The sequence below is a fragment of the Ananas comosus genome, linkage group 16, assembly GCF_001540865.1.
Source record: "Ananas comosus cultivar F153 linkage group 16, ASM154086v1, whole genome shotgun sequence".
NCBI classification, from domain to species: Eukaryota; Viridiplantae; Streptophyta; class Magnoliopsida; order Poales; family Bromeliaceae; genus Ananas; species Ananas comosus.
The window spans coordinates 6,912,902-6,981,343 of NC_033636.1; the positions used below are offsets into that span (position 1 = coordinate 6,912,902).

Below are 68,442 nucleotides of genomic sequence, written 5' to 3' on the forward strand. Positions count from 1 at the left end.
CTTTCGAGATTGGTGCAGTTCCAGGAACTACATCACAAACTCAATCTCCCTCTCTGGCGATAACGTCATCAACTCAGGAGGAAACACATACGGAAACTCGCGGACTACTGGGATATCCTCGAGTCCCAGCGCCGCCGTAGGTACCTTCACAACTGTCGCTAGGAAAGCGATACACCCACTACTCAGCATCTGTCGAGCCCTCGCCGAAGATATCCACGTGGCAAATAGCGTACTCCTGCAGCCTCTGAAAGTAAACTCCTCCTGGCCTGGCTCGCTGAACGTCACAGTCCTCGCTCCACAGTCTATCGTAGCATAGTACCACGCCAGCCAATCCATACTGAGCACAACGTCGAAGTCTTGCAGCTGCCCTAACACCAACAGGTCTGCGGGCATGATCCAAGAATCCAACTGCACCGGACACGACCAACAACACTCTGCAACCTGTAACACATGGTCGGGAATCTGCACCTCTCGTGCCTGTGACAAAGCTCCTAACTCTAGACCATGCAACAATGCAAATGCTCGGCTAACAAAAGAATGTGATGCACCGGTATTGAAAAGAGTGCGAACTCTAATGCCAGAAATCAAAGTGATACCTGCCACCACTCGGTGGGCTGCCGCAGAGTCCTCCACCTGGGCTGCATAAACTCTGCCACTCGGGGCCTGCTGTCGCCGCTCACTCGACCGCGGCACAGACGATTTATCCTCCTGGCGGTAACTCGGTGCTGCTCCATAAGACTGCTGAGGTGCTGTTGGTGCTGAAGCTGATGATGGTGCTAGAGATGCTGCTCGGGGACAAGCTGCCCTCATGTGTCCCGGCTGTACACACCCATAACACCTGCCCTTTCTCTACTCGCACTGCCGGGGCCAGTGTGGTTCCCCGCAGATCACACACTGCGGTGTCCTCTGAGTCTGTCCCTACTGACGGGATCCCCTGGAACGCTGACGCCCCGAAGACCCACGACCCTGAGAGCGTGAATCGTTGAGGTTTCGCGGACGTCTGCTGCATGACCGTCCTCCCGATCATCTGAAAAGGGTGCGCTTCCTGTCCTGACCCTGCCCACGGTGTAAACCTCTTCCTGAAGCGGACAACCTCAGCTAGGGTTGTCAATGGTATTTTTGGATACCGAAATTTATCCAACCCGAACCAGAATGAACGGATATCCGGTGGATATAGATATGGATTCGGATATGGATATCAAAAAATAGAAACCCGACGCATATGGATTCGGAGGTATGGATTTTGATTTGTACCCCAGACCTGAATCCGAACCCGACCGCGAATCCGAGATTTATGTGATTATATATTATATATATATCAGTATATAAAAAGTTTTTTGAGTAAATGCCTATATTGAATTTGTATTTGTAAAAAATTAGGTTCTAATTATAATAATTTTGAAATATTGAAAAGAAGAAATAATTGTTTCGGATTCAAATTTTCGGTGTTCGGGTTCGATTTCGGGTTCGGAATTTTGGTCTCGGGTCGGGTTTGGCGATTGGATTTTAAAATCCGTCGGTTCGGGTTCTGGGTCTCGGGTCGGGCTCCTCGGTCTTGGCAGTCGGTGTTCGAGGGTTCGGGTTTTAAAATCGCCCCGAAATCCGACCCCCGTGACATCTCTAACCTCAGCTCTCTTCACCCACAAAGCATTGCTGCTATGGAACGCATCCAGGGGTCCTCGACCTCTGCGCCCGCACCAACCTGAAATGTCTGGTCCTCACAGCCCCTGCTCGAACATGTACACTCTGTGTACCTCGTCTCTAGCAGAGAAATGGCACACAGTTCAGAGTCTGAGTAAACTCCGCTGAATGTACTCACTGCAACTGGACGATCCCATCGCTGAAAGCCTGCCTCAAATCTCCTCGAGTTTCTGCTTCACAACTGTTGGAAGAACATCCCAACACATTTCCAAGAACCTCAATCCCATCCAGCTGCAAAGCCCACAGTTTCCCCCCTGCTCTCTCCTTACTTTCTTTTCCACTGGCGTGGCATCACCTGCCAACCATGGACTCCCAAAGACACATACTCCCCCTCAGGAATGACAGATCCTCAAAATAACTTACTCCATCGCACTGACCCATCCCTCCACAACAACAGGCCTCAGTGCAAGCTGCCATCGAAATCCGTGATCAAAACGGCGGAAAACGGGCCAACCTCTTGTCCACCAGCTCCGCTCGCGGAGTTCCGGTCTGTCAACTGACTGTGCACGCCCTAGCAGGCGCAACTGCGTTGCACGAAGCCTCACTGTGGGGGCATAGCTGCAGCTAGTGCTGACGGGGCTGGAGTAGTACGGAGGCGGATGGCCTGCTTCCTGGTGCTCTCGGGTACTCGTAGCTCGGTGACAGGAGCTATCCTGCTCGCACAGCATCTCCAACAACCTGCGATTCCCTCCCTGCCCCGCTTCGTCACCTCTGTCTAGAGGCGGCCTAACTGTGCACTCAAATGGGGATGCCACTCGCCTCCGGTCGGGCCCTCAACAACAATCTAGGGGGTCCTCAGCTCTGGTGATGCACTCGGCCTTGCTGCTAAAGGGCATCCTCGGGGAGATCCTGAGCAAACGATTCCTCCGCCACTGGGCACGCTCGACCGTAACGACGGCGACCTCAGGCGACGATACATAGCTGCAGGAAACAAATCGGAGTCGGCCTAGCAGATGAAACACAAACATTCTCGACCCGCAATCAATGAAGATCTGGAATGCTGGCTCCCTGTTTTCCTCCAAAATTAGTCGTCGTGTCAAGCCAACATATGATTTGTCAGGCCAAAACCACGGAACTCCTTCAGTCACTGACCCCCTTGAGCGCCTCCATTAGGAAGGAGTTTAGAATTAATTAATTATTAACTTTCGCAGATAAATTACGCCTCTCACGCGTCTTGACCTTCCTAAGGTTTCGCCAAACTTAGGTTTGTCTAGGTCCCAACGACCTTAAAGTAAGCTCTAGAACCAACTATACGCACGGCTGCACGCCCGGATTACACGCTTTTCCCGCGGGCACGCCAGACAAATCCGCCGTATACAAAAGAATTCTCTCCTGTCATCACGAGCGATAGCCAGACCTGTAAATCATACAATACATACACAGTAGTATAGAGCTGCTAGCAGTTAAACGAAGCCTAACAACGGAGTTCCATTACATAGTGCCCAATACCAAATAAACGACAGAGCTACTCGCACCTGGCGAGTTAAGTATATTATGTACGATAACTCAACAAAACACTCCTACCTGCAGTACGGGCACCTCTAGCCTTGCACGTTTGGTAGGGCTCTAACCTCGTGCGCCCTTGCTCGATCATGATCTGCCGTGCTGCTGCAGCAGCGACGACGATGGCTCTGGCAAGAAAATAGGGATAACACTGACGGGCGGTGAGAACTTACTGTAAAAACAGGTCAGTCCTGTGGTGTCCGCCGAAATAATCAGCGTCCACCCGCACTAAGTCTACAGAAGAGCAAGGTAAAGTAAAATGCTGGAATGACTTACAGCTAAACTAGTCACTAACACCATCCCTTGCTCTAATGCTAACCAACTGAGGAAATTCAAAAAACTGACCCCGCAATCCAATCGGGACTGTAAAACATACCCGTCCGGGACTGTGAAATTACACCCATCCCTGCCCAGTTGCGACTATACCAGCTTACCACTCTACACTAACTGGTTCCGTGGAGCAAGTCAACCGGCTATTTGACGACACCAACGCAAAGCACAAAGCCCGTCTTCGGCGTGCACTCCTGTGGGCGGCTTACAAAGCCGAACGTATCGCAGCGTATACGCTGGTCGAGCAAATCAGGCTCCTAGAAATCAAAGTCACAGTAACGACTCTAATCGTACTAACAACAATAAGTTCACGTGCCCTTCGGGCCACAAGTCTGTCGACAAAAAGCGATCGCGGTCCACGTCAACTCCTGACGCACCCAACAGTCCGGAACAGCCCAAATGACCCTGTAATAAATCCACTCGGCGTCACCAGCACGAAGTGTAAATGTATGCTAAACTATGACCTGGAGTACTCGTCTCGAGAATATTGCGACATGTACAATTTTTATAACGGCTCCTAGAGCTAAATCAGGCGTTTAAATAAGTGACGGATTTCTAAGATCGCCATGGTTTTCTCCTAATTCATCAAATCCAAGTTCCAAATCATCAAAACTACTCAAATTTATTACCACATAGCTCCAAATTTAGATTTGCAATCATAATAAATCCATGATTCGAGCTAAGAATAGACTAATCAAAAATCGAAATTCATACATCGTCGACCGATGTAGAACTTAGGATAAAAACCTGATGTAACCCACTCCAAAGCTAATCCCTGGTAGCTGAAGGACTCCAGCCTGGTAGAGCGAACCTGCTGATCAACCGGAATCCGCCGAGTCCATAATCGAGCTAACTCTACGCTCTACAACAACACAAGTGCACAATTTTAGTCCAGAAATGATTACAGCCAGTGAAGGTACGAATAGGGAAATTCGACCAAGCTAACCTTCACCAACCAATCCAACAAGTAAGGGTTCATGGATTCTCCTCTGAATCCTTAAATTCCACGCGAACCAAGTCTCGTCAAAATCCGATGCTCCCATCGCGCAGCTCTGAGGACCCCGGCTGGACGCTAGACGACCTGAAAATACTAACAGTCCCGAGGGCGATCGAATTCAGCAAAACAGCATCAACTCCAAGTTTAGAAGTAGCTAAGAACTTAGTCCCATAACAAAGAATGTGATTAACCCACTCGACACACGCAAGGACCGGTGCGACAGCAAGAACGAGTGAAAAACCTATCTCGCTCCGCCTCCATCGCGTACCCCAGCCGATCAAACAGTGCTCGAACGGCCGTCGCGGCGACGTCGGCGACAATTCTTCCGACCGAGCCTCCTTCTTCAAAGGTATTGAGACGTAGGAAGAGGAAGAGAGTAAGCAGATAGGGACTCCTCTCTCTCTCACACACTATATAGAGAGAGGGGATGTTGCGAGTCAAACAAGCGTGGCCAATTTACATAACTACCCCACACCTAACCCCGCTTTGTATCAGTACATCGGGTCCTGTACCTGTACAAAGCCAACCGAGAGCACTAACACGGAGCCGCCTGGTGTGTACCGGTAACGCCGACCGCTGGTGTACCGGTACAGCAAGCAGAGAAGATCTGCGTTTTAACGATTTCTTCCTATACAGCTGCCCTCGCGTTGCACGGAGTCCGTTTGCATCTAATTCTGACGCCAACCGCGCACTCGACTTTCCGACATCTCCAAGCTAACAACTGAACAAACCTCCTACAGGCTGTACACCAAGTGATCTCACACAGTGATTTATACGGAATATTATACGTTCACACATTAAAACATTCGGGATCAAAAACTTCGGCTATTAAAATTAAATTTTTTTTCTCTCAATTGATTTATGCTATTAGCAAAATACTCCATATTCTTAGAATATAAGAATAAAAAGCTACAAAATTAAGCTAATTAAGTAAAAAAAAACAACTATATTATCCTTATAACATAAAGTGTTATAGTAATAATATTTTTATATAAAAATAGAATACATATATAATAATAAATATATAATTTATAAATAAAATTTTTATTATATATATATATATATAATTATCTGGGGCCAGTAACTTACTCATATAAGTAGTAAGGCATTGTCATTCATAACTTTTCGACCCGTTCAGATGAAAAAATGTACGGCTTTGGATGAAAATGGTTACGATTAGGTGTAGTGGCGCCCCCATAGGTGCTGGGTAGTTGTGTAGTTTATCCTAGGGGAGAAACTGCATTTAGGGTAGATTCAAACTGGTTAAAATTTATGAGTACAAAAGCCTCTATACTCATAAAGCTAGAGACCTCTCTTTTCTCTCTACTCTCTCTCTCCTCTCTCTCTCTATATATAATATATATATATATATAAAGAGAGGACGAGAGAGAGGAGAGAGAAGAGAGAGAGTTGAGACTAAATGCTATGTCAGAAAACGGGCTCTGTTCCACCCATTTGTTTTCGATGATGGAGCTTTCAAATCGACGATCGGCACCATTGAACATGATCTATATCACTTGAAGTATCTAGAAATCAAATTTCAAATCTTTTCGACATCATTTACCTAATGATCAAAGGGTTTCAAAATTAGTAATTTTAATGGTTGATATGAGGGATTTTCTCGTTTAACGGTGTAAAGCTATCCAAATCAATTGAATTTTGGTTAGAAAATTCTTTAAACTATTTAGAAGAAGAGCTATACTCTCGATCATGATTACAAAATTTCTGTCATCACTTTTTAGAGGATATTCATTTTTAGCCATTCATTTTTACGCCCACTTGATGGACAAGAAAATAATATTGAAAAAGTATGAAATTTGTTTTCTGGATACTTCAAGTAGTATAGATCATTTTCAACGGTGCCGATCGTCGATTTGGAGGCTCCATTATCGAAAACAAAGGGGTGGCAACGTAGCCCGTTTGCTACCGATAGCATTCCAGCTCAACTCTCTCTATATATATATAATGAGTTAATAACTGTAACATACCGGACTTCTAAAGTTATGAAGTCACGGTGTATGTTAGGTTGGAAAGCTATTCGAATGGTTTCGGTGAAGTTCGAAAGCTTTCGGGCGATTCGGTGCGCGTAGGCGCGAAAACGGAACCTGAAAGGTTATGTTGGGCCGTGAGCTAAATTTGGCATAAGCGTTGATGAAAGGATGATGGAGACATGTTTGAAAATATGTTTGGAGAGTCTCGGTTCGATTTGAAGAGAATCGGAGGTCAAACGAGCGAAATGGAATCAAAACGGAGCCAAAAGTCAATTCTGGAGCAAAGTGTACCGGTACAGGTTGATGGTTGTACCGGTACAGCAAGCGACCCGAGCTGAGAAATGAGCTCTCGGGTTTGAGAGAAAAGTTGGAAGTGTACCGGTACGTCCCCTGGTGTGTACCGGTACAAATGCTGCGAAAAACCGAGTGATAGCTCTCGGGTTGGCCTCTGCGCACACGTGTTACCGGTGACACGGGAAAGTGTACCGGTACACTTTGGCAGAACAGCACAAAATTGATCTGTTGCAAATATGATTGTTTGGGGGATTTATTTGCAAATGTTGCATCTTATAAAATATCCCAAACCCCTCCCTTCATAGCAGCTCTCTCTCTCTCTCCCTCTCTCGTGTCTCTCTCCCTCTCTCAACCGTGAGCAAAGGAGAAGGAAAAGAGAAAGAAGAAAAGAGAAGAAAAGAGAAGGAAGGAGAAGCAGCTTGGAGGGGGATTTTTATCACTTCCATCTTCTTCTTGGGCCATTGAAGGAGCTTGGGAAGTAAGCTTCTTAAAGTGATAATGGTTTCTTGTAAGATTAAGGTTAGGGTTTGGTTTTTAAACCCTAGATCTAGATATTTGATCTCCTTGCAAGCTTTAGAACCTCGTAGTAGCCGAAGAACACATGAAATCCATGGTTTCTTCGTAGTGCTCTAATGGTGGATTTCTAGGGTTTGTTCCAAATGCCCTAGAAATGGTTCAAATAGTTTGGAAATGGGATTAGAGAGCTTCTTGGGTGATTCTAAGCTTAATTATGCTTAGCTATGAGATCAATCCCAAGAAATTTGATTATGGCGTTGTTAGGGCACCAAATTTCGGGCTTTTGCCTCCAGGTGTTTCCGAGGTAAATTGACGTGGAAACCTAATTGGGGACCTAACGAACGCGTTGGCGAAGTCGGTTTGACCATTCGTCAAGTGTACGCGAAGTAATTGACAAAATAGTGTTTTGTCGTACAGATGGCCGCAGCACGCAGAATAAAGGTCTAAAAATTATGGGATCGGATCCGGAGTATCGTGGAGTCAAGGAATAAACTCCGGAAAAGACGGATCGCGGTTTGGAGGTCGTTCGCTAGTCTCGCAAGAGTTTGGGCCAGACCGGGCAACGGTTGCCGCGGGAGGCCGATTCCAAGTGACTACAAGTAATCAGAACGCGTTTTGAGGTGGGTTGTGTTTACCGAAGCGACTAGGTTGCCTGTATGTCTAAGATACATATTTATTATTGATGCACGTAGTGGTAGCTAGTGTCAGAACACATGATGCATAAAAAGAATGTTATGTTAAGCTACCACATTTTGTATATGGATACAATGTAAGAATGCTAAGTAAATGCTTAGAACGATGTTAGCTAAAGACATGAGATAAAGGGTATTGCATGTTAACATAAAGTAGAAAGCATGCTAGTGATAATGCCTAATGACAAGTTGAGAATGATAAGAAAGGACTTGTGTGTATGGACATAAATGCACCTATAGATCGAGTGGCATTGAACCTAGTGTCAAGAACATAGGTTGAACAAAGGTGGCATGAACCTAATGTTAGTAAACATAGGTTGGACAAGAGAAATAATGAACCTAGTGTTGATGAACATAGGTTAAATAGGAATGGCATTAAACCTAATGTTAGAGAATATAGGTTGTGAGATAAAGATAACGAACCTAGAATCACATGAACCTAGGTGGGCAAAGATAATGAACCTAGAGTTAATAAACCTAGGCTATGAGTATGGAGGCAACGAGCCTAAAGTATTAACTAAGGTTGAGTAAAGGCTTGGACCTAGATGGGTCAGTTCTATAGGAATAAGACCAACCCTTATATGTTGTGAAATGGATTCCGGGATCCCAAAGCTAAATGGATACACTGAGAGGGGTGTGGGGTGTGTGCGACGATTTCGCCGCCTCGGGGCTATAGAACCATTGTCGTGGCGTGTGCGACGATTTCGCCGCCGGATGGTTAGCCGGTTAGTGGATCATACCGCCTGTTGACTGAACCATCGACGTGGCGTGTGCGACGATTTCGCCGCCGGGTGGCTAAGTCATGACCTAGGCTGTTGTTGGGTGAGGTGCAATGCGTTCGCCGCCAGACGGCTAGGACAGGAGTACGGTAGGCTGTGGTTAGCTAAGGTGCATGTGAGAGTTCCTTCACCTCGAGCTAGACAATGCGCGGACTATCCGCGATTGATTGACTCAAGACCGAGTCGAGTGGCATAGTTGGCTAAGGTAAAGTAACCCTAGGAAAGAACGGCAAATGCTAAAGTATATCAACAATCAAGAATGTCAAAGAATAAAGAATCGCCAATGAGTATAATGTAAACAGGGTAATGATGTAAAGAATAGCTAATGAATGAGAATAGCTAAATAAGTAAAGAACGGCTATATGTAAAGAATGACTAATAATATGTAGTAGAATCAAGTAAACTACTTGCATGAGTTACAGGTTTTGCATATTCCATTTTGTGAGGCATGTTATCTGTTAGTTGCATAATAACATGACGATATACATATATAGATGTGTTTGGACTAACATGATTGCAGTTGCCTCTCTTGAACCTATTGGTCGAGCTTTTTCCTTGGGTGGCCGTACCTACTAGGAACCATGGAGTTGGTTATCACCCCACGTTGTTTTGGGGTGTTACAGGTACACACGTGAGCGGCGCGGCGGCGTGAGGCAAGGGCGTAGCTCCATAGGTAGCGCCCTACCCCAGATACTGAGATAGCAATACCCGAGTTGGTGGTCTAGCTTGGGGGGTTTAGAGACAAAGTACAAACTTGTAATAAACTGTAATAATTGTGATTGTATTTGGAAGATGAATGTAAAAAAAAATGTGTTGTAACATGTATCTAAGTTGAATGTTGTAATAACTTAGTAGTATTATGTTTTTTATACTTTCTTATGCAATCTATGAATGAATACTGTTCCTGGTTGGAACCTCTTATATTGTGTTGATTGCGACGCCTTGGACGTATAGGGGAGACTCTGTCCGTTCGGCGGTCTGTTAACGTGCTCGAACCCGACCAAATAGGCGGGGCGCGGGGCGTGACAATGACTAATGAGAGGGAGGTCCACCGTGGACCTCCCTCTTATGCGGTCCACGAGGCCGAAGTGGCCTTGTGGACCGCGCGCCATCCTGTTCCCCAAAGCCGCGATTTCCCATCTTCTTCCCCAAACCCCAGCGCCATTTCTATCGCTTGCTCCCAAGTCCCAAACTCGATTTTTTTCCCAAAATTTATAAAATAATTATTTCAAAAAAAATTTTAGGGACAACCATTGTTTGGAAAAAAAAATTTTAGCAAAAAATTTTTTTCAGAGGAATTTTACAGTGATCTAAAGTTTCGCAACGAAAGCGACGGAGGAGGAGGAGGACGACGATGGCGGCGATGACGCGACCCGCGAGTCCACGACCGCCTTTTCTTTGGACGAATCATTCGCGAATCGCGAATGATTCGCGGATAATTATTATTGATGAAAAAAAATGCATTTTTTTACGCATTTTTTGGAAAAATGCGGATGCGGGCGTTTAATTCGGTTTTCGAAAAAGTCGCGAATAATTTGCGAATTAAACGCGAATTAACTAACTAAGAGTAAAATTGAAGACCAATAAGCATTAGTTTTTTATATTATTTTCTTCTATTCAATTGTTGAGTTTCTCTAATGCTAGCAAATATCTTTTTTAGGTGAACTGAACATGTCTACACAACAACTAATGAAACCTCTCTACCTTCATCGACACCACTTATTATTTATACAAATGTCGGATCAAATCCATCTCCAATTGATAGTATTGGTGATGATGAAGAAAATAATGAGGTAACAAAAATGAAAACAACTTTATTAGTGTGGAATTACTTTACAAAGAAAAAATATGATGAAATTATTAAGGCTAAGTGCAATTATTATGGGAAAAAACTTTGTGGGGATGAAGAAAAAGGAACAAGCTACTTACATTCTCATTTTAAAATTTGTTCCAAACGTAAATTTCGAGACATAAAAGATGTAGTAAATAAAAAAAAATTAAAGTTAGAACAATATCGAGGTGAGAAAGTAAAAGTTGTCAACTTCACATTTGATCAAGAAGTGTTAAGAAAGGAGTTAGCATTAATGATTATCATGCATGAACTAGTGTAGTTACCCACGCGATGCGGCGGGCAGGTATTATCGAAATATTAGATTTTTAATCCAATCCAACCCACCTTAAACAGAAACTATAAAATAATCCCAAAATATACTGTAAAATAGGTTAAAAATAGATAACAAATAAAAAATAAGAGAGAGAAAGAGAGAAAAAAAAGAGGAACTCTCACTTGGTATTGGTCTCTAAGAGGGTGAGACTTGCTATTGCTTTCGCCGCCACCTCGATCTCCACTGCCATTGCTCATGCTTTCTTTCGCAGCCGCCGCCGCCATAGCTGCCACCGCCGCTTTGGTCTCTACTGCCATCACATTCACCGCCTCCGTCACCACTATGACCTGAAGCATCTAAAGAACTCTACAAAAAAAAAAGAGGAGGTAAGGTTGTGGGAGTTAGGGAAAACGGATGCTAGAGAAGGAGAAAAGACGCGTGGGCTGGAGAGGAGAAAAAAAAGGGGGCTGGGAGTAGGTGACGCGGCGGACGTTGAGAAGATGAGAAGATACTAAAGTTAGAAGTTGAAAAGAAAGAAAAAAAAAGAAAAAAATAGATCCCACGCCTCATGCTAAATGAGAATAGGAGAAGACACCAAAATTAGGAGTTAACAAAAAAAAAAAGAAAAAAGTAAATGGAACCCACACCTTTTGTCAAACGAAGGAGGTCATAATTTATTTTAGAAAAGGAGTAGACTTTTATTTTCATGACACGCATAGGAGAGAAAGGGGCTTTTGTGTGAGTTTGTATGGTTTACGATTATATTAGGGTTTGGGTGGGTGGATGCATTAATTAAACATTATATATGAAGGGAAGACGAAGGGTTAGGCTTTTTGTGTGGGCTTATAAGTTTACGGTTTAGATAGAGTTAAGTTGGGTGGTCGCGTTAATTAGACGTTATGTATGTAGGGAAGGCGAAAGGTTGGTCTCATAAGGTGAAAGCCAACAATGAAGGAAATACAGCCACATGGCATTTCTTTTGGGGATTAATGTATAGGTATAGATATCCCATTTCTATGGTAGAGCATATAGGATTTAGAAGATATTCGGCTTCACTTCAACCGGTATTTAAAATGCCTTCTACAAATACGGTAAAAAGCGATATCTTAAAAATTTATGATTATGAGAAGGAAAAGACTGAATTTATTGAAATTCAATCGAAGTAGAATAGCTATTACTACGGATATCTGGACAGCTAAGAATCAAGAAAATGGTTTTATGGCTATCACGGCTCACTTCATTGATAATTCTTGGATGTTGCAGAGTCGAGTGTTGAGCTATCTTTCTCTCTTTGTGCATGTAATTTGTCTTAATTTTTTATTTATCTTATTCATATAACTTATTAGCTATCTATTATAGGTTTGTATATGTACCTTGTTCACACACTGTCGATGGACACATTTATTGATGGACACATTTATTGATTGGAATCTTGATAAAAAGCTATCTACTTTAACAGTAGATAATTACAGTTCTAATGATGCCATTGTGGATATCTTATTAGATAAACTTGAGAGAAAGTCTCTTAATGGTTCGTGGGCATTTCTTTCATATGCAGTGTTGTGCAAATATTATTAATTTAATTATTAGAGATGGATTAAAGGTGATTGGAGATGCATTTGAAATAAGAGATATTGTTGCATTTTGAAAGACAACTGCAAAAAGAGAGGAAAAATTTGAAGAAACGGCCCGACAATTGGATATTTCAAGTACTAAAAAGTTGGTGCTTGATTGTAAAACATGGTGGAATTCTACATATTTAATGTTTCAATTTGCTTTGATATATAAAGATGTTTTCTCACGTTTGAAGTTTCGTGGTCCTTATACAAATATTTGCCTTCAGAAGATGACTGGGCTATAGCTATGGACATGTGTAAGAGATTTGAGTTAGAGACTTGAGTTATTTTATAGCATGACCAAAATATTTTCAGGAACAAGATATCTCACTGCTAATCCTTTTTTTGAAAAGGTATGTGATATTCGATTGACATTGCATGAGTGGTCTATAGATTATTATGAAATGATTAGATTTATGGCTGAAAAAAATGTTACAAAAGTTTGATAAATATTGGCATATACTTCATGACATTATGGGAGTGGCAACTGTTTTAGAACCAAGATATAAGTTGACTTTGTTGGATTGCTATTTTTTAATTATTTATAATACTGAAGTGAACAATGAAGTTGATAGAATTCAAAAATTATGTCATGACCTTCTGGTTGAGTATCAAAATAGAAATAAGCGAGAGAAGGAAGTTGGTGATGAATCTTCTCATTCATTTCCTTCTTCCATAAGTGAAGTTAACAACAGTAGTGTGATGAGTAGAAAGAATTTTACTGCTATATATGATCAATATATGATGCAAAAAAAGAAATCAACATCTACTACACCTGCAAAATCTGAATTGGATCATTATTTGGAGGAAGATACTTTACCAAGAACAGATGATTTTGGCGTATTGGCTTGGTGGAAGAGCAATGGGCTCAAGTATCCTACTTTGATGATGATGGCTAGAGATATTCTTGCCATACCTGTTTCTACTGTTGTATCAGAGTCGGCATTTAGCACTAGTGGAAGATTTCTAACCCCACATCGAAATAGGCTTCATCCCGATATTTTAGAAGCATTGATATGCACTCGTGATTGGTTTTGGCAAAGTTCCATCAAGAAGGTAGTTTTCTTAAATATAATAAAATATGAGTTAGTTTTTTAAACTATATCTAATATACTTATTTTTTGTATTTTATTTGTAGGTTCCTCTACAGCTACATCGTATTATCGACCTTCATTAAATGATGATGATGACGACGAAGGTGGCATCATTTATAAACCTATATGAAGCCGTAATACTTTTTGCCACGTGGTATGTTATCTTTCATTCTCATAGCCCAACTTTAAATCAAACTACCTTCTCTTCTTCTCAACGCCCAACCCTTCACCTCCCCACTCCTCTAATTACATGTAAGGTGCAACATTTAATCACATGCACCGTATTAATTTTCTATCAATAGGTGTGCTTTATAACTTTAATCCACTCTCATTCTCCATTAATCTCTCACCCCCTCTTTTTGTAACTCTTTTGCATACACCATAAAATTTTTTTTTGCCACGTGACATGTTACCCTTCATTCTCATAGTCCAACTTTAAATCAAACTATCTTCTCCTCTTCTAAACGTCCAACGCCTCACCTCCCCATTCCTCTAATTACATGCAAGGTGCAATATTTAATTACATGCACTATATTAATATTCAGGATAATTACCTATATACCCCTCATACATTTGGAAATATCCGATTTACCCGTACTTTTTTTTTCTTTCTAAAATACCCCTTATATGTTCCACCGTTATTGCAAAATACCCCCGCAGTTATCTTTTGTTAAGTTAACTTGGGTTAAACATGAGTTAAATATCTACCACAGTTAAAAAAAATTAAAATGCCAATTTTGCCCTTAACTTAAGGGCAAATAAGAAAGGTTGGTGACGGTAGATATATTGGAAAAGACCAAAAATCAAAATGCTTTTTATACCCCTGACTTTAAGGGCAAATAAAAAAGAAAGTGATGGTGGAAGGGTATTTTTGAAAGGGCAAAATAGTAATTTTACAGAGATAATAAAGTTCCTTAACAGATTTTAACTCTAGGGGCATATTAGAAATAGGTTGGAATGTAGGGGGTATTTTCAATATTAGCCTTCTAAGAGGGGTAAATCGGAAAGTCGGGAACTTTTCAGGGATATATAAACAATTGCCCCTTAATATTCTATCAATGAGTGGGTTCTAACTATAATTTTATTTTTTTAACAGTTGAATTTAGTCATGCAAATTGGTTGTGCGTAACATGGTATAACTTCCTATATATCAATAAGTTGTAAATATAAATTTTATTAGAATTTTTAAATTTTACTTCTATTATCTACCCGCTGCATTACGCGGGTCTTTACACTAGTTAATGTTGATGAGGTAACTTCTAATCAATTTTTTTATTAAAAAGATTATGAGAATTTATTATTTCAAAAATACTTTTAAGAATTTTTTGTATTTGCTTATGTGCAGGAATAATATGTTGCTAGATAATGCATCTTTCACTTGGATAATTGAATGATGATGATGAGGAGACTTGGCTAATGTTATAGTGGAAGATTATTTTAAATCTTAATATTATATTGTGTTGTGCTCTATTTAGAAGTTGTGCATTTATATTAGACATATGAAAATTGTATTGTTATTTTTAATTATTTGAATTTGTACTTTTCATATTTGGATATCGCTATTATATGTCATGAATGTTTAATATTGTATTTGAATATGTAAATTTTGAATGACATGAATATTTAATATTATATTTGAATATGTATTTTGAAATTTTAGTTTTTTGTATAATATGTTTTGAAATTTGGTAAATATTATTTTTGGGTTCGGGTTTTCGGGTTTAGAATTGGGTTTTGGGCTTTTGGCCGGATTTGGGTTCGCTTCGGATTTGGGTTCGGATTCGGGTTCGGATTTCGAATTTGGTAGTCGGGTTCGGATTCGGATTTTTAAAAATCCGTCCCGAATCTGGCCCATTGACATCCCTATCCTCGAGCTGCTGATATGTCAGTGCGTACCGCAGCGCCGCGTCCTTCCCATCATGCGGTGGGCCATGGCAGGGACCGGGGAAGCCAAGACTAAAAAATTTATGAATAATTTTTCTTTTAAAAAAAGTCATAAACGAACAGACCGTTTATTTTAAATTTTTAATAATTTATGAATAATTCGTGAATAATTTGTGAATTAACTACCAAACCATAAGACTCCTTTTGAACTGAAGATAAGTTGGCTCGCAAACAGCCATCTAAATTGTCAAATTGCGAGCCCTACGCTATCGCCACGCTTTGGTCAGACCAGTCCAACCAGTACAAAGCCCGGAACTCCATTCGCCCCCACTCCCTCTTCCTCCTCATCTCCCCCTCTTCCTCTTCCTCTCCCCCAACCATCTCCGCTCCTCCCCCGTCTTTCCCTCGCTCGCACGGCGGAGCTCCAACGATGGGCGGCGGCGGCGGCGGCGGCGACGCGGCGCGGATGCTCGCAGTGGGCCTCGTGTGGGGCGCCACCAACGCCGCCATGCGCCGCGGCGCGCTCGTCTGGGACCGCAAGCTCCGCCGCCGCCGCAGCGCCGCCGCCGCCGCCGACGCCGACGACGGCAACTCCGGCGGAGGGCTCCTCAGCCTCCTCCTCGGCGCGGCGCGGCGGTGGATCGAGCTCCTGATAACGTGGCAGTACTCGGCGCCGCTCCTCCTCAACCTCTCCGCCTCCGCCGCCTTCTTCCACCTCCTCGGCGGCGCCCCCATCTCCGTAGCCGTCCCCGTCACCAACGCCACCACCTTCGCCGCCACCGCCGCCGCCGCCGCCGTCCTCGGCGAGGAGGTGCGCCTCGCCCCCGCCGCCCTCGGCACGGCGCTCATCGTCCTCGGCGTCTGGATCTGCATCCCCTGAAGGTGATCCAACACTCTCTCGCTTGTAGGGCTTTTTTTTTTTTATTTTGGTAGAGATGTGTAGAGCTTACACGAAACATAGCACATTTCGAATTAGGTATCTGAATTTTTAAAATTTTGATTTTCCTTCTTAATTGAATAGTTTTCTTAAAGTAAGATGTACGAAGTTTGGAAGTAAAAATTTTTGACAAAATCCATTCAAAATATTATAGACACTCTAAGAATAGGTAGTAAATTTAAAATTTTTTAAAAGGTTCGGATATTTATTTCAAAATATGCTGTAGTTTAGGTAAGATCTATATATTTTTATTCATGTGTTCTAGTTAATCAGGGAAATTTTGTGGAGTGGATCTGAAATGTTTTTAGGATATGTGCCATGGAAAAAAAAAAAAAGGAGAGGAAGAAGAGGCTTCTTTTGCCTTGTATCTCTTAGGGGCAATTGCTTCTATACCCTTCATGAGTTTTCAACTTTCACATTTGCTCCTCAAATTGCTTGTTATCAAATCTATGTTTGTCTGATTCGAAATTCTTTCAAATAAACCCTCAAAGTGGGGGTATATAAGAGAAACATAGAAACTTTAGATCGGTACATTTCAAACAAAGGGTAAATATGAAACTCAGTATACATAGGCAATTATCTCTGACTCTTATTCGCTCTTTTCTCCATTGTTTAGCGTACTATAGAAAAGTTTTCTCTTTTCTTTATTGTTTGATGTATTACAGGAAACTTTGCATCTAAAACTGATTTGTGTTCTTGTAATTTTCCATTTGACACATCTTTTGACAACAATGTGCGTCGTGGGATTACTGTCATCTATTTTTCTATTTACCGACCCAATAGAATTAGAGGAAAGTTTTGACACGGATCTGATTTTATCTAGAATAGTTATAGAATGTATAACTAGTTAGGGTATTATGCTAGAATTCAGCTTGAAGCTTTATGTTTGGTTGTGTGAAGTATACTTAATAATTTTCATTTCTAACGAGAGGATAAATTCATTCCACAACTTAATTAATTTTCTCATTCTCTATGTGATAAAGAGATCTTATACATCATTTTGGATTGAGATAAGAGATTGTGTTTTAGTTGTCTTACGTGCATGATCATGACCATTGTCGCTTTAGCCATTCGAGGACTAACCAGATTTATGATGTTATTGGAGTGATAGCTACAGAGTTGCTAGAAAGACCCTCTTTGGATAATTTTAAATTCTAAAAACAAAGTTCAAGAAGATGGTACTTCTTGGAAAAGACTCGCTTGAAATGTAAGTTTTCTGACTCTGGAGAAGGTAAAGGTCTAGGCTTGAAGTTCTTCGGAGCTGTTTATGTTGATTACTGGTGAAATTTGGGGCAGAGATTGGATGTTTATGATGATCTTGTTAGTACAGCAGTATGAGAGGAGGAATCTGCGAGCTATTTTGTTTGCTGCAGAAGATTTTGCCGGATATTTAGAAATGCAGCAGAAATGAGGATAAGGTAGTGTTACCCTCAATAGCTGATTAAACTTAGCTTTTTCTAACATTTTGACAAGTTCAGAAGAAAAAACCAATTAATATTAGGATTTGGTGATTGATTGATTGATTGGCTTGGATCATTCATGTAGTTCACCTCTGGGGGCTTGGCTTAGTTATAATACAAGTTACTGGGCAAAATAGAACAACATAAAATATGAAAGATTGGGAGATGACCAATGAATTACTTAATTCTTAGTTTATTCCAAGGAGGAAGAGGTGAAAGATTAATAGGAGTTTGGGAAACATAAAGGAAACTATGTTTCTTCCATTGACAAACACTTGACAAAAGTACAAAGTAGAGAGCAATTACATGCAGTGTTACTACTGAATTTGGACCCAAATGGCCTTGCTGGGCACGCCGCTGACTACCACAAACACCAGATAGTACCCAGGCGGTGCGAGCTCTGCCGTGGGCGGTGCGGTCACGGAGATCTGGCACTCGTCCAGGCCGATGACGAAGTTCTGTATCTCTAGTATGAGCAGTCGCTGATTCATAGAGAACCCATGTGTCGTGAACGGCGGCGCATACATTGTCACCATCACATCTTGCTGCTCCGTCAGCTGCTCTGGCAGGCGGAAGTTGAACGTAAAGGTTTCGCCATACTGCATCCCGCCGGACACCGACTCCTCATTGATCTCCGGCCGGTTTGCAGTCAGCTGCTCGTCCAGATATGGCGGGTAGAACCGCTCCACCCGCACCTCCGTCGGGAACTCGGCCGTGAAATTGTAACGATCATTAGCGTTGCTGCCTCCGACCAACACGGTGGCGTCCGGCAGCACCGCGCTGCTCGAGTGGTACATGCGCGGGATGTTCGTCGCGGCAAGTGCGCGGAAGCGTGACGCTCTGGGCTTCTTCGGGCTGTAGAGCAGCGGGGAGAGGACGGGGTCGTGGCCGAACCACCAGCCGGCGCAGCCCTTGGAGGCACCGTTGATGATAAGCACGTCAGCGGTCGGGAGCAGGAGCATGTCGCCCATCGTGCGGCCCACCGGCATCTGCTCTATGGCCCACTGGGCTTTTGGGTCCGTGATGCTGATGCGGCCGCAGCTCTTTAGAGCCGGCGGGTAGATGTGCTTGTCGCCCAAGGCAAAGGCGTCCTTCTGCGCGCCACCGCACACAAGGACCTGCGAAATTGTTAGCGAAACAAATATTGAGTGCCTGTTTCGCTCGCTTGCTTCTTTGTCGTAGCCATAAAACTACGTGACTTAGATGAAAAAATACCCGCGCCTGGACGGGCTTTTTGCCGGCTTTACGCAGATCGAGGGGGAGGAGCGCGGACATGCCGGAGGCCGGGTAGTTGCGAGCCCCGCCGGGGAGCGTGGGCAGCTTGCGTACGACGGCCCAGGTGCGGGGGTCGAGGATGACGGCGCGGTCGTTGGCGAAGACGAACAGGTTGCCGTCGGGGGCGAGGTGGACGAAGGGGTACAGGTTGTTCTCCATATTGTCGGTGGTGTCCCGCAGGAACTGGAAGTTGGTCGCTTTGGTGTTCTGCTTCCCGGCCTCGGGGACTAACTCCAGGCTGAAGCTGCGGCGGCCACCGAGCACAACAAAGCTGCCGTCCGGCAGGATTTGCTGGGTCCCATACCTGCACGCATGCACGCACGCACGCACGCATGACGTACTTTCGATGTAAGAAAAATGCTGTGAACCACTCATCATTATTGTCCCAAATCTCGGGGACTTTGATTCGCGGAGTCTAACCCATTACTCTTAATTTGTACTTGCAATTGCAGATCAAGAAGCATGTAGCCACATCCTTTTCATACTAATCTTACAAATCTTACAACACTCCTATTTATTAATTCTCAATAGTCTGAAAAAACTGTATAACCCTTTAACTGGATTGAATATAAGATTTTACAGCTAACTTTTGGACATATAAGTAGCATTTTTCTTCTTTTTTTTTTTTTTGAGAGAGAGAGAGAGAGAGAGGTAGCATACTATTCGCTTTGTTTATTTTATTTAGAAATAAACTTGGCTAGAAATGTGAATCAACTAGAATTCGAACTTGAGAACTCGGGTACCAACTATCAAGCCCTTTGAGAAAAAAGTGCATATAACGAAGATAAAGGCAATTTATAAGATGATTTGTGTAGATTTCTTCCGGGAGAAAATTTCAGTGAGGAGCTTCCAACGCCTCATTGAGGAGCCTGTAATTTGCTGTTGCATGTCAGTTTTGCGTCCCTTCAATGAATTGTTGGTTGGATGGGTGTTTTCTAATAGTAAAATCTAAATTCTTCTTTTAAAACTTATAGAGAAAAGAATTATAATTTTTAAATAAAGGCAAAACTGACACGTAACAACGAATCGAATCAGTAAGTTTTTATTGGAGAGTTCTACCGATGAGAGCGTTTAGTGTGCTTAGAGTTTACCATCTGGCTTCGGCGAGTGTGAAGCGGTATTCGACCCAATTGCAAGTCGGGCAGGGGGAGAGGTACCGCACGGCTTTGTCGCCGTCGGCGTAGCCTCCGGTCTGCACGAGGGTGCCGTCTGCCGCGACGGCGCCGGACGAGCACCAGGGGTCTGTCAGCACCTGGATGCAAATTCCAAACTGTGTAAGAAACCAAATTTGCTACTGCAGAGCAAATAATTGTATTAGGTAAAATTGTATAAACACCCAGCCCTTAGAGATATCAACTGATACAGATACTCAAAATTTTATCCGAAGTCGCACCTTAATCAGAATGGAGCGTTTTTACCAAATTCTAGACAGATATAGTTTTGAATACAGAAATAAAAGAAAAAAAAACTGACGGATTCAATTTCGGATATGAATTTTGTTTGTACCTCATTCGAATCGAATCTGAATCTGATCCAAACCGAAATATTTTTATATTATATAAGTATATATACGAATATTTGGTATTATATTTAAATTTGTATTTAAAAAAAAATAGATTTCACTATAATATGTTTTCAAATATGGTAAAGAGAAATTATTGTTTTGGAGTCGGATTTTTTGGTTTGGGTTCGGTTTTCGGGCTTTTGGTCATATTCGGTTTTGAATATGGATTTTTAAAAACCGGTGGGATTCGGATTAGTAATTTTGAAAACCCACTCCGAAAGTCATGCCATTAACATCCCTAAGTATGAGTGGTCTCAACTATAAATTCATTAAAGTAAATAATTAAGTTAAATTCTTCAGTCATACAGTTCTGGCAACTATAAATTTATTAAAGTAAATAATTAAGTTAAATTTTGAAATCAAAGTGCCGTTGACTGACTCGAATCAAACAACTTGAAAGTTTGCGGAGTAAAATCAAAATTCTGAAAGATTTGATTGCCGCTTCAAAGTAGTTTATTGTTTAGATAAGTTTCGTAAAGTTTTATCTAAATTTTTAACGGCTGTACTACTTATTGGCTACTAAGTTATCTAATGTTTTTTGTAAACAATAATTAAAGTTTTTAGTTTAGTGAAATCGTAGATAAATTTAATAAAAATATTTAGTTCTTTTGGAGAAAAATTATTTGATTCTAAAAATATTAAAAGTCATGAAGGAACTCCAAAAAAAAAAAAACTTAAAAAAACAGTAGGGGGACTATTTCAGAATTGCCTGTAGTTGAGACTTGAGAGAGTCGCCGTATATTTTTATCGAAAAAATAAAAATAAAAATAAAAATAAAAATGTATGAAACTTATCTGAGCTTTGATCTATCTGGATTTGACTATCCAACCTTGGAAGTTTTGATTTAACCATACAATCCCAACACTTTGACTTTACAATGTAACTCAATTACTTATTTTAATAAACTTATCATTGTGAAATTTGTATGAAATATACAAACTAAATATGTAAAGATAAACAACATATTTCAATTTTAAAGTCAAAGTATAGTTTTACTTAGGGGTGGCAATCTAGCTCGCTATTTGCGAGCCAATTCATGTTCGGCTCGAAATGAGCTCGAGATTGAATCGTTTATTTAGTAAACGAGCTTAACACGAGCTAAACTTTTCAGCTCGTTTAATAAACAAGCCGAACACAAGCTGGGGTCAGCTCGCTCGTGTTCGGCTCGATAGCAGCTCGAATACATATATTTTATATTTATATAATTTATTTAATTTATATATATATATATATATATATATATATTTTTTTTTTATTATTTGATTTTTAGTAAAATAAATAAAGTCGAGTTCAATTATAAAAGGACTCATTTATGTATAAAATTTCAACTATTAGATGAACGTCTAATGGATAAGATTTTATAAATTTATTATCATTATTATTATTATTATTATATATATATATGCCGTGACTACTATACTATTATGAGTATTGGAGCCCTCGTACTCATAAGTTATTTTCAATGATTGAGCTTCCGAATCGACGATCCACTCCGTTAAATATGATCGAGAATATTTGAAACTTCTAGAAAATAAATTTCGTAAATTTTCGAAATCATAATAAAGTTCATCAAGTGGGCATAAAATGAACGGTCAAAATCGAACGACGTCCTAAAAAAGGATGATCGGATCCTTCAATTCAAGATCAGAGTTATTGATCTTTATCTATGTAGTGAATAGAATTTTCTATCAAAAAATCAATAAATTCCGATTCTTTTACACCGTTAAACTAGCAAGTATTCCATACCGACCGTTAAAAATTATCAAATTTGTGACCTCTTGATCGTAAGGTAAATGATGTCGAAAAAGATTATACATTTGATTTCTAGAAGTTTTAAATACTGTAAATAATTTTAATGGTGTGGACGTCGATTCGGAAGCTCTATCATCGAAAACAACTTATGAGTACGAGTGCGATTGTACTCATAATAGTATAGTAGCTGGACCTATATATATATATAGAGAGAGAGAGAGAGAGAGTAGGGCTAGAATACTTTACAAGTATCACCCAAGTGATACTTGTGTGTTTTTAGCCATTGGATCTACTTTTTGATTACTAATAGTCCTTGGATCAAATACTATTCCACCCAACCACCATCTACCACCACTACCACCATCATCTCAACCTCACATCTCTCCATCCAAAGGCTAAAAACAACACAAGTATCACTTGGGTGATACTTTTACAAGTATTTTAGCTCTACTATATATATATATATATATATATATATAATATATATATATATTATATATATATCAATTTAATTCATTAACTTATTGTTTATTGGCCAGCTCGTAGCTAGCTTGTGTTGTGAGCCGAACACAAGCTGAATTTTTGGCTCGATACTTTAATGAGTCAGTTCGTGTTCCTCGTTTATTAGACGAGCCGGGATCTAGCTCGCTCATATTCGGCTTGTTGATACTCCTAGTTTTATTATTCAAATCAAACAGATTGAAAGGTTAGATAGCAAAATCAAAATTTTAAAAGATTTAAGTAGTTAAATCCAAAATGACCATGGTTTAGATAAATTCCGAAGTGAAAATGAAGTTCGTGAGACTTGAAATTTGGAAACCTTGAGCCTCCGGCTCTCTCCGGTGTTGTAGTCGAACTCGACGGCGTGCGCCCAGCAGTCCAGCGCGCCGTCCTTGCCGTTCGGAATCTCACGGCAGTTGCCCTCCGGCAGGCGCATCAGCGACGGCCCCAACGCCGTCGTGTCGAACATGATGGCCTTGCCGTGCTTCATGATCACGAGGTGCATCGCCGACACCCCCGCGTTCTCGCTCACGATCTCCCACTTCCCCGCGAACCCGGCCCCCTCATCCAGCGGCAGGATCACCGCCTTAGGAGGCGGCACATTGCTGGGCTTACTGGTGTTGTACACAAATGTTAGAATCTAACAAGAGATCTTATTTTCGTACAGTATCACAGTAAGAGATTCTGAGTTTAATTTTTTTAAAAAAATCTCGATTTTACGTGATTTTCTATTAAGATTTTCGTATTATGCGATAAGCATGTGGTCATAGAATCTACATGTATTATGCATAACACTTCTTCTATACCACTCAATATATCGATAAATTTCACCTTGGTCCCTAAGGTACGAAGCGAGTGACATTTTAGCCTTAAATTTTAATTTATTGTACTTTTTAGCTCGAACGTCAAAATTATTACAAAAGTTCCTTATTTGAGCCAAAAAGTACAATAAAATAAAATTTGACAACAAAAGCGTCACTTACCTTATTGTTTGAGAACTCAAAGCGTAACTTATCATCAACATATCTAACAGCTTAAGCTTTTGAAAATGAAAAAAAATCGGCTACAGTCGTACACGGGAGGGGGAGTCAGGCCGTTGTCGTCAGCGGCGACGGGGTCGAGCGGCGGGGCGTCGCCGTCGACCGGCTGAGGGCTGTAGAAGAGGTCGTCGAAGAGAAAGGGCTCAGCGAGGGTGGCCGAGAGGAGGAGGGCGGAGCAAAAGGCGGCGACGCGGAGGCCGGGAGTCGTCGGCGCCATTATTGCTCTTCCCCCCTTATTCCAATTCTTATTCTTATTCTTCTCCTCTTCTCCTTCTTATTCCTCTCTATTTGCCCTAATAGGAGTGGATGGTTATGCATTATACGTGAGGATTTGCTCCGCGTTTAGTGCCCAACGGCTAGTTTAAATATAGCACGGATTTTACAGCCTCGCGCCATGCAGGAGACCACGTCTCCGCTCGTACTTTGCCCTCGTTGTTGCCCATATTTCCCCACCATGCCATTGTGCGCAGGGTGGCAAGTAATTCGGGTTTTGGACCCGGTTTGAAATAAGGCGTTCAGATCCGAACCCGACCGGACTCATTTTAAACCGAAATTTTTTAAGGCTGCGTTTGGCTAGATAACTAAATTTTGAAGAACAACTTTTATTATTTTCGAGAATAAGAAATATTCTAATATAAGCTAGAATAAATTGTAAATTACGTTTGAATGTTATTTATTTGTTCCTAGAGAATATTCTTGATAGTATTTAGATATTTATATTAGAATAAGGTGTTGGAAAGACAAAAATTAAATAAAATGATAAATTCGCCCTTGAATATAATAATCAAATATGATTTAATAAATTAAGTATTAAAATAAATTAATTTACAAATTAAGTATATTTGTATGTTACTTTGAAAATATTAATTTAGTAGTATTCAATTTAAATATTTATTTATTTTTCGAAACTAATTTAAAATATAAATATATAAAATGGAATAGCGCTTATTAAATTAAATTAATCATTCAATCGATTTATTTTAATTTACTAAATTAAATATTAATAAGTCAAAATAGTGTGGCTCCTATAAATAAAAAAATTTTCAAAAAAAATTCCTAGACACATCCAGAAGGGTTAAAGGACAAAATGGTAAACCAACATAGCCCCTAAGTTGTTCCCACTAATTGTCCCATTTGAGGAAAACGGGGTTAACGAGTTGTTCCTGAAACAATCCGTTAAGCCCAGAACAACAAATCCCCCTCTCTTTTTTTTCTGTTTGGGTATTGATGGGGGGATATCCCGCCTTGTTCTAGGATATCCCTCCAACTAAACGCAGCCTAAAATAATTACAAAGGATATATATATTAAATTTGAATTTAAAATTTGAGTATTCAAAATGAAAATACCCTAATCATAAAGCCATTATATATATATCTTTTTAAAATAAACTACTTAAAATTTAGAAAAATTTCAAATACCATCCTTGCGTTTTCACATTTCTCACTTTAGTGTTATGTGGTTTAAAGTGTATCAATTTAGTATATTGTAGTTTTATTTTTATCTTTTTATTATCGATTCCACTAATTTTTTTCGTTAAATCAATGACAAAGTTAAAACTAAAGGGTACTAATTGAAGTGAATATTCGATAAAGTTAGATGGGGTATTTGGAATTTTTTATTTATAATTTAACAAAATATTAACGGAAAAGTTGACGAAAAGATAAATGAAACTATAGGACACTAACTTTATACACTTTAAACCACATGGTATTAAGGTGAGAAAGTGCAAAACCATATGGTAATTTGAAGTTTACCCTAAAATTTAAGAAACAGTACAAAATTTATTTGAGCTGTGAACCACTTTAGCTCAGTTACCCAACTTTTCAAAATTTTTATTTTGATTTTAGTCGGTTCATAATGATACTTTGATATCAAACGTTAAGCTAATTATTTACTTCAATATATTAAAAGTTACAAAACTTACCATTTCGTCTGTTGTCCATCACTTGATTAGCTCAAATCTTAAAGTTTGATGAATAACGATTGAAGCAGTCTCACGTCGAAAACTATTCCCACCAGATTTTTTTGGCCAAGTGATTGTGTATTTCGTTCGGAAAAATTGGAATTAACCACACTTGCATGTTATTTATAGATCTAAATTTGGTTTCGTTTCCTAATTTTACAATCCTTTACTAAGGTACAAATTTATTCATTCATATCCTTCAAAAAAGGTGTATTTGCATGCCTATCCCTTGAAGCGTAAAATTTATACTAGTGATTTGGTGATATCTTTTGATGTTATTAGTATTAAAATTGTTGTGATGTTGTTGATTCGTTTATTAAATTAAAATCTTGGTTGTAAAAACGAAATCTTTTTTTTTTTTTTTTTTTGAGAAAAAGGTAGCATGCTACCCGCTTCATTCATTCAGGATGTGAATTAAGCTACATGGGTGAGGCATCAAAGGCCTCAGAGGTGGCGGGAACAAAGAAAAGACGGATTTACAAGGTACAGTTAAGTCCGCTCTACTGTTAACTAGATCTATCTATAGGTCAGAAATTCCCCCACTGAGCCAGCAGGTGTTTGATCTTATGAGTCCCTCGTAGCGGGTCTGCCTGGGCCTTCAAAAAAATCGATCCGTTCCTAGACTCCCACACCACCCACCAGCAAGCTATAATAGCATTTAAACCGTTACTTGTGGGTTGTGCCCCCTTCCGACCTTTCCAAATATCCCACACCCGGTGTATGTCATCTCCTAAGTCTCGTGGCTGGACATCCTCTATTGACGTCACCAGAAGGAATCTAAAGAATACACACTGCATAAATAGGCGATCAATTGTTTCTAGATCCGACCCGCAAAGCACACAACTTGTATTTCCAAGCCAACCTCTTTTTAACAAGTTATCTACAGTGAGAATTTTCTTCTTAAGCACGAGCCAACAGAAAATCTTCACTTTAAGGGGGGTACGAAGTCTCCATATCTCATAAGTCCTGGCATCCCTTATTCCTCCATCGCTTAACGTAGCATATGTAGAACTCACAGTAAATCGACCATCGGGGTTCCACCGCCAATACACATTGTCCGTTCCTGGACCGGTTCTGTAGCTGGAGATCCTTTCCTTGAGTGCCGCAATGCTTGGGTGTAGTCGTTGAACAGTAGTGTTGGCACTATTTAGAATCTTGTGCGAACACCATTCGTTACCATCGGAGCATTCGCTGATTACTAGATTTTTACGGGGTAAGAAAGGGAGCAGCTCCGAAAAATATGACAGAAGTGTGGTTTCCCCACACCATCGGTCCTCCCAAAAATCAATGCTTTGCCTATTGCCCAATTTATAGGACACTCCCCATTTAAAAATCTCTTTCTGTGCAAGTACCCCCTTCCACCAAAAGGAGAACGGGCTAAAGCTCCGACCCTCCTTGATCTTCTCCTTAGATAGAACAAAACATGGATTAACTTATTCCATTGTAATTCAGGTGCTGTAAAGAATTTCTACTACCATTTGACCAGTAACGCTTGGTTCATCAAAGCCATATCAAGGATACCAAGCCCACCCTTCTTCTTGCTCCTGTAGATGCTCTTCCAAGACACGAGGCACCCCTTGCCAGGCGAGGTGAGGCCACCTTTCCAAAAGAAATCCCGTCGTAATGCCTCGATGCGTTTAACTATCCATTTGGGTGTCTGGAACACTGAAAGATAATATACGGGTAGGTTAGTGAGAACAGCGTTAACTAGAATGAGTTTGCCACCCCGCGACAGAAGTTTCGCTTGCCATCCATTGATTCTACTCTGTATCTTGCCGATGATTCCCCTCCAATCCTCCTTGGACGGGGGTCTGGTCGTCAACGGCAATCCCAAGTACTTGGTGGGTAAACTACCGAGTTTGCATCCGAGTATATGTGCTAGCCTTCTCGCTTTTCCATCTACCCGGCCCATATAAAAAATTTCCGACTTCTCTCTGTTAATCCTCATTCCCGATGCCTATTCGAAAAGTTTCCAAAGAAAAAGGAGGTTTCTCATATATCTCTTCTTGGCCTCACAGAAGAAGAAGGTATCATCTGCAAATTGGATAATGTGAACCCTTGATTCGTCAGAGGGACCGATCCCGCTGATAAGGTTGTTCGTTGATGCTTCGTCCGTTAGCTTGGCAAGGCACTCTGCTATGAGTAGGAAGAGGAAAGGTGATAGAGGGATGCCCTGTCGTAATCCCCTCTTCATCTTAATCCAATTTGTCGGTATGCCATTAACCAAAACTGCGACCTTGGCGCTACAAACACAAAGTTTGATCCAGTTGATCCATTTCGTGTCAAATCCCCACCACTCCAAGGTACGAAATAGGAAAGGCCAGTAGATTTGATCATACGCCTTCTCAAAATCCATTTTTATCCCTACTCCCTCAGTCCCCTGCTTACTCCCCCAACCAAATAATAGGAAAGGCCAGTAAAAACGAAATCTTGGTGTGACAAAATAAAGATGTAGACAATAATAAGAGTAAGGGAAATTATTGTATGCACCTCGTGCATAAGATGTAATTCGGTGTATTCTATGACATGTAAAATGCCTTAATTTGTATTAAAAAATGTCATAAATTTTGAACATCTGTATCTTAGAAATTCAACAGTTCCTTTTCTTTTCTTTTTTTTCTTTTTTACTGTTGATTATGGGGTTTCTTCGATTTTTGAAAATTACAAATTCTTATGTTATTTAGATATTATAGATCATATTAATCCAATTGAATTTTGATTTTGGGATATTAACCATAAAATAATTACTATGATGCATGGCATGTACTTGTACACTAGGTAGAGGTAGGGGTGTCAATGAGCCGGATACGAGCTCATTAAAGTATCGAGTCGAAAAATTCAGCTCGTTAATTGGCTCACGAGTTGGCCAACGAACAATAAGTAAAATAGATTGCATTAGATATGTATACAAAATAAATTTATAAAATCTTATACATTAGACTTTGATCTAATGGTTAAAGCTCTACATATAGATGGGTCTTTTTATAATTGAGCTCCGATTTTTTTTTTTTAGCTAAAAATTAAATAATAAATAAATAAATAAATAAATAAATAAATATATATATATATATATTAAATAAATTATATAAATATAAAATATATGTATTCAAGCTATTATCGAGCTGAACACGAGCGAGCTTACCGCAGCTCGTGTTCAATTCGTTTATTAAACGAGCTGACAAATTTTGCTCGTGTTCAGCTCGTTTACTAAACGAGTGATTCAATCTCGAGCTCATTTCGAGTCAAACACGAGCTGGCTCACGAACAACGAGCTGAATTGTCATCCCTAGGAGGCAACCATTTTTTTAGAGTAAGTTCATTCAAATAAAATTTCACCAAATTTCTTGGTGCCTGTAGACTCGATACTAAAGAATAAGGGTTCTGCTCAGACCAACCCAAACCAAATTCAACAGGGCCAAACAACTTTAAGGAGGCTCAATCCAAATCTAGCTAATACAAAAAGTTTAAATCAATTCAACTTGAACCCAATCTAAATAAAGGTTCAAATCAAACTTTAGGGATAATCAAAATCATGCAAACCGACTTTGTCCGAACTGAAACAGATCAAATATTCAAACCAAGCTAAATTAGTTGAGTCAAATTAATTGACGCATGAGCCAGAATCAAACGACCATAAAGTTGTTAAACTAAACAATGCAAATTTAAATAGCTGCAAAGTCATTAAATTGAATAACTCAACTCTAAATAAACAACCCTGTCGATAAACTAAATATCTTAATCTAATCCGACTGCCATGTCGCTAAACTGAGCACCTCAACTTCAAACCGCTATGTCGTTAAAATGAAGTCCTCAAACCAACTGCTATATTGCTAAATTGAGCACCGTCTCAATTAGATTGTCATGTTTCTAAACTGAGTATCTCAATTTCAAACCGACTGCCATGTCGTTAAACTTAACTCCTCATATCGACCGCCATGTTGTTAAATTGAGCAGCTCAACTTCAAACTGATTGTCATGCCGTTAAACAGAGCACATCAATCTTAAAACAACTGTCGTATCCTTAAATTGAGCATTTCAATTTTAATCAACTGCCAAGCCATTAAACTGAACAAATCAAGTTCAAATCAATTGACTATGAATTCGCTAAACTAAACAAATCAAGTTCAAATTAATCATCCAACAAGTCGATAAATTGAGAAAATCAAAATCAAATCAATCGACCGCCAAATCGCTAGACTGAGCAAAACAAATTTAAATATATCGACCGCCAAATCGCTAACTGAGAAAATCAAGTCCAAATCAATTGACTGCCAAGTCGCTAAACTAAGCAAACCATGTTTAAATCAATAGACTGCCAGGTCACTAAACTGAGCAAATTAAATTCAAATCAATTGACCGTGAAGTTACTAAACTGAGCAAATTAAGTTCAAACACCAATCGATCATCCAGTCACTAAACTAAACAAATCAAGTTCAAAACAATTGATTGCCAAGTCGCTAAACTAAGCAAATTAAATTCAAATCAATCGACCGCCAAGTCGCTAAATTGAGCAAATCAAATTCAAATAAATTGATCACCAAATCGCTAAACTAAGTTCAAATCAATCGACCGTCAAACCGCTAAAGGAGCTAAGTCAAGTTCAAATCAATCGACTGCCAAGTAGTTAAACTGAACAAATTTAAGTTCAAATCAATCGATCGCCAAGTAGCTAAGCTGAGCAAATTAAGTTCAAAGCAATCGATTGCCAAGTCGCTAAAACTGAGAAAATCAAGTTTAAATCACTTGATCGCCAATTTGCTAAAGTGAACAAATTAAGTTCAAATTAATCGACAGCCAAGTTGCAAAATTGAGCAAATCCAGTTCAAATCAATTAACTGCCAATTTGCTAAACTGAGCAAAATTAAGTCCAAATCAAGCGACCGCCAAGTCACTAAACTGAATAAATCTGATCGCCAAGTTGTTAAACTAAGCCGCTCAATTTTGAACGACTACCAAGTCAATAAACTAAGTATTTCACTAATGTATAATAGGGGCATGCTCTTACTTATGCCATGTACTTAAAAATTATATCAATAAAAGTTCGTCTCTATACTAGGTCTCTTTCTATCATTTGTATTAAATTTGGTATTTTAATCGAGAATTTCTCAACACTGCAAGTATGGAGTAATTAATGGCAGATTCTTAAGTCTGCTCCAAGTCATGATCCTACAAACTTAATTCCAAATTAAAACTTAAATAAATTTGATCTCTACCATAAATGACCACTCGTCAGGGACAGATTTGCGGCGGGTCGGGCCTTTTGTGGTGGCGGACACTCTTGTATTTTCTTCTTTATTCTTTATCCATTAAATAAATTAAACTATTGCATTATTTGAAATTGTATTGCAATATTTATAAATATTGTAAACAATTACATATTACACTACTTGACTATATATTTGCACTAGTTGATACGTATAATAAACTATAAAATAGTATAATATTCTGTCAAATAGTGCAAAATGTCTTTTACTTGTGCAACAACTTATTAAGCATTGCAAGACAGTTTCACAAAAATGTAAATTAGACTTAAATAGTGCAAGTTATCTATGATAGAGCTACGTTTTCTTCTATCTTTTCTGTTTCTTCATTTTCTTTTTTTTCTTGTTGTATATTATTTTTGTTTTTGTTTTCACACTGTGAACAAGCGAAATATAGTCAAATTGTGGAGCCTCTTGTGCCGTTGCCACGTCAACGCCTCCGCTTCTTCCTCAGCCACGGCTCCGCCCCCACCAACGATTGCTAAGGGGGCCGTCGGTGGACAACCCCCAAATAAACCACTTAGTGTGCGGCGGTGTGCTGCTGCTGCTGCCGCCGCCCTTATGTGGTGGCAGATTTCGTGGTGACAGTCATCATAAGGACCCTTGCGGGGCTATGCCACTGTCGATGAAGGCGAGGACACGGAGGAGAAAGACCAGGGTGTCAGGGCCTGCCGCGGTTGGCAGTGAGAAAAACATGAGTGATGTAGGCGGGGAGGAGCACTGCAATATGGGAAGGCAGAGGAGGAAGAGACGAAACGAGATAGAGAGAAACATACAAGAGAGGAAAAGGAATAAGAAAATCTTGATCATTTTTTAAAAAGTCAGCTCAAACGTGCAAAATTTAAAAAGACAACCTAATTTTGCTAAATCACAAAATAGTGGACATTTATGCGAAAGGGTCTAATTTACAATTTTATTATCTAGAAACTTAACTTACATATCTAAGGTGTTTGTATATAGTGTGAGTTTATAACATTATAAACATAATTATATATATATATATATATTTTGTAACTCACTATATTTGTAAAGATCTGTATGAAATTAACCTAATTTTTTTCTAGGCTTTCAATTTTATGGGCCCACCCGACCCAAAGTACGGATCGGGTCTGAGACCTGCGAAAAAACGGGTGCCCGATCGAAGAATCGGGTCGGGTTGCTCAGGCCTATCCAGAACTAGGCACATCTATGCTTATATATGCATCTTATCTTATATTAAAGTTTAAATAGCTCAGTTCTAAGATTCAAAAATTTAGAAAAATATGAACTCATAGGTAATAGGTAAAAATGTATGGAGATTCTTAATTTTAGACCATTCTAAAATAGCCCTCTAAACTATAACTTTTTTTTTTTTTTTAAATTGAGACTCTCTCAACTTTTAATTTTTAGAACTAAGTGATAATAGCCAAGAAAAGTGGAAATTTTATCAAATTGATTGATAACTGCATCAAATTTAGCTGTTTAAATTGCTTTACGCCAAATTAAACTAAATTAATAGTTTGAACTGTTTAATAATAAAAAAGTAAGTTAATTAACTATTAATAGCTAATTAAGCTATAAATTTAAGAAAAATTTTAGCTTTTTAACTAAAAGAAACTTAAATAAAAAAAGAGGCTAAATTACTCTTTTGGCCCTCAAACTATGAGGTCCATGACACTTTGGTTCCCAAATTTTAATTTATTATAATTTCTAGCTCAAACTTTCTAAACTATTGTATTTAAGTTCTAGAACATAATTTAGTTGACTAAATATTGATCTGTTGTCAACGTGAAAGTAATATAATAGTGTTGTGATCAATGAGACAATGATAGGATAATAATTAATATGCTCACATTACTTTTGCATCAACTATAAATTGTGGGACTTGATTACAATAATTTATAAAATTCAAGTTAAAAGTTACAATAAATAAAAATTTGAGGACCAAAATATTACGCAACTCATATTTTGAGGACCAAAATTATAATTTAGCTAAAAAGGCTTATAAGCTAACTATGAACTGTTTTGAATTGGCTACCTAACCTTTCAATTTTTTTATTTTACTATCTAACCTTCTAATTTATTTGATTTAAATTAATTAGAGGTACTTCCACTATAAAATTTAAATTAACTACTTATTTTAATAAATTTATAGTTACAAAAATCGTATTAAATAAACTAACTATGAACTGTTTTGAAGTCAAAGTGACGTTGACTAATTTAAATTGATCAAATTGAAAGGTTGGATAGTAAAATTAAAATTTTGAAATATGAATAATCAATTAGTAGCGGTCTATAGTGTAGAAAAGTTATGCACATTTTTTGCTAAAAAAATTTGAAGTTCATGGATCTATTTTAGAATTGCCGATAGTTGAGGGAGTCCATGTACATGTTAAGAGAAATTCTATTTGTACACTTTAAAATATGATGGTGTACATTTTACACCTATAATTTAAAGTTCATAAAATTTCAAATAATTTTTAATAAAATTAAAAAAATTAATATAATAAATAGAAAATTAATAATTTTTGGATGGAGTCTGGCATGAGATAGGACAAAAATTATATGAGTATCGTCCCCAAACTAAAAAGTTTGGGGACGATGCGGATGGGTGCTGCGTGGCCAGCGTGCACCCATCCGCGACCTCTCTGTCTGCATCAGCTTCTCTCTCTCTCTCTCTCTAAAAATTGAGGCCCATGTTTATATATATATTTTTTTTTTTTTTTTTTTTTTTTTTTTTTTTTTTTACCTTGTAGGGTAGAGCGAGGATGGGCGCGCCCGGCCACGCGGCGCCGTGTGGCCCATACAACGGCTATCCATAAAAGGAAGCAGGGACAAAAATTTTATGGCTATAAAATTTTTGTCCTGTGAAATATACACTCCATGTAGCCGGGACAAAAATTTTATGGCACTATTCACAAACTAATAGTTTAAAAACAGTTCAGATGGGCGCCGTGTGGCCCATACAAGAAAGAGAAAGGATGGCCATCGGATGGACCACGTGGCGTCCGTACGCAGACGATGGCCACAAAAATTTTTGTCCGTATAGCAGTAGCATTTCGATCCCACCGAAGAAGCCAAAAAATAAAAAAGAAATAAAGATAAAAATAAAAAGGCTTTTTTTGCAAATGGCTCCTTAAAAAAATTTTATTTTAAAAGTAGCCCTAAAAATTTATAATTGTAAAAATAACTCTATCCCTGCCACGCTGGTGCCACGCAAGTGCCACGTTAGCGGGCTAGGAGCTTGGTTAGCAAGTTGAACACGGTGAACCATTCACCGTGTTCAATTTCATCGTGTTTTATATTTATATTCCTCTTCTTCTCTTTTTCAAAAATCCGAACCATAACCTGAAAGTCAAATTAAACCCGAACCCGGATCTGAACACGATGGATTTTAAAAATCTATACCTATATCCAACCCGACCAAAAATCCGAACTCGGACCCGAACCCGGCGGGTTTTAAAAATCTATACCGTTGAATGAAAATCTAAGGGATAAATATTATTAAATATTTTATATATTGTATAAATAAATAAAAATAAATTATGGATATAAATAATTTATTCGGGTTTGGGTTCAGAAATATTTCAGGTATCCATACCCATTGACATCCCTACTTCTTATTCCTCTTTTCAATATTTATATTGCGAAAAATACATATATTTGTAATTTTTCTAGACACGGTCGTGTTTGGACAAGGTGAGTGGTTTACCGTATTCAAATTAATACCATATACCAGCCCCGCTTGCGTGGCGCTGACGTGGCGCCTGCGTTGCAGGATGAGGTGTAAATATAAATTTGCTAGGGCTATTTTTAAAATAAATTTTTTCTAGGGGGCTAGATGCAAAAAAAAGCCCAAATAAAAAGGGTTAATTACACCAGTAGTCCCCAACCTTTTCATCAATTTTTAATTGAGTCCCCAACCTCTTTTTTTCTGCAATTGAGTTCCTAATCTCTTGATTTCATTTCAATTAAGTCCCTAATCTCTTAATTTTATTTCAATTAAGTCCTAACCGTTAAATAGGTGTTAAAATTGATGAAAAATACTACATCAACACGCCACGGAGTCACCATGTCAGCGCCACGGTAGTGTTGTGTCAGCGGATTGCAAAAAAAAAAGTTGGGGACCAAATTGAACGGCGCTGATATTGCGCGACTGTGGGGTCCCCAACCTTTTTTTTTGCAATCCGCTGACACAACGCCACCATGGCGCTGACATGGCAACTCCGTAGCGCTGACATGGTGCTAACGTGCCATTTTTCGTCAATTTTAACACCTATTTAACGACTGGGTCTAAGTTGAAATGAAATTAAGAGATTAGGAACTTAATTGCAAAAAAAAAAAAGTTGGGGATCCAATTGAAAATTGGTGGAAAGGTTGGAGACTTACTGGTGTAATTAACCCCAAATGAAAATAAAAAAGAGATAAAGCGGAAGCAACGCGAAGGAAACTTCTCGCCTCACCCGCGCGCTCCCGCCTCCCGAGCCGAGACCATGCAAGAGAGCGTGCTCTCCTCTCGCCGCGCTCCGCTGAGCCCCGACGCCGGCGCCGGCGCCGCCGACGACGACCACGGCGGCGGCGGCGGCGGCGGCGACAAGTCCAAGACCCGGAAGCCCCCCTCCCTCGTCGCCCGGATCTCCGCCTACGCCCGCGTCCCCGTCACCACCGCCGCCGCCGGCCGTGGCCTCCTCCTCCTCCTCCTCCTCCTCGCCGGCGCCGGCGCCGGCGCCGCCCTCGTCGTCCTCCTCGTCCGCTCTCGCCCCGTCGCCTGCGTCCCCCTCTACGACCCCCTCGCCCGCGCCGCTCTCTTCTCCGGCTCCCGCGACGCCCTGGCCTCCGATTTCGGCATCCTCGGCGTGCCCTGGTGTAAGCCTCTCCGGATCCCCCCCAAATCTCTTTCCTCTTTTCCTTTTGATTCGTGGCGATGTGGTTGTGTTGTAATCATTTTGCGTCATCTCGTTGATCTGAAGAGTTCTTGGAACTCTAAAGTTAGGGTTTTACAAGCTTTTGTTCCGTCTCCATTTCGGCCCCCGTTTGCTACGTCTTGAATAAATTATTTAATGATGATAACTTACGAAGATTTTCTTTGATTTGGTAAGAGAACATATTTTATCTTGAAGGCCGAATAAGATATTCCATTCTAGGCATTTGATCACATTCTTCTACTAAATACTACAAGTTTAAATTAAAGAAATTTACGAAATATGGATGTTAGGATAAGATATCCAATGATAATTTATTTGGTACGAAGATTTTTCTTGTGGTTGGAAGTTAGAAGTTTGATCTTTTGCTTCTTGAAGGGTTTTTGACATCCATGATTTATTTGGTAAGATTGCATATTTTACCTATGCAGTAAATTATCTTATTCCAAAAAAATTGATCTGAAAGCTGAATATGGTATGCCATTCTAGATATTTGATCACACTCCTCATTTACCAACTACATGTTTATTGAGTAAGTCGAAGAGTTATGCCGAATAAGATGTTCGTGTATCCAAAGAGAGCCTTAGTATTTTGATATGAGATTTTAATAGCAGAGATTATGGGGTTTCCAGGACTATTCTGTATTTAATATTGCTATGCAAATCTTGAGAGTAGGTGGGGGTATGACCTCATTGGTGAAATCCATAATATTAAGATACTTACACTTCTCATGTCATGGTAATCCTAACATATCATTCAGGGAACAGTCAAGGAGAAGAAGAAGGAAAAAATGAAAAAAAAGAAAAACATAAACTCTTTGGAGTGGGAATGGCATTATTCTTCTGTAAAAGATGCTAATCTAGATATCTTGGAAGGTTAAAAAGAATGGAGTAAAGTTGTTTTTATTTTCTTCAATAAATGTCCTCTTCCTTGGGATGCAGGAAATGAATAAATATCTATCAAATCACAAGGAACCTCATAAAGTGTTTTCTTAAGAGTTAAGCTTCAATCTTGCTATATTTCTTAAAAAAGCATCTCTCTTTTTTTTAATTCCATTCTTGTAAGGATAGATACTAGGATTTGCATTTGTAACTCTTTGGATTGAATTGATTTCGGCTACCATATGGCTTTGGTTGTTGCTATTTATTTCTGTTAGGTTTAATTCCTCTAGATGCAAGATATGAAGTGAAAATGAGATTTTTTTGACCTATCATTATATAACTTGTTGTTCAAGTAATGCATTTAGTAGTTTCTTAGTTGCTATGGTTTCTTGATTCTTGTTCTCGGTTAAAGGCAGATCGAAACATGGGAAAACAGTAGAGTGGACAACAAAGGATCTGCTCAATGGCCTGGAAGAATTTGTGCTGATTTACGAGAATCGGCCCATCAGGAACAATAAGTATGGGATGGGCTTTGATCACAGCTTCGGGCTTTGGTTCATAGCTCGTTGGCTTAAGCCTAATCTAATGATAGAGAGTGGTGTTTTGAAGGGGCATTCAACATGGGTTCTACGACAAGCTATGCCAGAAACCCGGATCATTTCACTCTCGCCCCGCCACCCGGAGAAGTATCTGAAGAAGGGGCCCGCATATGTTGATTCAAATTGCACTTATTTTGCAGGGAAAAACTTTGTAGATTTTGGGACTGTTGATTGGCGAAAAGTCATGAAGCAACATGGAATCTCAGATCTTAGTCGGGTGCTTGTATTCTTTGATGATCACCAAAATGAGTTGAAAAGGTATTTCTATTTTATTTGAAGCATAAGATGTTGCTACATGTTGTTATAGTCACTTTGCTCATTGTGTGATCACTTTATTTTCTGTTTTGCTGATATGTGTACATTCATTTTCATGTGGTGTACATTCATTTTCCACCATATACTGAATATCATACCTAACAAATTACTCCTATTACATGCGCTTGTGTAAGCATGAGGTGTGCAGTTCAAAGGTTTTTTTTTTAATATTATCCTTCATGTTTATAGCCGAATGTGTTTTAAACAGTTCAATTTTTTTTCTCTATCTACTGGTACAGATCGCAGCAAGCACTAAGAGCTGGATTCCAGAATCTCGTATTTGAGGATAACTATGACACTGGAACTGGAGATATTTACACCTTAAGGCAGATATGTGATCAATCTTATATTAGAGGTTTGCTTTCCTGTCCTTTGGTTGGTACATTGTGCATCAGTAGCTGTTTCAAAATGTTTCTTGTAATTTCAAATCTTCATCTTATCTTTCTTTTTAATCTCATAATAATGGTAAGACAAATATCTGGCTCTGTTATTAATATATGATTTATTGGAATATCTATCTATATTTAAAATGTCATTGCTGCGATAAGCAAGAATAAACGGTCGATGACATAGCAGGGAGCAGCAGACAAATTTATTATTCTGAAGGTGAAGATGCGACCTAGCCTTTATGCATGACATGTTCTAGGGCTGAATTTAAGCTTGAAAAATGTAGTGTTGTAGATATTGGTGTTTCTGATGGAATTTGTTTTGGAAATTTTTAATCAATGAAAAGAAACTAATTAATTTAATGAGAAATTATGCAATATATGCTGATATTTTTTGATAATTGGTGCTGAAATCTTAAAGAAGAAAGCAGCTTTAAGTGGAAGAACAATAGGTGGATTAAAATGATGTTTCAGAAGTCCATCCGATTAGAGAATGGTTGGTGTGTGAGATTCGTGAAAATTCCATGGAAGTTGTTGCTCTAACTGTACATCGAATCTATGTAATGTGCTGGCAAAAGAAATTTCATGTGACCAGCAACAGAATTCATTACTAAGAGTTGGGATGTAAGTGTAGGAATAAAAGGATGTACTGGGGCTATGAAGGGGCTTGTAGTGTCAGTACTAGATCTCAGCTTATTCTGCTCAACATTAGATCATATCTGTTACATCCAGGGCTTGAATGATTGCTATTGATGATTTTCTATTGTTTGATCAAGGAGTAAAGGTTATGATGAGACCAGTCACCACATAGAGTATAGCACCCCGGCTGGTTTTGGCCAGTAATTGTAGGTAGTACAACTGTCTTTGCATCAGTTATTTTCTGAAAACTAATTGCTACTGAACCATTACAATCCAATGAATTGCAGACTCTTTTTATGCTCTTGAGATAGTTTGTTTGATTCTCGTGCTAGTAATTACTAATTATATATACACTTGCCACTGAACATTCTGCCTGTCATGCTCTGCGCCGGGCTGCAATCAGTGGAGGGATAGTTGCTTATCTGCCTTAAATTTGTCTCCAACTCTTTCGATAATAAGAATTTTAATCTTGTGTGCTTGTAGCATGGGAATTTTTGACCGTTCATCATGTATAGTTTGATTTGTTCACTGTAGGTGGTGGGCATAGCTGCTTCAGAGATAGTGATGAAGCAAGAATAAGGTCGAGAAGAAAAATGTTTTGGGACAAAGCTGTGGACATTGATGAACTATGTGGGAAGGGGGACGCATGGTGGGGCGTTAGAGGGTACATGCGCGATGACTTCAACCATAGCAATAAGGCGATCTCCTACGCAGAGCATTTTCAGAACAGCAGGTTTCTGGAGTCGGTGCTGGATGTGTATTGGGAGCTCCCACCTGTGGCTGGTCCCTCGCTTACTCACCAAACCAGATACGACCCTGCCCGTGCACCCGATCCGATCATTGAAGATGGTCGGTACGGTTTATTCCGAAAGCTTGGACTAGGAAGATTAGAACCTTCGGTGTTCAATGGTTATACGCAGATGGTTTACGTTCAGATATCTGCCTCAACTTCCTAACTACACGCCGAGCAATTCGCAAGGCTGACTTTTATTTCGTCAAACCTACCATGTGCTTCATCGACCAGCTGTTTAGTTTTAGTTTGACATCATGTACTATGAATTTTGTGCATACTCCAGAGTTTTTGCTGAACAGAATTGAACCTGCAAAATTTTTTGGTACTTCGCTAGTACATTATATACAGTGTACATGAATTTAGTCTTTCTTTTGAATTTGTTGGTTTCAAAATGTAGAACGCAGCGGAAGTATTGGTTCGTACCTTTTGCGGAAGCGATTCGCGCAACAACGCGATGAGCCCGGATCGTTTAGATTGATTCACGTTCCTTGGATCGTCCTTGAAAATCTTCTTGCGCTCCGAACTCGCGGTGGATCGAACTACAAACGAGCACGATCGCAAATCCACCGTTCAAGTCCCTCTAGAATAATAGGTCAATAGAGGATGTGGTTTCTCTCTATTATTTTCTTATTCTCTCTCATTTTCCGTTCTTTTCCGTATATTACGTTATGTGGGATCACCCGCATATTTATAAGGGATTCCAAAATCCTTATGGCGTTAGAGATAAGGCCAAATCGATTATTAATTGTTATCCTAATATGACTAGGATTTATTTCTAACTAACTTTCCAATTTGAAAGCGAGATTAATTCCAATCCAATTAGATAACATAATATCCGTCGGATCGAACCCGCTTATGGGCGTACCCGATTCGATTTAACTGAATGCCAACACAAAATGATACCGGCAATGCGCATGATTATTACAATGATGTGTTATTGTAGTGATAGTGTGAGAGAGTTCTAAAAGAAAGTTGCAGGTATTTTCATAACAGCAAAGGCTCTGTTTGAGATTGCAAGGAGAACACCCACCTCTCGTACGGTGAGAAAATTCACTAGAAAAATATGCTGTTTGCTTTCATAGAAGCTATTGGATTGTGTAGATTGCGATAATTCGATTATGATATAACTTTTGGAGTATGCTTTACTTGTGAGATCGGAATAACAGTGCTAAGTTTGACAGCAAATTGGCTTCACCCAGTGTTTTCTGCAGCTAGATTGAGATCTCTACAAAATCAGAAGTAACAAATATATTCTTCTAAAAATTCAAATTCTTGTAAATATATTGGTGAATTACTTGAGTTATATTTTAAAATGGTAAAAAAGTACAAAACTCATCTGAACTATGAACCATTTTGATTCTACTGCCCAACCTTTTAAAATTTTGATTTTACTACTTAACATTTTAAATTTGTTTAATTTGAGCCAGTAAATAGTATTTTGACTTCAAAATTTGAATACATTGTTTATCTTTTAGGATTAGTTTTTTTTTTTTTTTTTTTCATGCGATTTTCACAACTATCGATTTATTAAAATAAGCAATAAGCTTAAATTTTAAAGTCAAAGTACAATTGACTAACTGAAGTTAAATAATTTGAAAGATTATACAGTAAAATCTAAAATTTGAAAGATTAGATAGTCAATTCAAATAGTCCAAAGTTCAGGTAAGTTCGCTATATATTTTCACCTTCTAAAATTTGTATAGAAAAATAAACAATTACATAAAGGGATATGTAAGTAACTGGACCAAATTTATGGAACCATATTAATTAACATTATCAGATATTCCTTGGACTGGAATTTGATTTTCCAGAACATGATTTAATAATATTTTTGATAGTCAACCAGCAGTTTTCATACCTGATACAGTTTTTTTTTTTCCGTAGTTTTTTTTTTTTTTTTGAGAGAGATAGGTAGTACGCTACCCGCTTCATTTATTTTATTGAAAAATAAACTTAGCTAGAAATATGAATCAACTTGGATTCGAACTTGGGTCTCGGGTACCAACCACCAAGTCTTTTGCCACTTGCTCAAGGATTTCAACTTGGCCCCGTAGTTTTTTTTTTTCAAAAAAATGTTTAGGTAGCCATGTACATTTGGAGGGATCTTCTTAAACAAATAAAAAAAAAAATAAAAAAAATTAAATTTGCAGTGATCCCAAACTTATTTGTCATTTTAAGTCTATAGTTTAGTTTATAAAATAGCTTTGTCCCGCTTTTGTTGCAGGACAACTATAAGCTTGAAAAAACTAAACAAGTGAAAATATATAAATTTTTAGTTTTTTCTTCTTCAGTGTATTTATTGTTGACACTGAAAATGAGTACTGGCGGGAGGAAACGTTAAAGAAAATTTGGAAAAGGAGGTCTACTGAAGGTTGGCCAATTTGGTTTCTACAGTTGCACATGAACACACATACTTTAGCAATCGAGATGCAGGCCCGTTTTGAATTAAATAATTCAAAATTCAAATAGGTGCGATCGAATTCGAAGGTGAGTAGTTGGAGGGTTGTCTAGAAAAGTAAAGCGACGAATCGCGAAAGTTACTCTGACGATCGCCACAGCACATCTATAAAAGGTGAAGGTAGTATCAGAGAGAAGGATTCGAACATCACGTCATAGATGCCAATCTACACCTCGTATAAGAGGAATAGTAGCTGCGAGCCTAGTACTAGTCATAATTTAATCAAACTAGTTAAGGGCCCGCGCGATGCGACAGGAATATATTATTACAGTAAATTATTATCATTCATATATATATATATATATATATAGAACTAGGCTGGAATACTATTAATAGCACCAATGACTAGGTGCTATTAAGTTTTCTACCCTTGGATTAAAAAATATGCGGTTAGGATGATATGGGTCCCCTAGAGTTGAGTGGGTGGTTGGTTGAATAGTATAATCTAATGGGTAAAAATAATCAAAGGGGTTAATCTAACGGCAGAAAACTTGATAGCACCAAGTGCTTGGTGCTATCGATAGTATAGCAGCCGGACTCTCTCTCTCTCTCTCTCTCTCTCTCTCTCTCTCTCTCTCTCTCTCTCTCTCTCTCTCTCTCTCTCTCTATATATATATATATATATAGAATTAGGCTGGAATACTATTAATAGTAAAACACTCTTTTTGCTATCAAGTTTTTAATCCTTGGATGAAAAATTGTAGGGCTAGGATGATATTAGTCGGTTAGAGTTGAGTGGTCCCCACTGGGTTATAATATTTAATCCAATGGTTAGAAATGATGAAAAGAGTTGATCCAAAGGCTAAAAAACTAATAGCAACAATAGGATTTTGCTACTAATAGTAGCCCAGTTCAACTCATAATATCATCCTGGCCCTACAATTTTTCATCAAAGGGTTAAAAAGTTGATAGCAAAAAGAGCGCTTTACTATTAATAGTATTCCAGCCTAATTCATATATATATATATATATAGTTCAGCTACTATGCTTTTATGAGTACAACCGTCTTTACATTAAGTTTTTGAATTAATTTTAAGATTAATTCCGGATTTAAATTCAAAATTTTAAATTTTTATTTTTGGGAACTAAAGTGAAAAATAAAGTTTAATATTGTTAACTCTAAAACCTCTTTTAATAGTGCCATTTTATTATGATGAAATCAAGAGATTCGAAAATTTAATTGCAAAAAAAAAAAAAGATTTGAGAACCAAAATAAAAAATAGTGGAAAGATTGGGATCAATATGCGATTAATTCGTAAAAAAATTAGACTCAAATTGACATGCAAAAAAAAACTAAATAGGCGATAGTATGAGAATGTCGTTAATTCTAAAATCTCTTTTGACAATGCCATTTTATTGCGATGAAATCAAGATATTCGAAAATTTGATTAAAAAAAATTGAAAACCAAAATAAAAAGTAGTGAAAATGTTGGGACCGATATGCGATTAATTCATAAAAAAATTACATGTGGGCCCCACAACCCCCCCAAAATAAGGGGATACATTGATACACTTTAAACCATATGGTACTAAAGTGAGAAAGTGCAAAACCGCACGAATTTAACAGTTATGACATAATCGCTATAAAATCAAGAAGAAGTGAGCACTTGATTGCAAAAAAAAAAAAATATTAGGGACTAAAGTAAAAATGGTGTAAAGATTGGGACAAATGATGTAATTGACCCTCAATTAAAAAGAAAAAGGAAATGTGGGACCCACAAAATCCCCCGAATAAGTTGAGTTCTTCTTTTGATTTCCAAGTCATTATAAATTTTCAATATAAATTGAAATAACAAAATCAAAATAAAAAATTTAAGTAAAAATTAGATTCAATTTAAAATTCAAATTTAAAATTTTAATTTTAATTTTAATTCAAACTTTAAATTTAAATACAAAATTTTAATTTTTATATGCAGCCCATAACCCCTCAAAATAAGAAGAGACTCAGTTTAAAATTTTAATTTCAATTTAAATTCAAATTTTAAATTTATATTTAAATTTATATTTTTTTGTATGTAGCCCACAATACTCCAAAATAAGAAGAGTTAGAAAAGAAAAAAAAAGAAAAAGCAAAAGAGAGAGAGAGAGGAGTGGGTCCCACAGGAAAAAAGCAAAGAAAAAAAAAAAAGCCAGTGCTCGCTTGTGTCCGCATTGGCTTGCGCCCATGCCCGCGCTTGCTTGCCCGCTCGCGCCCGCTCACCTGCCCGCCCTCGCTCGTGCCGCCCACTCGCGCCCGCTCGTGCCGCCCACTCGCGCCCGCTCGTGTATTATGGGCCCCACTGAAGCCCCAATCCCAGAGAGGACTGCCGTACCATTTTTGTTTCCACAATTCATAACTATGCAACTACATGAAATAGAGGTGGCAAAGATAAGCAGCAGAGATAAGACCAATATTTAAAATGAAATCTTGCAGTTCAAAGTAGGCTGTAATAATTTCTTCTCAAATTACTTAATTGTAAGATCGAAATGTAATGCCATTAGTAGTATTGCTCATTTGGTTTCCAATTAATGCGAGGTTGCACAAATTTTGTAATCTATACCATCTTTCAAACATTAATAGAAATAGTCATCATTGCCGACATCGAGTTCACATCTATTACCATCTATTACCATATATTAATCCCCCAAAAAAGTAGCCACATAGCAGGCTTAGCTTCAATATTTGATGTGGGCTCCATCTGCTACATTGGATTTTCAATCAAAAGCCCCTGATCTGTATATCACCCTCCCCCCAAAACCCTAAATCTTAAGTACTCTCTTAAAAGAGCCATCTTTTTCAAATCAAAACAAGCCAAAAACCTAAAAAAAACTTAAGTAGATCCAATCTTGACGAAAACCAAACAACAAGCATGATTAAACAACGCAAAAAAAAAGCAGATCATGGAACCAAAACTCGAAAAAATTACTAAGAGGCGGAGGGAGACGAACAATATTACCAAGTCTAATGCTTAAACTGTTAGAAAACGAAGTTAATAAGGAGGTATTGGGTGTAGCCGCGTAGGGTTTGGGATTGGTCTATTACTATATATTAATCCCCCAAAAAAGTAGCCGCATGGCAGGCTTAGCTTCAATATTTGATGTCGGCTCCACCTGCCACATTGGATTTTCAATCAAAAGCCTCTGATTTGTATATCACCCTCTCCCCAAAACCCAAAACCCTAAGTACTCTCTTAAAAGAGCCATCTTTTCCAAATCAAAACAAACCAAAAACCTAAAAAAAAACTCAAGCAGATCCAATCTTGACGAAAACTAAACAACAAGCACGATTAAACAACGCAAACAAAAAAAACGCAGATCATGGAACCAAAACTCAAAAAGATTACTAAGAGGCGGAGGGAGACGAACAATATTACCAAGTCTAATGCTTAAACTGTTAGAAAACGAAGTTAATGAGGGGGCATTGGGTGTAGCCGCGTATGGTTTGGGATTGGTCTATTACCATATATTAATCCCCAAAAAAAGTAGCCACATGGTAGGCTTAGCTTCAATATTTGATGTGGGCTCCACCTACCACATTAGATTTTCAATCAAAAGCCCTTGATCTGTATATCGCCCTTCCCCCAAAACCCTAAACCCTAAGTACTCTCTTAAAAGAGCCATCTTTTCCAAAATCAAAACAAACTAAAAACCTAAAGAAACTCAAGCAGATCCAATCTTGACGAAAACCAAACAACAAGTACGATTAAACAACGCAAAAAAAAAGAAGCAGATCATAGAACCAAAACTCGAAAAAATTACCAGAAGGCGGAGGGAGACGAACAATATTAGCAAGTCTGATGCTTAAACTATTAGAAAACGAAGTTATAGAGGGGGAATTGGGCGTAGCCGCGTAGGGTTTGGGATTGGAACGAGGTGGCGAAGGGATCGTCGAGGGGAGAGAGAGATTTATAAGAGAATTTTAAATCCGTTTAGGGTTTTAAATTCGATCTCCTATGCCCCCTCTATCGCTAACACTTTTCTTATTAGAGAAGGATCCTAATCTGTTTGTAAAAGATATGGAAGAGTAGGGAGCATATATACACATAAACTCATGCATGCATGCACGGCCTTTTTTCACGTCTAGTCCTTAAAGATAATTATTCAAATTTTTTCGTTGGCCGTTTCTTTTCCTTTACTTTATTGAACCGTTTCTTTTCTATTACCTGTTCGTCTACCTTCCTCCCTTTTTTGTCATATAAATCCATCCTCCCCTACAATCTCACTTCTCTTTCCTTGGCGAGAGGCGTCGCTGGTTGAGAGGAATCGAACGAACATGGTGGCGACGCCCGATTGCAACGCTCTCAACTGGTCCAAGGCCATCTAGGTCCTCAATTCCCTCCTCGCCCAATCCTGCTCCATCCAAGACCTATGGTTTTGAATCAACCTCTTTGATTCCTTTCTAAATCTCTTCTGTTTCTATGTTGAATCGCGTATTTCGTTGGATTTTGATATATTTTTTTTTGTTTTTGGTTAAGATTACCACCATTTTGGGTTTGGATCATGAGTTCTTAGGGTTTCTATGGTGATTGTAGCGATCAAGTGTTCTGTTAGCTACAGCAAATTGGAGCACCACAAGCATGTGATCAAGGAGTGCGACAAGGCATTGCAGCTCGATCCCACTCTTCTTCAACCTTAAAGGTTATTTCGATTGTGGATAACTAGATCTTGCTATCTGTAATGTTTTTTAACTGATTGATTCTTGGTTTTTTTTTATTAGGATTCTATTTTCCTAAGATACGTGAATTGTTGGATTGATTTCTTGCTTTACTTTCCTGTTGTAATTTGGAAATCAACTTGGAATAGTCTCTACTAAATAATCTTTTGATCTTTTTATTAGGATGAAATTATCTTGAATTCCTATATTGTGATGACTAAATAACTATCTCCATGAAAGGGGCATCTTTTTAGTCATCATTTTTAATAAACCTAAGAGATCATATACATATAGATAATTTTGAGGTTTTCTACCCAGCACAGAGCACTACCGAGCGCCAATTGCCAAGCTACAAATACCAGAAAGTAACAAAGTAGGAGGAGGAATAGCAGAAGGAATAGAAGCAACGAAACAGAAGGGGAGTAAAAATCCCATCATCCAATTGCTATTTATAGACAACAAAGTAGAATAGACAAAATCAAGGTCACCGAAGGAAAGTGGTGCCTCTCATCCACCAATACAGGCTGGCAAAGACAATGCCCGCAGGACACCCCAACACTTGAGCACCATGCCGCAAGGACGGTTGCGTTTATCGAAGAGAAGGTGACCCTTGCCACCAGCCTGGCACCCCGGACAGGCCATTAATGAAAGTATGAAGGTGACATAACAGGGCATTAATGAGGAAAAAAAGAAGGAGGGAGGAAGAGACAACCGCCATTCCGAGGGAGGGAGGGGAAGAGACAGCCGCCATGCCGCTCGAAAAGCCACTGCGACCGCGGAGGAGAAGGTGAGCCAGCACACCTGGCACCCCAGACGAGCCATTAATGAAAGTATGGAAGCGACATGGCAGGACATTAATGAGGAAAAAATGGAAGGTAGGAAGAGACAACAGCCATGCCGGAGGGAGAGAGGAAGAGACAGCCGCTATGCCGCTCGGAAACGTCGCTGCGGCCGTGGAGGAGAAGGCAAGCCAACAAAATCGAGTCGAGAGAGGAGGAAGCGAATCGGCACCAAGGATGGGACGCGAAACCCCCTTTCGTTTTTTCCAAGGATGGGACGTAACACCGGCACAGAACGACTTTTGGGCTCCCCGAATGCTAACTTTTTTTTTCCTCTCAAGGATGGGACCCGCCAAGGATTGGACCTACCAAACCCGGGGAGCCCAGTTTTTGGGCTTCCCGACGCCCTTTTGCTTCCCCTTTTTTTTTTTTTTTTTTTAAGATGGAACCTGCCAAACCCGGGGAGCCCAGTTTTAGGGTTCCTGATTTATGGATAACATAGATAGTAGCTGTTATATAATCACCACCACAATCTTTAATGATATCGCCCTTAATGATCGTAAAATAAATACATGTAATTTTTTAATATCCGCAAGATAATTACGTATAATTTTTTAAGGCAAATTGAAATTTATCCTTAAAATTAATAATATTTTAAAAAATGAGACTTAATTGACATACGCACTAAGCTAATGCAACTTTATTGCAAAAAATTGAAATATTACTAAATTAGGGATGACAAGTAAAATCGGGGAAAGTTGGGGAGTAAGGATGCAATTAACCTCCGAAACAAAACCCTGTAAAATGTATCAGTAGCGTTGCTCATGTTCTAGAGGCGCCACGCTTCCTCCGTTCCTACGCCTAGGGTTTATAGAATCGACCATCTAATTTACGAGCAAAGGTGCCATTTTACTTGCGAATTCTTAGTACTTCTACAATTTTCCTCCCAATTTGTTGTTATTCTATGCGTTTTTAATCTGTGTACTCTCTCTCTCTCGAGGAGTTTGAAGGAAATGAGCTCGGCAATACTCCGATCTGCTTCGATCGATCTTGTGTTGCCCCACAAGGTGAGCATTTGTAACTGTAATTCATTGAGCAGCAGGTAAAATAAACAAAAAAGTCGATTTTTTGAGCTAAAAATTTGATTTTTAATTGTAGAATGAAACCCTAAGGTCGAAACCACAGCAATGTAATGGATCTCTTCTTCGTGCGAGAGCATCTGTTGCTTCGTCGCCGCAAAGCTTGCGGTCTATGAAGGAGATGATCGATGTTTCGGAGAAATCGGTTCGAATCGGGGTCCTGGGTGCTAGTGGTTATACTGGGGCTGAGGTTGGTCTTCTTCTCTTTTTCTTGTTGTAGTGGTTAATTAATTTTTGGTTAGTTTTATTAAACCCCAAATCATAAACCCTAAACCCTATACGGCCATGTTTAGATGCTAGAATAAGTTATCCAGCAATAACTTATGCACAATGAGGATTTATTTTTGTGATTGCAATTTAGGAGTTTGATTTTAGCTCTTTGGAAGGTCTTGGCGACCATGATTTGGTAAGACGGTATAGTTTAGCTACAAGGTGATGTGTTTTATTTCAAAACAAATAACTTGAATGCCGAATATGGTATGCCATTTTGGACATTTGATCATACTTCTCATCTGCCAAGTACTATAAGCTTCTTGAGCAAATTGAAGAGATGTGCTGAATAAGATGTTCATGCATTCCTACCAGGCCTAGGAAGATTTTCTTTTGCAATTGCAAGTTAGGAGCTTGATTTTAGTTGCTTGCAAGGTCTTGGCTACCATGATTTGGTTAGATGGTGTATTTCACTTATGAGGTAATTTATCTTATTCCAAGAAAATGACTAAGAGATTAGATATAATATACATTTTTAGACATTTGATCATATTCCTTGTCTACCAAACTACAATCATCTTAGGTAAACAAAAGAGATGTGTTGAGCAAGATGTTCATGCCTCCAGATAGGCCCTAAGAGATTTCTTTTATTTCTTTATTTTCTATAACGAAAAATTGGGGGTTGCTTCAATGCTTGATTAAGATTAGATTTCTTTTTTTTTTTGCACATACTTTGTAGGAACTACTCATTCTCTTTATTTTGTGTTTACATTTATTCCATTTCTTCTCTTTTATCAATTTTCTTCATATATTTTATACATTTTGTACGTGATCATAGATGAGCTGAAGTGTAAACAAGACATACAATCATACATGTCAAGATGATGGTCATTGAATTTGAAACAACACATGCATGTGTAACATCTCTATCGTAACAATGGAATTTAGGAGTCAAATGCAGTTTTGTCCCTAAAGCATTGTTGTAAGATTACAGTGTCTAACATTATTGTTCATGATTTCATCAAATTTTTGTTGAATCATCTACATCTAGTGGAACTATTATGTGAACGACCTTTCTCTATCTTAAATGTTTGTCCTGAAATGTTTGTAAAATACTTTGTTAAGGTTATTCCTTCTATTCCTTTTACATTAAGAATTAAAACTTCTACAATTTACACTATGACCGGAATGTGTCGATGCTTTCACAGATGCCGTTAGACTTTCTTGTGATGTCTTGTTGATCTCTCTCTCTCTCTCTCTCTCTCTCTCTCTCGTGGTCTGCAATTTGTATTGTTTCATTTGATAGATTGTTCGGCTTCTGGCAAACCATCCACACTTTGGTATCACAATGATGACTGCTGACAGAAAAGCTGGTCGATCGATTGGATCGGTGTTTCCTCACTTAATGGCACAAGTAAGATTTGATTATCCTTTTTAACAGATATGAATCTTGAATAACTTAGTATTTTCTAATTCCATTTTAGGAGCTTACAATAGTTTTCTTTTTTACGAGCAATTAATTAGGCTCATAAAATATGCTTATCTCTGATGCCTTTTATTTACAGGATTTGCCTGCAATGGTTGCAATCAAAGATGCAGATTTTTCTGATGTTGATGCTGTATTCTGTTGCCTGCCACATGGAACAACACAGGTATATCTGCATCAAAACATTCTTTACCTTCAAAATGTTGCTTATTGCAGGATTCAGAAAACTGCTGCATCATTGTGGTTAATTGTTCGTCCTTTTTACGACTTCTAACTCTATCTATTTCTTTTTTCTCACAGGAGATCATTAAAAGCCTGCCTAAGCAGCTGAAGATTGTTGATCTCTCTGCAGTATGCCTTGGGTGCATTTATAGTACCTGTTGAGATATCTGATTATTTAGATGCACAGAAGGAGACCTTGCAGAAGTTTCTGTTTGGTGAAAAACTGAACCGTTTAATTGATTTAACATTTTCACAGGATTTTCGATTGCGCAATATTGATGAATATGAAGAGTGGTATGGCCTACCACATAAAGCACCAGAGTTACAGGTACTGCTTATTACGTATTTTTTTTCGCTATCTCCTTCAGTTGTTCAGCCTTGGATTTGTATCCTCTCAGAACTTACTCCTGTTAGACTTCACTTTGGTTGCACCTACCTGAATAAGTTTCTTAAAGTGTTTGTCCCTATATGTTGAGATATGTAATTTAGGCTGGTTTCGGCTGTATATTTTCATATTTGGTCCTCATAGACCAGCAGAGTAGAATGATTCTATTCCAATTTTCAGTAGAGATTGTTTTGTATAGTATCAATGATTTTGTTTTTACTTGGATTAGAAAGAGGCTGTATATGGTTTGACAGAAGTTTCAAGAGACCAAATTCGAAATGCACGACTTGTTGCAAATCCTGGATGTTATCCTACGTCCATTCAGCTTCCTCTTGTTCCACTTATAAAGGTTTGAACTCTATTCTGTATAAAGCAACATATATTTGGGGGTCAATGTAGAGTATACTGCATATCTAGTTTTGAATGTTTTATCTAATGAGATCCATTGAGGGCCTATGTGGTTGCCTGATTTAATTAAGGTGCTGTTTAAAGTATTGCTATGTGGCAGCACAAAGAAATGGACTTCAACGAGTATGGAGAATTTGCTACTTTATTTTTAGTGCTTGCACTTTCTCATGACTAGATTCTCGCTTCTAAATTTCAAGCACTAATAGTAACTAGATGCATCCTTCTGATGTGAATGTATCATTATAGACGCAAGAAATTAAACTCTATTCATTTTTCACTTACTCAAGAATTGTCGTGCCATTGGCATGCCCTGTGTTGCAGTGCCAGCTGCATAGCACGGCACGGCACGAGACAGCACAGCAGCACGAGTGTGTCAATTTAGGCACGCCCCTTTGGCACATCGGCACATATTGACATGGGCTTTTTTTAATTAATTTTTCATGAAAATTCAGTTTTTTTTAGAGTATTTTAATATCCCTAAAGACGATAAAAATGGTTTATGTATTTTTTCTCACACAATTAGGTAAGAATAGAGTCCTAATCATCTTAATAACAAAAAAAATTGTTTTATTATATTATGAAGATATATGCATGAAATAAAAACCAATGCCATTATTGGACAAAATTTTATGGGAAAACACTACCATAAATAAAATCATTGGGTCAAAAATGATGAAAGAAATTGGAAAAAAAAAATCTTTTTACTTGTATTTCTTTTCCACTAAATGTTGGTCTCATAATGCAATGGAACTTACTAATTGCTCCAAATTTTAGTAGGTTTACAAGATTTACATATTTTACGCATTAAAAACTTTTGTAGAACTTTTTACCTTACAAAACTCAAAAAGATTTCAAAAAAATGTAAAAGAAACCCATTATGTCGTTACAGCCTTACAGGGTCGACACGATGCCGTGTCACGTGTTGGCATGGTCTCGGCACGGTACAGCAAAGATGGCATAGCAATCCTTGCACTAACGATAACAGATTATCTAATATTTTATTTTATTTTTTTTAGGCTGGCCTTATAGAACTGAGAAACATCATTATTGATGCCAAATCTGGGGTCAGTGGAGCAGGTTCGAGCTCACCATATACAAATCACTTGTTTTAGTAAATGTTTAGTTGATGTTATATGTTTCAACATCCTGTGAGTAACTTGTAATGATGAAAATTTTATAGGGCGCGGAGCTAAGGAGGCAAATCTTTACACTGAAATTTCAGAAGGTCTTCACTCTTATGGGATTACGAAGCATCGCCATGGTACCTAACTACCATCATAATTTCGCAACTACTCAACATTAATATTCATCTTCTTAGATCCTTCTTGGACAGATATTTGCTTCTGTACGGCATCTTATAATTTTTATTTGATTCTGTTTACATAGCTTGTGTTTGAACTCCATGACGCTATGCTAAACCTTTTACCATGTCAGTTCCTGAGATTGAACAAGGACTTTCTGATGCGTCACATTCTAAGGTGACTGTGAGCTTCACCCCACATCTAATGCCTATGGTAAAATTTTCTTTTTTCTATCAGTTTTGTCCTTATGAATCATGTCGTACAGAAATTTTATTTCTCCGAATTGCTAGAGAATAACTAAAGTCCAGTTCTTAACTTTTTATCTAATATATTTACTTGAATAGAGCCGTGGAATGCAATCGACGATATATGTGGAGATGGCACCTGGAGTGACTATTGATGATTTATACCAGAAACTATTGTCTACTTATGAGGTATGTTTCGTTGAAGAGCAATGCTACCTGCACACCCCAAAAGGAGGGGTAGATCTTACACCCCTTCATGCAAGGGTCAATATTTGGCCCTCGTCTTGTCATTTTTTTTTTCGTAAATATTAAAAATTTAAAGGGTTTGTCGACCTTAGGATTAAGAGTTGTAAGATTTACACCCCTTTTGAGGTGTACAACTAGAATTTTCCTTTGTTGAAATGATATGAAGAAAACATTTTGCTCAGAACGTGCATTATTGGTAAATTAGTATTTAGCAATACTTGCATAGAAGCCATGATTAAACTGATTCATTGGAAATAAAATGGTCCCTCCAGTGTTCATGAAGTGCACATTGTTATTCAATTGTATTCAACATTCGAAGATAATGTCGTGGCCGTGTGTACTTTTTTCCCCTTCATAGTTAGGTATATATTTTGGAATAAATGGAGCTGAGCTAAGTTCAAATTTTGTGAGTGAACTTTGAATTCGGAAAAGCATTGTACTATTCTCTTAAATCTCGACTGGCTTCGTTCACTTTTTTCTCGCTTTTTTTTTTTTAACTGCCTACTTATTAATATTCATTTCAGGATGAAGAATTTGTCAGGTTATTGGAAAAAGGAGCGATCCCTCACACACGCCATGTTCGGGGTTCGAATTACTGCTTCATGAATGTCTTCCAAGATCGGATTCCAGGCAGAGCGATTATTATCTCCGTTGTATGTGTCATCTCAGACCTCAGATTTTGTCATTAAGCAGTGGGATTTACTCACCATTTCAGAATTTTCTTTTCCCAAATGTACAATACTTTGCAATCGTACGCAGATTGATAACTTAGTTAAAGGAGCTTCGGGGCAAGCACTACAAAATCTCAATCTGATGCTGGGATTTCCGGAGAACATTGGCCTTAACTACCAGCCATTGTTTCCGTAAAATATTTCCTTTTTCGCAAAGGTAAGCAATATCCTGCTGGGCTTCTTATGTTTTAAACTCTTTTGTTTCTTTTATGCCCTAATTATTTCGACTCACTTGTATAGTGTTTTAGCCGCAGATTGAAGCTGATTATAACTCCATGCTTGTTGTTGCAGGGGTCGCGAATGAGCTCCTGATTGTTTACTTTGTTTCCACCTGATGCTTAAAAAGCTAAATCATGCGGCAGGCAGGTGATGAAGAGATTGCAGTGGTGTTATTTTGTATAATTATTTATCCGTAGTGATAACATTATACAAATAAGATAACTTAAATCGTTTACTTCTGTTAGTTTCAATAATCGTAGCATTTGTTTACTATTTGGAATAATGTAATTTTAAGGTCGGAAATGCTTGTATTTGTCATGATAAGATGATAAATGTGATGATTGTTCTTTCAAAATAAAAATCTGATAAAAGTACTTTTTACTGGACTATTTTTCCCTAACTACTCAAATTGGTGAGTGAAGATTTTGATGTTCGTAAACTAGAAATGTAATTGTGAAACCAAATTCTTACATCCCGTTTGGTTCGGGGATAAGGGGTGGGATAACCTCTTATCCCTCTCTTTATACCCAAATGCTATTTTTCGTACCCGATAACAGTAGTTCTCGTATACCTGGAATAGGCCGGTATAATTTAATATAGACCAAGATTAATTAAATTCTAATTAATAATTTTAAATTATTAATTAATTTAATTAATATATTTAAATTATTAATTAATCTAATTAGTATTAAATTATTATTTTTGAATAACTAGCTAAGGGTGGGAATAGTTGTTGGGAACAGCTGTTTCTATCCTTATTTTTATTTTTAAAATTTAAAATTTTAAAAATTTAAACTAATCTCAAAATTAAAGTTTATAATTTTAAATTTTAAATTTGATATTTTATATTTTTCAAATTTAAATTTGATCTTAAATTTAAAGTTTGAAATTTAAAATTTAAAATTTAAAATTTAAAATTCAAGTTTCTAAATTTTAAATTTTAATTTTGAATTTTGGAATTTAAAAGTTAAAATATAAAAATTAAAAATATAAATATAAAATTTAAAATTAAAATTTAAATATAATGGGAGAGATAGTATTATTATTTTTTATTTATAACTATCCATTATTCTCTTTATTCAATCTTATTTACTTAAATGCTATTTTTCTTATTTTTGGAAACAATTCAATTTTTATCTAAATATAAAATTGATCTAATTCTTATTTATATCTTAATTCATAAATATTTTGAAATAGATAGTTCTTATTTATATCCGAGTCAAACAATAATGGGTTTTTTTTCACTATTATGACCCAATGCTATTATGCTAACATTCCTTCTCAATCCGAGTAACCTGGGCCCTGTCTTGTTACCTGTGGACCCAAACCTAACCCTAGGATTCCCTGACGAACCCTATTAGCCTAATCTGGGACTCTGGTATCTAAAAGCACATGCTTTGTCTAATAGTTTTTTTTTTTTTTTTTTTTTAAAAAACACTTTCAATCTTTTTCTTTTTTTTTCCCTATAATTTAATAAAGTTATGATGCACATGGACACCAGAGAAAGAAGAAGTTAGATGCTTCTCCGGTGGCGACCGGCGGTTTTAATCACCATTTTATAACATTAAGAAAGAAGGAATCGAAAGCACCTTCGAATTCTTGAAATCACTCAAAATGTAGAACCACAGTTTCAAACTAGATCGAAGAGATCGTTTGGTTTAAGATTTGTAATATTTTAAAAAAATATTATATTTTTTATACTCGAACTGACAAGTTTGGTACTAACTTATCGGACTATTTGGATTGGGGGAGGTCATTAAGAAGTAGCATAGTTTTAATTAACGGACAACTAATGATTCCCCTTAAAATAAAAACACCTCTTAACTAATGATCATTTAGTACTATTAATATTTTTTACAAGCATATCCAACTTGAATTGCGTGAACGAAGTGGCCTCTTTATTTTTGAAATGCGTACATCCTAATTTTATAGATGGCAAATGGAGTAACAACCACAACACCAGGAAGTACATGTTTTCCCTTTTTCTTTTTTTCTTTTTTTTTTTTTTCTAATTCTTTATGGTTATTTTTTAAAAAAATTTTTCTTCCTTCCTGGCTTGTGAAGATGGGTGGGGATCGGCAGCGGCAGTGGCAGTAAGATTGGAGTCAGTGGCAGTGGGGTGGGGGGGACTTCAGGGGGAGGACCATCATCCATACTTCGACAGCGTCCACGCAGACAACGCCCTTTCTTCACGTGCTGTGGACCCCACTGTCTCCACCACCACCACCACTACTACTACTTCTACTACTACTACTACTATTACTCCCTATTACTCTGTCTGTACTCTCATTTATAGAACTAGGCTATTATGCTATTAATAGCACCAAGTCATTGGTGCTACCAAGTTTTTGACCATTGGATTAAGAAATGTGTGATTAGGATGATGTGGACCCCCTAGGATTGAGTGGGTGGTTGGTTGAATAGTATGATCTAACGGGTGAAAATGATCAAAAGAGTAGATCTAACGGCGAAAAACTTGGTAGCACCAAGTGCTCCGTACTATTAATAGCACAGTAGCCGGACTCCTCATATATATATATATATATATATATATATATATATATATATATATATATATATATATATAAAATATAAGCTTTGCTTTCCTTTGCTTTGGCCTTTTGATTACTTACTACCGCTCCTTAATCCACAAATCAGAACTTGCCCTTCCCTCCTGGAGTCTTATTATTATTATTATTATTATTATTAACAGCAGCAGCTAACGAACTAATAAATTAATCCTCCTGTGCCTGTGCCTGTGCCTGTGCCTGTGCGCAAGATTATATATCCCCTTTCTTATCCGGTACACAAAATCAATCAATGCTCTCCGGCACCCATTAGCAGAAACCGAGGCATATATATACACTACTTCCCTAACTCCCTCACCTTCAAATATATTATTTATATTTATATTTATATTTATATATATAGATAGAGAGAGACAGATCGAGAGCGTTACCTAATCTTTTTGGCCATTGGTGTTGTCGCCCTTCGCATCAGTCGTCATCTGTCATTTGCAAATGTCGAGCCGGAGTCGGCACCAGCAGCCGGGGGAAGGGCCGCCGGCGCCGGCGCACCCGCATCCGAAGCATCTGAAGACGCCGCCGCGGGCGCTGTTCTCGTGCGGCATCTTCGGCAACTGCGCCCGCTCCGTCCTCAGCCCCACCGCCCCTCCCTCCACGTCCGCCGCCGAGCACTCCCCTCCGACGACGACGGACGACAAGCGCTCCGCCTCCGCCGGTCCGCCGCCGCCGCCCCGCCGCAGCCCCCCCGCGAGCGGGCGCACCCTTCGTCGTCGTCGTCGTCCTCCTCCTCCTCTGCTTCGCAGAGCTTCACCCAGTGCGCTTCCCCCTCCAACCACCACCACCAGCAGCAGAAGCAGCAGCAGCAGCAGCAGGAGCGATACTACCGAAGGAGGAGGAGGGGATGAGGAAAGAGATCGCGGCGACGATGGGGAGGGGGAGCGGAGGCGGCGCGGAGGCGTTCAGGGAGGCGGAGAGGAGTTCGCGCGGGGAGAGGGGGCGGCGCTGCGGGCGGTGGAGCGGGGGTGGGGAGGGAGCCGCGGCGGCGCCGGCGTGCCCGAGGGGTGTGGAGGGGTGGTGGGGGCGCTGCTGGAGGCGGGGACGGCGCGGGCGGCGGCGAAGGCGCTGCTGGCGCTGCTGCTGCGGAGGGGAACCGGCGGGCGGCGCGTGGAGGCGGGGCGGCGGCGGCGGCGGTGGAGGCGGTGGCGCCGGCGGGGCGGCGGGGCGGACGGCGGAGCGGGCGCTGGCGGCGCTGGAGCTGCTGTGCACGGTGGGGGAGGGGGCGGCGGCCGTGCGGGCCCACCCGGCGGCGGCGGGGGCGCTGGCGCGGGCGGCGGAGGGGATGGCCGGCCGGGGCAGGGAGTGCGCCATCGCGGTGCTGGCGGCGATCTACGCAGGCGGCGGGGGCGGAGAAAAGGAGGGGCCGCCGGGGGAGGTGGCGCGGGCGGTGGTGGCGGCGATGCAGGGCGAGTGCAGCGCCCGGGGCCGGCGCAAGGGCGCGCAGCTGCTGCGCGCGCTGCAGGACAGCGGACGCCTCGACCTCGCCTGGGACGGCATCGGCGGCGGCTGCTGAGTGCTGACCACACCCCCCCCTGCCCATCCATGGCCCCCACGGGTTTCGACTTGCCGGTGCGTTAGTAGCTCTATTTTTCATTATTCTTATTTATGCGAAATTATATAAAACTTATAAATATATTTCTGGGCCAGTCAAAACTTCACCTACCTTAATAATATTATGATGATGACTAGTTTGCTCGTATCAAGTTTATTTGAACTGTTTCGATTACTTCTCAAGTGTTTTTCGTTGGTAATTTATATTGGGGATGAAGCAAATAAAGAATAAACGAACTTTTAAAGTAAATTATTATAACCCCTTTCAGCTAATCCAGGTATGTATTTATTTTATAAATTTTTAAAATTTATAGATAAACTTCAAACTACTCTTTATGGTTTAGCTCCTTTTTTACTTTTTTATTTCCTAGTTTAAGAAATTTTACTTTGAACCTCTGTGGTTTAATTCTTTAAAATTCACTAAAACACACTATATGTACTACAGAGTAAAGTGAAATTTTTTTTAAAGAAATTAAACTTGCAAAATAAAAAATGAGTTAAATCATAAGGTGACAACGTAAAACTTTTTAAACTACATAATGAACAATACTACCCGCATACCCCTAAGCGTGGTGAGGTGTACGATTTTCACTCACTCTATTCGAAGGCCATTAATATTTTATTTGTCACATCAATTTTTTTAGGAGTGTAAGATTTATACTGTAACTATTAGAAGTAATAACTCATTGGATCCAAATTCTCAACTCAAAATATTTAAATTTAATTATTATTATTAATATATCTGTCACTTATGAGCCCATCACACTCTTCCACGTTATCTAATATGGGAAGAATGTGATGGATTTATCTAATATGGGAAGAATGTGATGGATTTATAAATAACGGACATGCTAGTAATAATAATTAAACTTAAATATATTGAGCCAGTAGTTTGAGTTTAACGAGTTATTATTATTAATGGGTCGAATCGTTACATATAATTTTAATCTTTGAAGATATTTAAAAATTTGGACGGAAAAATATAATAATATAATATTCAAATTTTATACGAATATAATCTTTTATTAAATTTTTTCATGGCGGAGGCTGCTTCAGAGAACGTCCCGTTCGTGCTACGATTGCTGACGTGGCGGACAGAGGCCGGGATCCTTAGGATCGGGATCGGACGGTGGAGAGAGGGAGTTGGTACAATTGAGGGCTGTGTATCTGCAGCTAAGGGGGCGTTTGGATTGACGAATTTGTAGATTCAACGTAAGTCAAGTGTAGTGGTGTTTGAGTTTCCCCGAAGTGTGATTATTTTTCTGTTGTTTGTTTTGACGTAACTTGTACCACTGAAAGTTAAATTTAATTACTTCTGCTGTTTGTTTTGATGTAACTTGGTGCTGGTAAAATTAGTTTTTTGAGTTCCGTTGTTTGTTTTGATGTAAGTAAGTGGATCCCATTATCTCCTAAATATAGTAATAAATTTATTACTATAAAATTTAACCTATTATATAATTAAATTTTTTATTATTATTTAAAGATAATCTTAATTTATTATAAATAAGGTAATTTTAACCCATTATAAAGAAAGTAGAGTTTAGGTTTTACTGTTTAATAAATTGTTTAGAGAAGGTTGAGTGTGGTGGAAGTCGAGTTCGGTACTTTAGAACCGGAAGTCGAGAGTAGGTGAAGTGGAGCTCTAACGTAACTTGAGTTACATTATATTTTTCACTTACACCAAAACAAATAACGGAAGTGATGGAACTTGAGTTCCATCACTCCACTTACACCAAAACAAACGAGCCCTAAGTATGTATGTGACTGGTAGTTTTCTGGTACTTACTGTAAAGCTCTTCTTGAGTCTACTGCTGCTGCTGCTGCTGCTGCTGCATCAGTTCACTTGTTCTCCATTTAGTGAACAGTTATTTTATTTTTAATCTAAATTCTGATTTGTTTATTTACTATAATCTTAGGCTTAGTTTGTACTTTGTAGGTGGTATGGGCTGTTTGATATTAAAGTTCATTTAATCCTAATAGGCAAAATAAAATTAAGATGAAAATTTATAAGAATATATTTATTTTTTATTTCTTTGGTGAAATAATAGAAAATATATCATAACCGACTACTCAGTGTAACAGAAATAAATAAAATACTTTTTTTTATTGTACTTGCTCACTACACGTAAAGTAAGCGCCCCGTAATTTTAAATAAAGTCTTAAAATTTTTCCCGTCCCCTTTTTTTTTTTATGTTAGGTTAATTGCACTAGTGGTTTCCTTTTTNTGCTTATTTTAGAGATAGATACAAGTTCAGATATAAGTAAAAATGAGACCATTTTTGCGTTTGGATAAAAATTAGATTGTTCGCCGGAATAAAAAAAATGGCGTTTGGATAGATATAATGGAATAACAAGAAATAATTAGTTATAAATAAAAAAAATAATGATATTATCCCTCTCATTAAATTTGAATTTTACTTTTTAAATTTTAGATCAAATTTAAATTTGAAAAATATAAAATATAAAATTTTAAATATAAAATTTAAAAATTTGGAATTTAAAAAATTATAAATTTTAATTTTGAAATTAAATTATAAATTTTTTAATAAATTTAAAATTACTCTCTCTCTCTCTCTCTCTCTCTCAAGTCTCAACCTTGTTTCTGGAACAAGCTTGTTCTACCTAAAAGGCGGGAACAATAGTTCCCATTTTGAGTTAAATGGTGGGGATTAGGCTACCTAATAACAAAAAAAGAAAAAGAAAAAAAGAAGCAATACTAGGACTATCTCATTTTGAGTTGTAATCATACAATGTTACTCATCCGACGGCTCCTATTTTTTCTACTTGTCTTATCACTTTTCTTTATTACTGAAATATAAAAAGAGATCGGTAAACTTTACAACCACTGAATGAGAGGTTATAGAGATTATATTTGCTTCGGATTATAAAATTAATATGTATAAAAAAAAAAGTAGCAACCAAAATAAGAAAGAAAAGGTAAAAGTTAGCGACCTCTCGTGCATTTAACCCTTCTATATAATTTTTAGTACGAAAGTGTGTAGAAATATATTTTTTTCTTCTTTTCCGAATTGCAATTTGTGCAGTCCATAATGTTTTAGCTTTTCCCCAGTGTAGAGAACAGGATGAATTATTGAATAATAATTTACGCAAATCTTAAAGCAAATTAAATATGGTTTCATGGTTTACATCTGCATGATATATAGATTTTCTTCTTTTCTTTACTTCATGAGGCATGATGATTGGATGATGGACATATCTACAAGTGTAGCATACATACAACATTAATTTTTTTGGATCTTTTTAAGGATCCAAAAATAATCCAACCAGAGTAAAAAGCCCTAGACAATTTTCATCATTCAGTCTTAGTAGAGCTTGATACAACATGGTGTTTGGGTCCATCCTCTGCGAATAAACCGATTGGTCGGACTGGAAATCGGACCTTGGGTTTCTAATTCTCGCAGAACAATTCGACCGGTCCAATTGCCAATATGAGCAGTCGGATTAGGCAGATTGATCAGAAGCTAATTTCTGATCGATCGCATCTCTCGAGATGATTCTACTTCTAATTTGATCGGTTGGTTTTGGAGATCTGATCGGTCGAATTTGAAATCCGAGTCGTGTTTGAATATGAGGTTTCGGGGCTATATAATTGGATCTCGTATAGTCTCCGTGAAGGATCTTTTGGGGAGGCCATTGGAGAAAAACCTAGGGTTTTGGAGAGTGACCAAAAGAGGAAAAAAACAAGAAGAGACGCTAAAAGAGTGTGTCAATGAAGAGAAGATTGGAGAATAAGGATTGGAGGAATTTGCTTAACCTTGGTGTTAGAATTGTTCCGACGAGGGTTCTTTTATAATATTGTTTCGTTCTTGATTGCAGCGAAAATGGTGCAAAAAGAAGTTCGCTGAATTCTGGACATCGATCTGTCATCTCCAAGCACCATTATTGTCAGGGAAGAAAGGCGAATTTCTCTAAATTTACCTCCCTAGACTAATTGCGTTAAGGTCAGAAAGTCGTAAATGCGGGTTAGACCTTACTAGAGAGTTTGAATTATCCAATAATCCTCATAATGAAATCATTTATTTTCAATCAACAATTTCTAAGTCATCTCTATTATACCGTTTGGTTCGGGTATAAGTAAGAACTAGCTATTACAGGGATAGGTACAAGTATGGGGATAAGAAAAATAGCGTTTGGATAAAAATTGGGTTGTTTCCGGGGATAAGAAAAATAGCGTTTGGATAGATAATATGGAATAAGAAAAATATTAGATAGTTTTATATAGAAAATGGAGGTGTTGGTGGGGATAGTTATAACCGGTTATTATAGATAACCGAGAACTACTGTTCTCGGGTAAAAAATTAGCGTTTGAGTATAAAGGGGGGATAAGGGCCTATCCCTATCCCTATCCCCATCCCCTAACCAAACACTGGGTGCTCTCGAATTAAATATGGTAGAAAGAAGCTATCTCTTAGTTCCGATTGGAATTTCTACATCTATAGAAAATTTGTTTGAAGAAGTGAATGATGTGAGGAATAAATTATGAAATGAATTACGAATGATGCTACAAAAACCTGCAGTTACAGGCCTTAGGGAGAGTTTCCACTCTTATATATGAAAAGAACAATGCAATTCTTTTTCTTTCTTCTTTTAAGTTTGACAAAAAATCATTTTTACTGTACAAACTGAATTTTGATTTTGAGTTTTTGAAATAGTGAATATTTATAGATTTTAGCTTTCATATCTTCTATTGCATCTTCTATAGAATTGTTTGGTTATAATTGTTGATATATTAAATTTTTTTACTATTAATTTAACATCATTAGTAACTTTTAGTCTAAACTTTTTCTTGTCAATCTCCAAACTAGGGTCATAGTATGTATTCGGTATTTCGGCCGCCTTAAGTTAGGTTATTGGGTCTTAATTACAAAGTATGAGTTTAAAGCTAGCTTTATCTCTTTGTTCATTGAAAACTCTATATTTTTTCTATATTTTAGTACAATAAATATGTACTTGTGCTAATCATAGTACAAGCGAATGATTTGAATAACTATATATATACTTATTACTGGCTTGTATGAAAAATATGTATAGTTCATAGCGGAGCCATCTATTATGCGTGATAAAAGGGCCAAAACTTAATAGCACCAAGGACTTAGCCTCTAAAAGCACCTCGGCTAGACTCTCTCTCTCTCTAAAATATAAATAACTCTACAACTCTCGAGTAAAATGATATGATAAGTTCACGGTATATTACTTGTTTATAACATTAATATAGCCGTTGAGACATTTAGAATAACATACTACGATTATAAGTCATGGTAAAAAAAATTAGTAACAAGATGTGATCAATTAACAGACCAAAGTAATTAACAACCACTCCAGTAAATACCAAGAATCGAAAAATTTTGTATTAATATCTCAATCTCTATAAATAATAATTAGTACAAAAAACTAGTAAGGCATCAAATATAATATACCAAGGCTCACAAACTAATGCCACAACACAAGTAAAACATATATATACAAATTAACCTCTTCCCGCATACAAACTAATATATGTATAGAGTTGAACTGGGCTACTATTAGTAGCAAAATTTCATTGTTGCTTACCAATTTTTTAGTCTTTGGATCAACTCTTTTCATTATTTCTAACCATTGGATTAAATATTATAATCCAGTGAGGACCACTCAACCCTAGGGGGACCACTCAACTCTAACCGACTACTATCATCCTGACCCTACAATTTTTCATCCAAGGGTTAAAAACTTGATAGCAAAAAAAGCGTTTTACTATTAATAGTATTCCAGTCTAATTCTCTCTCTCTCTCTCTCTCTCTCTCTCTCTCTCTCTCTCTCTCTATATATATATATATATATATATATATATAATTATAAGGCTAAATTTACAGAAAACCTCCCTGTATAACCCGCTTTTTCACTTTCCCCCTGACATTTAAACGCCTACAACTTTCCCCCCTTGTAAAAATAAAAATTTCACAGGGGGTTACGGTGTGCTAAAATGACCATTTGCCCCTCGCCATTGTTGTCTTCTTCCTAGACTTCCTCAGCAGCCCCTTCGATCCGCCGCTATTTCCACCTCAATCGCACACATTCTCTCCAATTTCTTCTCCACCTCTCTCCTTCTCCTCCTACACCGTCGCCGCCCATCGAGTTCGGCGACAGTAGGAGGATACTAATATGGGTGTTGATGGAGAGGTAGGCAGGGACAATGAGGCGAAGGCGAGGAGGCGAGAGGAGCGAAGGGGTGTGGCGAGGCGAAGCATGGAGGACGCGAGGCGGCGAACGCGAGCCGGAGGGAGCGAAGCATCAGAAAGAGGCAGAGGGTATTTTCGGTATAGAAAAAATATTTTTAACAGAACCCCTAACGAACCCTAACAGGTAGGGGTGAAGTGCACATTTTTATTTTACAAGGGGCAAAGTGTAGTTTTTAATGTCAGGGGGAAAGTGAAAAAGCGGGTTAATTACGGAGTTTTCTGTAATTTAGCCATATAATATATATATAGTCCGACTGGATACTATCGATAGCACACAAAGATTGTGGGCTATCGAGTTTTCCACCGTTAGATTTAATCCTTTAATTATTTTTACCCGTTAAATTATATATTCATAACCAACCACTCCACTTAACCTAGGGGCCCCACATCATCTAACCAGCACATTTTTCAATCCCCAATGGCTAAAATCAAAATAGCACAAATAGCTTGTGTCCTATTGATAGTATTCCAGCGCTAGTTTTCTTTCTGCTCTCTCTCTCTCGCTCTCCTCTCGTCCTATCTCTCTCTCTCTCTCTATATATATATATAATATATATATAATATAGGTCTTGTGTGTTAATTAGGACACGGAGGCCTCTATGGCTTCTAAGCCTTTCGATAATGAGTGCTCCGAATCGACGATCGGCTCCGTTAAGACTTGATCTAGTATAATTTGAAACTATCAAAAAAAATTTTATGATTTTCGATATCATTTTCCTAGCGATCGAATAAAAAATAATAACTATATATATATATATATATATATATATAGTAATTGATATATTTTCTTCACTTATGCATGTTATTATGAGATATCAAGTGCGAATTCTCCTATTAATTGTACTAACCATCGAGCCCCAAGATCGCGATAAGCCATTTCCAGATATCTTCCATTTCTTTTGGCACTCTGTAATATCCTAGTTTGCGCATATAGTTAATAATTTTAAAATAGCGGATTGCATTATTTTTTTTCTATGATAATATTTGTAAACCAGTACATACATGTTGTAAGTTTTGAAAGTGAGATTAAAAAATTCAGAAGATTTTAAAATTTCAGCTAATCTTTCGCCCTTTTTGTAGCAAACAATCTCATCACCTGCTCAATATATATAAATAAACATGTGAACAATAGAACAATTATACTTGTTGTAATTCTTGTACTTGATTTCTGTAAGCATTTGTAGTTAGACAAAGTTAGGGTGCTATCAACTGAATCCACTACGTAGAAGTTAGTTAATTAGTTAGTTAGTTAGTTTTAAAAATGAAAAGAAAATGAGAAGGCAAGGCCAGAACTTGAGAATCAAATTCATTAACTTTAATTTAGACTTAAAAAAAAATTCAAAGAGTAATCCATGTTAATTCCAAATAACTTTTTATCAGCGATTAGATTTGTCTCTTTCAAGAGCGTGTTATATTAGCTGTTAAATTGTTACTTTTAAGATTACTTGATTTTAGAGAACTACAGATACTTCAGGTCACATCAACATACAAATCATATATTCGTAAACTCTAGTACCAATTATGAAAAAGAAAGTACATCTCAAAAAAATTCAAGTCATTTTTCAAAAGTACAAAGTTGCAATCAATAGCTAGTTGAAATATTTAGTGTGGGACAAAATAAAACAAACCTTGAACAAGAGAACCAACCACTTAAACTAATTGGCACTGCATTTAGGCTAATTGGGTAGTGATTGTCATTTGCAATTTTTTTTTTTGAGTGTAGTAAGCAACAGAGTAGAGGATTGTAGCTGCTCCCATACTAAACCCTTCAATGCCAAGTTTTACTGCAATTGAATATATTCTTCAAAATATATCAATAATCACTTTTCAATAACCAAAATCAAACTACTAGAGTTTAAACCGTAACATGAAGAGTAAAGTTCTTCTATAACATATCAAATTCTGTATAATTAGTGTTTAAAAAAAATGATAACAATAGTAATTGAGGCCTTATTTGGTTCATTAACCAGCGAGGANAATCACTTTTCAATAACCAAAATCAAATTGCTAGTTTAAACCATAACATGAAGAGTAAAGTTCTTCTATAACATATCAAATTCTGTATAATTAGTGTTTAAAAAAAATGATAACGATAGTAATTGAGGCCTTATTTGGTTCATTAACCAGCGAGGATACGATGCATCTTAGTTGTTACATATTACTAGCTACAACAATTACTGCAAATGATATGTTCTCTGCTTATGGTTTGATATAAAATTATTTCCTGTAATTGGTGTATTTGTATAGCTTATACATTGCACCTCTAAAATCTTATCATGGAGATTTAAAACATAAAATTTTATTTATTAAATATGTTTTATGACATTTATATTCATTTTTGGTGCTCCTAATGCCTCGATTAATAGGTCTCTAAAAATTTCATAATTTTCTTATATATTTCTCTAATTGTTTCCAATAACTCGTAGATTTTGTTTTCATAATAGATCATCAAACATTGAATTTGTGTCCCTGCCATATATCAAATGGATGCATTTTAGACTTGGCAAACGGGTAGGTAGGATTACGTGCAGACGGGTCATTATCCCAGCGTGTCGTATGGACGTGGGTAAAATTTATCTGTAAATTTTTGAATAATCAATATTTTTACTCATACTCGCCCATGGGCAAGCAGGCAGGTAGACAGATTACCCGCAAAAATTTTCTTTTCTTTTTTGTTTTCGCTCCTATACTTTCCACATGCAAAAAATATATATATAATTTTTAAAAATATAGGATAACTTATTATTTATTAAAGTATCACAACGTATATTAAATAATATAAAAATTTTACATTATTTAAAAGTATTTTATCATCCCAATTTTCATGATCCAAAATTAATAAATTTTTTCATGATTATAGAATATAGATTCAATATCATAAAGATTACATACTTTTTAATTAAAAAAATATATATGCTGATATTCGTGGGTATCTGCGTGTTATCCAAAATATCCACATCTTAACGGATATCCATTTATTTTATCCATAATATTTTGTGTTGAAAAAATTAGTATCTGTAAATTTGCGAATAACCTGTTGGTACCCGCGGATACAGATAGAGATTGCTCGTATATTGGCTCACCGCCAAATGTGCCGTTGCCAACAAAAACATAGCTTTTGCTGGGAGTTGGTGAAACAATAAAAAGTCATAAATTGTTAATATTTCTCCATGTACCCGATATGTCCCTAACTTTAGAAGAAAGATAGAATATTCATTCTATGCTTTTCTCTCTCTCTCTCTCTCTCTCTCTATATATATATATATATAGAGCAAGATTTTAAAGTTTCCGTCGGCACAGACCGTATCTATCATATCATACCGTGTCAATAAGATACCGGCACAATATAGATCCCGTGCCGATGACACAGTTCAAAAACCCTCTATTATTTAAATTAATAAATAATTTTCTTAATAAAGTTCAAAAGATGTGATAAAAAAATATAATAAATAATTAGAATGTTTTATTGCTAAAGAAAATAAATATTTTATACTATTATGTGTCGGCACACAAGAATTTTTTTGGCCAACGTGTATCAGCATGGCTCGGCACGCACTGTGTCATACCGTGCCAGCAAATTTTTGATACGACTCCGTGCCACGGCACTTAAATCCTTGATATATATACATCTTCTGCTGTTTAATTGGTAAAGAAATGTAAATTACCAAACGATAAATAGACTTTGTAATTACAAGGTAATAATCAATTACTAAATTAGGTAGTTTATAAACTGTTTAAAATTTGTTTGCAAACAAAATATTTTCCATTTATAATTAATACGTAATTAATAAACACATAATAATACTAACTATTAATTTGCAAAAAATAATGTATATCTAGT

General features: G+C 38.0%; 5 protein-coding genes across 8 annotated transcripts; 4 read left to right on the forward strand and 1 right to left on the reverse strand.

The window, feature by feature from the left end:
- Positions 15,753-19,770, forward strand: LOC109722321 (transmembrane protein 234 homolog). Its single transcript, XM_020250341.1, has 2 exons — positions 15,753-19,522; positions 19,627-19,770. The coding sequence occupies exon 1, from the start codon at positions 15,933-15,935 to the stop codon at positions 16,380-16,382; it is 450 nt and encodes a 149-aa protein (XP_020105930.1). The 5' UTR covers positions 15,753-15,932; the 3' UTR covers positions 16,383-19,522; positions 19,627-19,770.
- LOC109722320 (aldehyde oxidase GLOX1) lies at positions 18,137-24,464 on the reverse strand. The gene is made up of 5 exons (XM_020250340.1): positions 24,067-24,464; positions 23,311-23,605; positions 20,266-20,426; positions 19,115-19,478; positions 18,137-19,017 (listed from the first exon to the last, which is right to left on the reverse strand). The coding sequence occupies exons 1-5, from the start codon at positions 24,246-24,248 to the stop codon at positions 18,217-18,219; spliced, it is 1,803 nt and encodes a 600-aa protein (XP_020105929.1). The 5' UTR covers positions 24,249-24,464; the 3' UTR covers positions 18,137-18,216.
- LOC109722269 lies at positions 35,649-40,138 on the forward strand. The gene is made up of 4 exons (XM_020250243.1): positions 35,649-36,101; positions 37,451-37,895; positions 38,192-38,307; positions 39,512-40,138. The coding sequence occupies exons 1-4, from the start codon at positions 35,729-35,731 to the stop codon at positions 39,931-39,933; spliced, it is 1,356 nt and encodes a 451-aa protein (XP_020105832.1). The 5' UTR covers positions 35,649-35,728; the 3' UTR covers positions 39,934-40,138.
- LOC109722501 (probable N-acetyl-gamma-glutamyl-phosphate reductase, chloroplastic) lies at positions 48,410-54,618 on the forward strand. 4 transcript variants are annotated; one of them, XM_020250587.1, is made up of 15 exons: positions 48,410-48,541; positions 48,644-48,707; positions 48,799-48,969; positions 50,296-50,403; positions 50,555-50,641; positions 50,776-50,826; positions 50,954-51,025; positions 51,312-51,431; positions 52,507-52,567; positions 52,671-52,751; positions 52,925-53,004; positions 53,136-53,225; positions 53,807-53,935; positions 54,042-54,170; positions 54,305-54,618. In XM_020250587.1, the coding sequence occupies exons 2-14, from the start codon at positions 48,654-48,656 to the stop codon at positions 54,147-54,149; spliced, it is 1,212 nt and encodes a 403-aa protein (XP_020106176.1). In that variant the 5' UTR covers positions 48,410-48,541; positions 48,644-48,653; the 3' UTR covers positions 54,150-54,170; positions 54,305-54,618. The 4 variants fall into 4 exon arrangements, with proteins under 4 accessions (XP_020106176.1, XP_020106178.1, XP_020106177.1 ...); XM_020250589.1 differs by having other exon boundaries at positions 48,412-48,541; positions 48,641-48,707; XM_020250588.1 differs by having other exon boundaries at positions 48,412-48,541; positions 48,651-48,707.
- LOC109722090 (spidroin-1) lies at positions 57,659-59,649 on the forward strand. Its single transcript, XM_020249976.1, has 2 exons — positions 57,659-58,383; positions 59,422-59,649. The coding sequence occupies exon 1, from the start codon at positions 57,659-57,661 to the stop codon at positions 58,325-58,327; it is 669 nt and encodes a 222-aa protein (XP_020105565.1). The 3' UTR covers positions 58,328-58,383; positions 59,422-59,649.

Coding starts and splice junctions, on each gene's coding strand:
- LOC109722321 (XM_020250341.1), top strand. CDS start 15,933: ATGGGCGGCGGCGGCGGCGGCGGCGACGCGGCGCGGATGCTCGCAGTG.
- LOC109722320 (XM_020250340.1), bottom strand. CDS start 24,248: ATGGCGCCGACGACTCCCGGCCTCCGCGTCGCCGCCTTTTGCTCCGCC. Junction 23,606..24,066: donor GGCCTGACTCCCCCTCCCGT/GTACGACTGTAG, acceptor GTACAACACCAG/TAAGCCCAGCAATGTGCCGC. Junction 20,427..23,310: donor GAGAGAGCCGGAGGCTCAAG/GTTTCCAAATTT, acceptor ATTTGCATCCAG/GTGCTGACAGACCCCTGGTG.
- LOC109722269 (XM_020250243.1), top strand. CDS start 35,729: ATGCAAGAGAGCGTGCTCTCCTCTCGCCGCGCTCCGCTGAGCCCCGAC. Junction 36,102..37,450: donor CATCCTCGGCGTGCCCTGGT/GTAAGCCTCTCC, acceptor TCTCGGTTAAAG/GCAGATCGAAACATGGGAAA. Junction 38,308..39,511: donor TGATCAATCTTATATTAGAG/GTTTGCTTTCCT, acceptor TGTTCACTGTAG/GTGGTGGGCATAGCTGCTTC.
- LOC109722501 (XM_020250587.1), top strand. CDS start 48,654: ATGAGCTCGGCAATACTCCGATCTGCTTCGATCGATCTTGTGTTGCCC. Junction 48,708..48,798: donor ATCTTGTGTTGCCCCACAAG/GTGAGCATTTGT, acceptor TTTTAATTGTAG/AATGAAACCCTAAGGTCGAA. Junction 50,642..50,775: donor TGCCACATGGAACAACACAG/GTATATCTGCAT, acceptor TTTTTCTCACAG/GAGATCATTAAAAGCCTGCC.
- LOC109722090 (XM_020249976.1), top strand. CDS start 57,659: ATGAGGAAAGAGATCGCGGCGACGATGGGGAGGGGGAGCGGAGGCGGC.